At 37.4% G+C, this 71,029-nt stretch overlaps 6 protein-coding genes and 1 pseudogene across 8 annotated transcripts in view; 1 reads left to right on the forward strand and 6 right to left on the reverse strand.

Moving 5' to 3' along the window:
• Positions 1-3,558, reverse strand: part of LOC149051431 (adhesion G protein-coupled receptor L4-like) — a 10,622-nt gene extending 7,064 nt beyond the window's left edge. The window contains exons 1-5 of the mRNA XM_089186791.1: positions 3,059-3,558; positions 1,162-1,197; positions 696-992; positions 126-175; positions 1-27 (exon numbers count right to left, since the gene is read on the reverse strand). The exon at positions 1-27 is cut by the window's left edge and continues 72 nt beyond it. Coding sequence (XP_089042917.1) covers positions 1-27; positions 126-175; positions 696-992; positions 1,162-1,197; positions 3,059-3,179 — 531 coding nt within the window. The 5' untranslated portion in view covers positions 3,180-3,558. The remainder of the gene's footprint in view (positions 28-125; positions 176-695; positions 993-1,161; positions 1,198-3,058) is intronic.
• An 899-nt stretch (positions 3,559-4,457) lies between these two features.
• On the forward strand, positions 4,458-5,807 carry LOC149051432 (uncharacterized; annotated as a pseudogene). Its single transcript, XR_016180502.1, has one exon. The product of XR_016180502.1 is annotated as an uncharacterized LOC149051432 (transcript).
• A 7,895-nt stretch (positions 5,808-13,702) lies between these two features.
• LOC149051433 (adhesion G protein-coupled receptor D1-like) lies at positions 13,703-22,886 on the reverse strand. The gene is made up of 19 exons (XM_089184092.1): positions 22,321-22,886; positions 21,951-21,976; positions 21,519-21,533; positions 21,330-21,386; positions 20,519-20,711; positions 20,245-20,352; positions 19,997-20,084; positions 19,815-19,905; positions 19,307-19,356; positions 18,977-19,106; positions 18,708-18,835; positions 18,212-18,314; positions 17,767-17,917; positions 17,185-17,266; positions 16,663-16,729; positions 16,342-16,424; positions 15,870-15,990; positions 15,325-15,366; positions 13,703-15,231 (listed from the first exon to the last, which is right to left on the reverse strand). The coding sequence occupies exons 1-19, from the start codon at positions 22,673-22,675 to the stop codon at positions 15,094-15,096; spliced, it is 2,028 nt and encodes a 675-aa protein (XP_089040218.1). The 5' UTR covers positions 22,676-22,886; the 3' UTR covers positions 13,703-15,093.
• Positions 22,887-34,366: 11,480 nt separating this feature from the next.
• LOC113683182 (adhesion G protein-coupled receptor L4-like) lies at positions 34,367-43,283 on the reverse strand. The gene is made up of 13 exons (XM_089186746.1): positions 42,147-43,283; positions 40,761-40,790; positions 39,683-40,056; positions 38,978-39,167; positions 38,259-38,363; positions 37,854-37,941; positions 37,527-37,605; positions 36,848-36,894; positions 36,493-36,622; positions 36,237-36,331; positions 35,935-36,037; positions 34,631-35,837; positions 34,367-34,487 (listed from the first exon to the last, which is right to left on the reverse strand). Exons 1-12 carry the CDS (start codon positions 42,226-42,228, stop codon positions 35,628-35,630), a joined length of 1,533 nt encoding a protein of 510 aa, XP_089042872.1. The 5' UTR covers positions 42,229-43,283; the 3' UTR covers positions 34,367-34,487; positions 34,631-35,627.
• A 4,690-nt stretch (positions 43,284-47,973) lies between these two features.
• Positions 47,974-71,029, reverse strand: part of LOC149051434 (uncharacterized) — a 103,306-nt gene continuing 80,250 nt past the window's right edge. Inside the window, exon 3 of the mRNA XM_089185533.1 lies at positions 47,974-48,319. Coding sequence (XP_089041659.1) covers positions 47,987-48,319 — 333 coding nt within the window. The 3' untranslated portion in view covers positions 47,974-47,986. The remainder of the gene's footprint in view (positions 48,320-71,029) is intronic.
• On the reverse strand, positions 55,089-58,683 carry LOC149051435 (adhesion G protein-coupled receptor D1-like). Of its 2 annotated transcripts, none has more exons than XM_089186308.1 (5): positions 58,447-58,683; positions 57,093-58,349; positions 56,832-56,952; positions 55,738-55,779; positions 55,089-55,560 (listed from the first exon to the last, which is right to left on the reverse strand). In XM_089186308.1, exons 2-5 carry the CDS (start codon positions 57,137-57,139, stop codon positions 55,489-55,491), a joined length of 282 nt encoding a protein of 93 aa, XP_089042434.1. In that variant the 5' UTR covers positions 57,140-58,349; positions 58,447-58,683; the 3' UTR covers positions 55,089-55,488. Both variants share the same exon structure in this region; 1 of them encodes a protein (XP_089042434.1).
• On the reverse strand, positions 58,677-62,849 carry LOC149051436 (adhesion G protein-coupled receptor E3-like). Its single transcript, XM_089186861.1, has 8 exons — positions 61,919-62,849; positions 61,290-61,479; positions 60,600-60,702; positions 60,154-60,243; positions 59,832-59,910; positions 59,364-59,410; positions 59,002-59,131; positions 58,677-58,840 (listed from the first exon to the last, which is right to left on the reverse strand). Exons 1-8 carry the CDS (start codon positions 62,327-62,329, stop codon positions 58,742-58,744), a joined length of 1,149 nt encoding a protein of 382 aa, XP_089042987.1. The 5' UTR covers positions 62,330-62,849; the 3' UTR covers positions 58,677-58,741.

Genomic DNA, 71,029 nt, shown 5'->3' on the forward strand with positions numbered 1-71,029 from the left:
AGGAACATCACTTAATGAGCTTTCTTTCTGCGAAAAAAGAAAATAATTTGAACTGTTATGGTTACATATAAAAAAAAAGATTGAAACCAATAACCTCATAGAAAACAATCGATCAAATATCCTACCGTAGTATAATGGGTTGATTGAGTTGTAACGACTGTTATTCCAGGTGCTTCTGAAAAAAGCCAAGGAGATATGAAGCGTAAAATCAAAATTATATCACACGAAAGGACTGATGTTAAGTGATATTAGTACTTTACAATGGGAATTTCAAAGGGGTTTGACCACTTCTACTAGAATGTAAATTAAACTGTTTTGCTGCAGAATTTTGCGCAGCTTATAGACATTTGGCATAAGCCAACATTGTAAGAAAAGCGTAACACCTATCATTAGATAGCTTGCAGGTTTCTTGACTTCTTTCGACTGATAAGGTGTTGCAAAAACACAGTACATAAGCAGCATCGTTAAACAACTATTGTTATGCTAAATGCGGACGAAATTGAGGTTTTTAAGGCCTTTTTTCCCCATGGCATCTCCATATGCAATAAGCATAAAAGGATTACGATCTCCAAAAAACTTAGCAGGATTCTGATAATAGTAATGATAATGATAATAATGATGATAATAATAATGATGATGATGATTATGATGATGATGATAAGATCAAACAATAATAGTATCGACGAGACACTTACCTGGGGCCATCGACTTGACGATAAACTCGAAAGATCTGCAGTGTACTACTTCAAAGATGAGTTGTCTGTCGCCATTCTTGCAATAGATTCGATCTAAGGAAAAGTTTTGAAATGCACCATACCAAGACTGAGTCGTTGTCTCTCCTTCATGGCACCATTTAGAGCATAGACTTTTGTGAACGCTGATGGAAAAGGGAAAGCATTTTATCTTGTGCCATTTACCCTTCAGGAGTCCATCGCAGTTGGAACCACTACATTCACTTCGCTTCAAGAACGGGGCAGTTCCACACTCATCATCTGCAGGAAAAAAAAAACATCGCAGCGAAAGAAGGTAAATGAACACTTTTCTATTGGATAAAGTGGAATTAATTGAACAGTTTACAGCCTATTAACCCTCTTAAGATTTATCTTGTTTATTCATGTTTTTTTTAACTTTGATCAAGCTAGCTGATAACGAGGCACTTACTTCCTTCTGCCGTTCTAGCCCAGCCGCTTCGAACAACTAAAGGATAAGAAAGGAAAAAAAAAACTGTTACCTTCAATCAAGGATACCGATAATAACTAGTAAATATCATTGAATACTAAAGAGCCATCAATCTAGCTTGGGAATTAGAATTTTGAGCCTGGGTAACAAAAATCCAGGGTAAATTCAAACCTACGAATATCTAATGGTTGCGTGGCGCACAGTTCCGATCTGTAGTAAATCATTTCGAATGATTAACTGGTTACAATTCATCTACATATCGTTCCATGGCATCCAGATGGCAGGAGCTTCATCTAGCCAGCACGCGGGATTCAAAGCTTTCGAATGAAATCGAGGTTAGTGGTCAGCTAGTCCAAGATGGCGCCCAATCCATGAAATTGCACATCGTCCAGATAGAAGCAATACGGAGAGTGTGCGTTCTCTCGAACGCAATTAATATAATAGGAATAACGAAATTATTATGTAAAAAAAAGCAAATGAAACAAAAAATAACAAATAATCGGCTGGTAAAGGAAAAAGCTGGCAAACTATGAAACAGCAAATGCTATATACTACTATTGCGGTAGAATGAGTTCTTAGTCTGAGAGATTTATTTGAAGCTACGCTGAAGTGTCATGAAGCCTGTGATCTCGGTTTGATTTACGTGTTTTCCATATTGTTGCTATTCTTGGCTAACAATCACCTATTTTATTAATGAGAATTAATGCAACACCTGAAAATTTTGTTATCGAGACTTCTTCTTTAAGTCACGCATATATCCTCGAATAGTAGTTTTGAGGACTAATTTAATATTAAAAAAATAGCATCAAAATGATAACGTGGAAAAAAGCCGTTGCATTGATCGTATAGTTTGCGCAAATTTCAAATTTTATTTACATCCAAGATGTTCGTCATCTTGGCTTTGAATTAAGCCTCACGTATTTAGGTAGCATATGTTTAAGCATAAAGCTTATTCGATGCGTCTATTGCCATGAGAAAAAAGGAGTCTTGTTTCTAAGCCTTTTTTTTTTGTAATCATCACGAGGAAATCCTTTCGACCCAAAGCACTGTTGAACTGTGCCTTTTATTAAGTTGCATATTTTTTAGCTGACATTTAGAAGCTCGACTGACAACATCTGGTTGACGCAGTTCACGACACTCTTCTACAGTTCTTTGTTATTCTGAAAAGCGAACGAAAATTATACCGACTGTTTTTAAAATAATGAAATCGTGTGTTTCAAATCGATGGTGTCACCCTAAGGAAATGTAGCCTTGCCTTTTCGAAAACCCTTCCACGTCTCGCGGAATAATAACGGCGATCAACCGAGTACACTTCTAAACGATATTTAAGTAGCGTTGTATCCTCTTTGTAGAGGTGTTTTTGACATGATGAACTACTGAAAACTCCGCTTCGGTAGCATGTCAGCTTTGCTCGTCAGCAAAACACTGAAAATTATCTTTTCTTTTTCAAATATTTTGACTCTGCCTTTCATCATTAATTGAATTTTAAGAGCAGTACCGATCTATAAAAACACAAATGTTCCAACATATTTGCATATTTCATTTTGTAGTTAAATGAGTTTTAAATTAAGAGTGTAGTTTTTGTCAGTATTGACATAATTTGGAAGAGGGAATTATAAAGTGAAGGCCCCGTTTTCTTCGTTTGACGTTCCAAGAAACCATTAACAAACTTTAAAATTGATGGCTGCCTCTACGTCGGGTGAATCGAAACAATGGTGATATTAATCAGCGTTTGATAATTCTTACCAAATAGGAACTTAGCAACATGAGAAATGCTTGCAAAACTATAAGGTATTTAACAAAATTTAAACTGATAGTTGCCTCTGCGTCGGGTCAATCAAAATAATGATAATATTAACTGGCGTATGATAATTCTTACCAAGAAGGAACGTCGCAACATGAGTTATGCTTGCGAAACCATAGTGTATTCTGTTCATTCCTCCTGATCTCACTCTAAGACTCTTAAAATCACTCGAGGACTCTTTTCTAAATCGATCCATCCACAATGAATCAATGACATAAAGTCATATATTCACTAGAGGCGTCTATGACTCATCCAGTATGTTTTTATCCACATGTAATCCCGGTCGTACCAACAGTTATCATCTGTTCCACAATTCTCCTTCGTGACTCGACAATTTATCCCGCAATGCATTACCTCATATTATTACGGTATGTGTTATCTATTAACTTATTCATGGGCTTTCACTGATAAAGAAAAAAACAAAAAGAAAAGCTTAAGATTAAACTATCGTGACAGCCAGATGGTCAAAAAAAAAATCCAACGCAAAGAAGGTCCCAACCATAATATGTCATCTGCAAGACAGCAGCATTGACTACTATTGCAAGTACCTTTCTTTTTGTTGTGCTTTGTTTTGTTTTTTTGGTTGTTTTTCAAGTTAGGACCCACTATTATTCAAACCTTTTTTGGGTAAACTAGAGTAAGTTGGGTATACATACATGGTTTACAGTAGATTCGCTCTCAGGAAAATGTTGTATTGTATAATATACATGTAACAAAATGAAATTAAACAGATTAAATAATTATAATAACAATAACAGTAATAATAATGATATTAATAGTATTAATTTTTAACAGTTTATGTTATTCGTCAAACGGAAAAACTGTGGCCAAAATCTTGAGTACCGCCAGAGGCCTCAGGTCGAGGGTGGTAATCAAGACAGACAAATGCTAGTTAAAACAGAGGTATTGCAATTTAAAGAGAGAAGTTTTGAAACATTTTTTTACAAGTATCTGTCACAATCTGACACCTGTCAAATAGAGAGCCAGGAGATGAAAGGCGCATGCACAAAATTGAAAGAAAATAACAACGGCACCGTTTTGGCAAACAAACTCAATTCCTTGTGTTTTTGTTGTGCAGTTTATGGTATAAATGACCAAATTGAAGAGACCTACAAAGACTTACCGAAAGCTATTTTTATTGGGACTGAATACTCGGCTCACCGTTTTACAAAGAAAAAATTGTTTGAGAGAATTCGATCCGATGTCCAATGAATGAAAATTCAACCGATAAATTTAATAGCCTACTTCTGAGTTCTGGCGATTCAGCGATCTGGTACCGAAATTACGGCCTGAGGACGAGGCTAAGTGCGAAGTCGCTTTCATCGGTATAAAGAATAGAGTGCAGTGGTAGAGAAACGAGCGAAGATTCTTCGAAATTTCATAGCGGAAGAGTAAAAAAAAATATAGATTTGCGAGAGAGGCATTACGTGAAGTGACGGCGGCAAAAAAATAAAATTGCCGCTCTGTTTGCATGACGAGCCAGAGCAAACCGGATGTTAAAAAATTCGTGGGGTTTGGTTGCTATGGTGTGACGTCATGATCCGGCTCAGTAGCTATCATCGCTTTCGATTTGTGGTTTCAACAGGGGAGCGTTCGGTGATTACCTTAACACCGTTGTGTACAACCTCCAATGGCGTCAATCCTGTTTATTTTGAGGGGCTGGATTTTTCTTTTGACTTTTCTTGAGGTTGAATTTCAGACATTACTCGCAAGAGCGGGAAATTTGTTCTCATTTCGATCAGGTGCTGTGCGGCATGGATGCCTTCGATATTCGAAGAGCAAAATAACTGCACTCCACGAGCGATTCGAGGGACTGGTATCTCCTGAATTCCAAAATATGCGGCATTCCTGTAGGAAAATTCATGTCGAGTAGCCCTTTGGTGTCAAGCTTTCCAAAAGAATTTAACACAGTGCAACTCTCGAATCTTAAAAATGGCGGGCACTTGGATCGACGACTAGTTCACAAAGAAGAGGTATTCATAGCCTCTTCTTTCGGCGTTGTTTCCGCGATACTTCGGCAAAAACTAAAAGCGGGCGAAGAAGAAAAAGTACAGTTGGTTGGTTGATGGCATCAACAGCCTAAATATTGGCCAAGATAATGAAGATTGCCAAACAGCGACTGACACACGTGACAACAACAAGGACAAAATTCATGACCCTGTACAAACAGTATTTGGAGTCGATTCAAGGTCAGCCATATCCATAGAGGATATCGAGAAGAGTCAAGATGAAAATCTTAAGCTTAAGGCTGAACTTGAAGTTGCGCTTTCCCAGTTAGAGGCCCTTCGAGATGAGGTGAAAAACGGCGGTCAATCGACGCTGAGCTCAGGCACACAGGACCCGGCAAAGGATAACCCGGACAGTACAGTACAAGCGATATGTGGACCTTGATCGGCGATGTTTGCGATAAGTTCCAGGTGCCTCTTGCATCTTTATTCGCCGATCAGGTGGACCAGAATGTTGAAGTGGCTAAAGTGATGAGCGATATCGCAGAACAGCTGCTGAGAAAAAAAGACCCGAAGCAAGCCCTGGAAGCAATTGACTGACTTAGTGTGATAAGGAAAGTAAACAATATTGTTGCACATGAAAAGTAACTAAGGAATGTTACCAAAGAACAATGCACGAGTAAGAAAAGTCTGGTTCACTTTTCATTTTTTCAGCAGATCTACTTGTTCATTATCTGGATTGAAATCATTGCGTTGAAGTCCTGGCATAGTTGTATGCCTGAGTGCTTCTGGGATATATAACATAATAAGTATTTTGGTTCGCACATGGTAAATCGAAGTTCTAGTGAGTGTTATATATCCTCTTTGATTCACCCAGGTTGAAGTCCTGGTATAATTGTATGCCTGAGTGCTTCTGGGATATATAACATGAGCACACTGTAAAATGAAAAGAGCCAAATTGACCCCAAAAGCCAAATTGGCCCCAATTTCTCGAGGGCCAGTTTGGCCCATCAAGGTTCGTTTTGGACTATTTGAGCCAAAACGGGCGTGACAAGTACCATTTCGACCCCTCCAAAATCTGAATTGGCCCCTATGAATTCTACTTTGGAACTTTTTCTCAATTTGGCCCTTCCAAGAGCCAAGTAGGATTGACCAATTTGGCCCCAACGAGGTGCAATTTTTAAAAGAAAAAAGAAAATATGAAAATAATTTTCTTTTTTCGACCATATTTCGTTCCCTATACTATTCCTTATAAAGTGTTCAAATTTTCAACGGTTCCTCTCGTAACTGAACACCGAGTCACACAACGAATTAATCGTTGGCTTTTTCTCGAGACGTGAGCGTGAGCTGGCTTTGATGGCATTAGTCGAACCTAGACCGCGTGCGTCGGAAACAATAATGAATTATAGCAGCGAATTCGTCACTGAAGAGGCTGTTTCTTGGCTACAGTCGCATGGAATGAGACTTAAGAAAAGAAAGGTAGGCAAAAGAAATTTCTTAACAATGTATTTTACTGCAACGTTACATTCACAAACTTGACCGCTCCATTGATCTTTGTTCGTATCTTATCTCGCAGAAAAAGACGGTTGCGATGGCCAAGATCTCCTTGCGATCGCCCAAGATGCAGACGTACCAAGGCACTACATCACTATTATAAAAGAGCGTCTAAAGCTCAAGAAATTGATTGCAATGAACGCTGAACCTAGAGATGGCACGAGTTCTTCGTCGGTACGATAATTAATTTTCCCACCAGAGAATTTGACGCATGAATGGTTCGCCTCTTCTCCCGAGTCTTGTTAAGTCTCAGCGGTTTCGCAACTAAAGTCACGTGATCAAATTTTGGCGCCGAGAGATAGAGACGGTTACAGTTCGAATACTGCATTTGCACAAGATGGATTTAACTTATTTCAAGATTCTCTGATTTTAGGATCTCTCACTCTGAATTCTTAATCTTTTTCTTGAAAAGATGAACTGATATTTTTATGTCTATGTCTTTGTTTGCATCCACTTAAGCTGATTTTTTGGCTCTCACTCTTTCAGCGTGCAGAATCAAGTCCTTCGAGTAAGACGGTTCAAACGTCGATTGATGATTCAGAAAACATCAGCGATTATGAAAATTTAGAGGTGACATTGGCACCGAAAGAAATGGGTAAATCAATATTATAAATCGCTCAAGGATCTCTGTTTTACGGACGAGGCGACAGAACTGAGCACTGTCTAAGTAAGTTCTTGTATATTAAACTTAGCAGGATGGTGAAGAGTACATTATCGATTACTTTCTTTCGATTATATCCTAAAGGAAAACACACAAGGTGCCAGTTGGTCAGTTAAAGATGACAAATCTCGGGGATTGCACCTACAAAAATGGCGAGATTTGCTTTATTTTTATTGAAATATATTAGATATGTATTTACTTGCACCATACATAAAACAAAGTAAACCCAATTTTTAAATCTGGTAAATTAAAAAATTAGTGAATTGATAGGATGTTATCAGACAGTTTAATTTTTTTGAAAACAAATATTTACCTACAGGTTCCTCCTGAATGGCTTTCGAAATTCCAACTACCATCGAGGGTAAGAAACTTTTCTTTGTTTTGTTTTTTAAGTCTACAAGCAATCCTTATTTATTCATGAATACTGAACTAAAACTGAAGTGCATAGAGGTATGATTTCTTTTCTTGATAAGTACATAATTATACAGTTTGGTGAAAATACATCATTGATGATCACCATCATTGTGTTTTTACTTCTTATGCACAGTTTGCTTACAAATATTTTTCAACTTTGTAGTTGCAAAAATTTACTGTTCTCCGACAACAAATTAATTTGCTCATTTGTTTGTTTTTTTGTACAGTTCTCTGCCTCAGTAGAGTTGGATACCCAGAAGGGATATCTCATCAGCAGCCTAAAGTACTCTGAGCAACAGTGGATTGCAAAAAAAAATTATTGTATGGTTAGCAGGATACTAGACTAAGTTGACTTGGAAACTGAATGGATTGGTATGGTCTAAAAATCTATTGCTTCACCTCTTCTGCTTGCAGTGAAGAGAGACAATTTTGTGGTGCTGAATCTCTTGCCTTAAAATAAAAAGTTGCAAAATAATCACTCTCACCTTTTAAGTTCATGACCTTTTTTCTTGTGTGTTTGTCATCACATGCATTTAATGAAGTTGTGACCATTTTGGAGGTACAAGTCCAAAAAACTGCTACTTTGGTACTAAGATGAACAGCTAAAATTTCTGAGCCCATTTGCCAATAAAGTCCAGATACAAAGGTTCAAGTACTTTGGGGTTGTATTAATTTTGCCTTTTTGTTTAGTTTTTTTGATTTTGCAATTTTTTAAAATATTCCTGTTGTCAAACCATTAGATAAATATTGGACATAGAATAGCTGATTTTTTTCAGATATTTTGGGAGTCATACATTAGTTTTTCAAGTCTTGAATGGGAGACAAATTACACACATTGAGCTAAACTTCCACTTCCATTTCTGGTGTTTTAGCTTATAGTTTTAGAAAAACAATATATATATATATATATATATATATATATATATATATATATATATATAGGGTCTTGAATAAAGCGTTGAAAATGGAAACACATTCTCCATTGTGCAAATTATATATATATATATATATATATGTATAGATATAGCTCTTTGGCATATAAAGCTTTGCTTTCATGTCCAAATTGAGCACTCTACTAGGATGAGTCATTGCTGCTAGCATTATGCATGCTCACTAGTTTTTCTAGTTTGAGCACTCTGGCATGGCTTAAGTGATCCCGCATGTGTGAGATCACTTGGGGTGGCTTTACTGCCTTACCTCCATCCTAGCATCAGCACTGCACTGATGAGGCCCAGAAGGCCGAAACAGTACTGTCTGCAGTTAGTTATATATATATATATGTAAATGTGGGGGTAGAGTCTACCTTGGCATAAAGTGCTCAATGCTGTGGTAGTAGAGCTAAGTATACATAAGTTAAAGAATTAAAGAGGACACATCAATTCTCTGTGACTCTGAATTTCGCACCTAAGCGCTTGTCAGACAGAACTTTTCTGTCTGACAAGCACTTAGGCACAAAACTCAGTCACAGAGAATTGATGCGTCCTCTTTAATTCTTTAACTTAAGTGTGTATATATATATTCTTTTTTTCTGGCTACAGGCACTTTTTGCACTTTGGCTTGATTTTAATGTGGTTGTAAAACTTGTTTTTATTGCATAGAGTAGCTGATGTTGATTCAGCAATCAGAGATTATGTCCAGCACAAATTTTAATTGTTGGAGATCTTCAATACATCAATCACCTGAATATAGTAACAGAGGGAAGTGTAATTTGTCACTTCTCATAAGAAAAGATTCTTGATGCTCTCATTGGGTTACTTGGCTTATTTATATTTTCTTACAATCGGTCAAAGGCAATTTTGACTTTTTTTAGAGCAAGCATTGCTTGAAATTGGGTACAGGCAGACTCTTGTCACCGTTTCCTCTATTTTCAATGACTTGGCAAATGCCTGCGGTAGTACTTGCTGATAGTTTATATTTTGATAATATCTAGAGTAGTAATATGAGTGCATGTATTCTCACATCCACTGGAAGAATACTCTTTGCTGCTCTAAGGCTCTTTGTTTTCCATATGCGCAAATCAAACAAGGTCTATATTCTTGTGCAGGAACTGGACCATTTGTTGCCTCTGTCTTATTTTGATAATTTTCTGTACTTTAAATCAGTCTTAATTAAAAGCTGCTTTACATTACCACATTTGCTAAGTCATTGAAAAGGGAAGCTTTACTCACAAGTGTCTCTTGGGTGTAATTTCTTGCAATGCTTACACTGTTAAGAAGTATGCTGATTTAGGGAAGAGATCTATTAGAAAATGGTTGAATTAATGTTAAATATGTATGTATGTTATATTCTTTCACATGATGTTTCAAAGTTTGTGATTTCAAAGTTTAAGATTCTTAATAACTGTAAAATCAGGTAACATATAAGGTTTTTACATAAACAATATCTAGAAGCTAATAAATGAGTGTTTGAAAGATAAAGTATGTGGTGTATTTTCATTATTTGAATGTAAGGGGGAAAATCAGCATGGAGAGGCCTGAGGAAAGAGCCCTCTACTTCTGAAGTGGCCCACATTGGAGCTGAATTGGCTCTTTTTAAAGGGGCCGTTTGTGAGAGGGCTGAAATTTCGGGGGCTGTTTTGGCCCCTATAAATTTCAAAGTGGCCCCTGTATTTTTCAAATTCACCCTTCACATGGTCCAATTTGGCCCCTACAACGGGGTCAATTCAGCCCCAAAATTGGTGCCAAAAACAGCCCCATTTCAATGGGGCTGAATTGACCCTAAGCGAGTGCCAAACTGGACTCACTCGTTTTGGCCCCATTTTTGGGGCCAAATCAGCTCTTTTAATTTTACAGTGCAGTACTTTTGGTTCGCACATGGTATCGAAGTTCTAGCAAGTGTTATATATCCTCTCTGGTTCACCCAGGTTGAAGTCCTGGCATAATTGTATGCCTGAGTGCTTCTGGGATATATAACATAACAAGTATTTTGGTTCGCACATGGTTTTGAAGTTCTAGCAAGTGTAATATATCCTCTTTGGTTCACCCAGGTTGAAGTTCTGGCATAGTTGTATGCCTGAGTGCTTCTGGGATATATAACATAATAAGTATTTTGGTTCGCACAAGATATTGAAGTTCTAGCAAGTGTTATATATCCTCTTTGGTTCACCCAGGTTGAAGTCCTGGCATAATTGTATGCCTGAGTGCTTCTGGGATATATAACATAATAAGTACTTTGGTTCGCACATGGTTTTGAAGTTCTAGCAAGTGTTATATATCCTCTTTGGTTCACCCAAGTTGAAGTCCTGGCATAGTTGTATGCCTGAGTGCTTCTGGGACATATAGCATAATAAGTATTTTGGTTCGCGTGTGTTGGGTAAGACATGGTTATAGCCAACTTCAATCCTCTGGTTGGCTATCTACCAGCTCATATCCAATGCGTACTCGTGGAATAATTGTTAAGTATTTCTGTTAGATTATGGTATGGGAGAACCTGGAAAATGATATTATTCCCTCACGATGCTACCTTTCATTACTATTATCAGAATACCCTTTCCATCATAGCGGCTTTCGGCTATTTTTTTAACGTAAGAATACCCTCTTTGAATGAACAAACAAATAATTGTTCAATAAGTTCCAAATTTATTCATCATCCAATTTTCTTTTTTTTTTTCGTGGGGGGGGGGGGGATCATTTCAAATAATATGGAATTGTAATACGGAAACGTGGTGCCGAAAACAAAAAGCAAAAGGGGGCGAGAACCAATGGTTCAAAAAAACAAAAAAAAACCGTAGCGTACTTATTCAACTTATGTAGTTCGGTCGATTAACACACTCGCAGGCATTCCTACTGATCGATAACGTTACCAAGTGTTTTCACTTCGCGTGTGAAAGCTTGCCTCAGTGGGAACTTTAGCATCATATAGTGGGTGGGAGAGAGCGGGCTTTGGATGTGTCCTATTTCAGTCTTGTACTGGTTGAAATAAAAGAAAATGCAGTATGATAGACGGCTGGCTTTTAAAATTTAAAGTGTTGCGACTTCAGCCTGGGAAACTGTTGAATACACTGCGATAATTTCGTACCGTGTAAAACGACCCGAAGTGTATACTGTAAAATTCTGGTTAGATTATCTACCTGCAGACAAAACAATCCGGTTATAGGCCCCCCGATAACCCCGCTTCCCCCCTCTGCTGGATGACAGTGCTAACTGAAAATTTTGCTTTAATATGACTTTAAATTAAAAACGAATTTAGATCAACATTACCATGGCTTGTTTCTGAACGCTTTTCAATCCGCTAAACCTACCCAAAACCCTTTACAAAGTTTTATTATATGGCTGCGATAGCACGCGCGCTCAGATTGGTTAATTAGCGGTCCGTAATCCCCCGGTAAACGCCCACGGGCATAGCAGATTTTTTCCGCCACGGTTTTGGTTTACAAAACCTAGCGAACTTAGTGACTTTCGCTGAAAGGAACTTCGTTAAAAAAGCAAGGAATTGAACAAAAAACGTATCTCTTCTTTAACTATGCGTTCTGAAAAACATTTCTTTTCTGAATTTTATTATCCTGACGAAATTGTGACGGAAAATGAAGGCAATGTATAAGTTCACTCTATTTCACGCGCTTTACCTATTTGAAGCCCTATTATAAAAAAAACTTAATAACCTTGTTTGCTCGGGCTTTACTGTAAAATTCCATAATTTCGGGCTGAAATTTTGATTTATGGACCTCGCCCAGAGGCTCGGTTCATAAAGCAAAAATTTCATCCCTCAGTCTGGAATTTTACAGTTAAGCCCTCGCGCCCGGTTATTAAGTAGTTAGTATTAGCCAAGGGCTTATAACCGAAATTTTACAGTATCAAAAATTTAACATGCTGAATTCGCACTATTTCACGGTTTAAACGGCTAAATTTCGCCGTCAAACTCCGCAACGTTCTCATTTTGATCGACATACGCGTTTCGTTTGTAGTCGTAGCGTGAGCGTGTTGCGTGCATTAATCGAAGGCAAAAGTCGTGGCGTCCGGTTCGTCCCTTGTTCATTTCAGGCAGACTTAAAAAAGGGGGAATTTCGCGTGAGTGTTAAAAATGACCCAAAAATGACGAAATCCGAGATTCGTTCAACAAAAAGGGTCTATTATACTCTTTCTTAGTATCGATTTGCTGGCACGTACGTATTTGTCTGGCGGTTTACGGTCCAGAAAATAGAGCGGTTTCAGAAAAGGAAAGCTGACTTGAAAAGTCAGCAAATAAAGTCGGCTCGTCCGCTTTCGCTTTTGTTCCCGGCCTATTGATAAAAATCAAAGAGCCAAAATACGTCATTCACTCCAAACGTGGCATACATTCACTGACACGTTTTTAATTACCAAAATAGAAATTTTAATTATAAACGCACACTCTCGTTTCAGGATTATAACACGCTCGCGCGAAAGTTCGCACTTTCAGCGTAACATAAATGATCAGTAGCAGGGATATTGTTACAATGGAATTTTGCAAGCTGCTGGACGTCAAGCTGAGATCGTGGAGTAAAACTCCTCGATCTAAGCAGGATCCAAAGCTCTTTTTTCGGTTGCTAAGAACGTCTGGCTCGTCATGTTTGTGCAAGAAACTACCGCAATGAAGCAGATCACTATTGCCTCCTGTACCAAAGACCGCAAAAAACTGTAAGAGGAGAAATTACAAACAAGTGAAGGCAAATTTCCAGTACCAAAACTTTCATGCTTGGTCCTACCACTTCTCTAACATTGCAGACTTCGCGTACCACTCTTGTTTTGGTGTCATTATTTAACCGTACCGAGGATTTACTGTAGTTTGCGAAACACATTTGACACCTGTAGATTGTTGAATTAGCTCAAACTCTTTATATGAAGCTATTTTCACACCTTGACGATGTATCATTATTTAACCGTACCGAGGATTTACTCAAACTTTCGAAATGAAAATCTGTAATTTGTGAAACGGAAAATGTTTAGATCTGTAATTTACACCTTGACGATGTGTCATTATTTAACCGTACCGAGGATTTACTGTAGTTTGCGAAACACATTTGACACCTGTAGATTGTTGAATTAGCTCAAACTCTATAACTTTCGAAATGAAAATCTGTAATTTGTGAAACGGAAAATGTTTAGATCTGTAATTTACAACAATAGAATTGCAGACAACTTAAGGCCACCAACCGCTAGGATGAATCGGTCAGTTCACTACCAGCGTGGATTACATTCGTAACCCTGAAGGTAATAACAACTTGGGTAAGAACGAAAAGAAAATCTTCGTGGTGTACTGTGAACGCTGAACGAGAACTCTGGAAAGTTACAGAGGTTTGTATCCAAGCATCGAAAATTTTAGGAACCAGAAATTTGCCCTGACCTGTTTGTAATTTCCCCTCAAACAGCTTTTGCTGTCTTCAGCAGAGGCAGCTAGTTGCTAGTATCCAAAGTGATTTGAGAGGGAGAAAGGAGACGGTTAATAAGTTATTTATTGGCTTGAATGCTTGAAAATATTTCCAGCCGGCAAAACAAGTTATATTTATGAAAATAGCAACGAAACTAGGGATGTACTCGGCGACCCACGACTCACGTGGGCAGAGATAAAAAAATCCGGACCGCACTAAGAAGCAATCAAAATGCAGGATTCGTTAATTTACGTAGAAATATCAGATTATGAACTACACAAAGTGTGGAGAATGTTAAAATTAAAGAATTAAATTTGGCACTCCGGTTATTACAGACATTGTTGCGTTGCTTTAAAGGACAAACAACCAATTAAAAAAACGTTACAGTGTTTATATTTACAAAACAACACGCATACTCACTAAAAGAATTGTGCAGTTTCTCCCGAGATTTAGCACACGGAACCCGATGAACTAGCCCTACTTTTTGCAAATTTGTTTCAATCACTAATGAAGTTACGCTGTTGTGGACCAAAACGGTTTTGAGCGATAAATTCGACATTTTCCTGCCACCATCAAAATCAACTGGACAAACCCAGTTTGATGTATGTTCTCTTCATCGGCTCCAATAGGTTGTAGTTTGGACAATTTTCTACTATAAAGTTAATTGTTATATACTACCAACTTTATTTCTGTGGTTAAAAATAAATAAATAAATAAAAGCACTAAAATTGATTTCTACGCTTCAGACCTGATTACCGGTTAAATGATTAATCAGTATATCATAAACTGGTATTCTATGGTAATTTGATTCTAAAACAAATAATTATTCCTTATAATGCCAACGATGCCACGTAAGTGTGGTTAAATATCATCAACCTAGATTATATATAATATCATCAAGCCTAGATTACCGGTTAAATGATTAATTAGTTTATCATAAACTGTTGTTCTCTGGCAATGTGATTCTTAGACAAATAATTATTCTATAAAATGCCAACGATGCCAGGTAAGTGTGGTTACACATCATTAACCAAGCTAAGTCTGTGCTTAAGAACATTTCCCAGCAGCTGGACAAAAAAATATATATTTATAAATACAACTTGAATTAACTTGAATCAACTACAGCCTCAGCAACATAAGTGAAGCTGGTTATAAATGCATTTAGTATTCTCCTATTCCATTGACAAGACAAAAGTTCAAAGTCCCTTGATTACTCTCGATCCTGGACAGGAATCCCAGTATCATTGTGACTTTGACGAGCTTGAGAGTTTCCTCTATTGTCACCTTGCCTTTGATTAGATGCATCTGGGAGGACTTTTAAGATTCTTCTTTTGAAACGCCCCCTTATCTGGATAGGAATTAAAGGTCAAATTAGAGGTACTTATTATGTTTAACAAGTTTTTCTTGATATGAATTAAAGAGACTCAAAATTCATATATACCTCACTATTTCCCAAACAGTGACAGAAGAAAATGAAGAATCCCTTCGACAAAATATAGATAAAACTCCATTAGTTGATAATAAGACAAATAAGCAAAAAGATACAGAAATAAAAGCAGCTTTACTCTTCTGTTCTTTCTTTCTTTTTTTTTTTTGTCGTCAATGTAGGGTTGTGTCCTTTAGAACAACTCTGCTAGAGATCTCTTTTCCTTATCATCTACGATTGTTGACTTATCTGAGGCTTATTTTCCCGAATATAACTCTATCCGTCAGATGTAGTTCATATTGACTCTAATATCATCTTTAAGCAGAGCTAAGGCTTTGAAGATAAAAAATACAAGTGCAAAAGGAAGGTTTAAATGGTCGCGAGTCGGCTTATTTACGGAGAGTCACGAGTCTGGTGTCTAAAAGTTATTCTGAATTATCCTGAGATATGGAGGCGCTTTTCAGTATTTCCGACGCTTACCACGTTGTAAGTACGCTCTTATCTCTACCCATGAGTAAGCAAATGCTTGAACAAACCTTTAAGATTTTAGACGACGTTACCTGATTGGAATTAAGGATTACAAAAATGTAGGAAAAGGCGATGTGTAACGGCACAAGGAAGCCAATCAGCCACGTGACACCCAGCAATGGAGCCAACACCACGTATGCACGGACACCAAGCCTGATAGAGACCAAATGAATAGTCACTTTGAAAACACAAGCGTTAAAACTGAATTCTAAATCTTTTTCCCACAAGCTGAAATAAAGAAAGATTGAAAACTCTTAAATTGAAGGTAATGAATAGTCGCGATATAATGTTGGGAGTGACAAAAGAAGCACTTTGAAGGTCTTCCATCGAAAACGCACCATATTTTATGTGCTAGGGCGTCATTCAAAGCCTGTCAAGCCTGTCCAGGCCAGTTTTTCTTTTTAGCAAGCAATAATACGAGATTATTTAAAGTCTAAGCACTTTAAAGAAAAAAAAATCGACATTATGGAGGCATTTATGGAGAAGAAACACTAATAATCCCACCTGATCTGCTCAGTTTGGCTGCCCTTCACATGTTGGATTGTTGTTAATTCCTTGATAACTCGCACGAGGATCATCATGTTAATCTTCAGTTATTAAAAAGGAAAACAAAAGAAGAGGGAGAAGATGAAAAGGGAAAAAAGGAACTGTCGGATATTTTTTATTGCCCTTGCTTCTGTTGTAAGTTTTTAAATAGGAATTTTAAAGACTCATCAAGAGAATAGAAATGATCAAAAAAATGTTGATCTAATCAACGGTGAAACAAACATTTTCAGACCACTAAAACTGGTATCCATCGAAGAAATTCAATCTGTTGCCACTTACAATTGCGATCAGTCCAACAAAGGAAACAAATATCCAGATGATATTATTAGAGGAGGACATCCAGCAGCTTAGAATTTGAAAAAAAGGCACAGGGGAACAAAGTTTAAATTTGTTTTCTACGTCGATAGCAGCATTTAAAGGTGTTTCATGGCAGAATGTCAAATCCAAACTCATTTTTGATACAGCATGTTGCCTTTACGTTACATTAAAAAAACTCTTCCACTACTTGTACTGTAATACATTGAGAGATCCACAGCTTGCAGCTTGAAAGAAGGGGGTGCCTGGTGGGTAAGGGGGGGGGAGGCCAGTTAAAAGGGCTGCAGGTTTCTGTTATTAAGCGCTTGCATTCCTTAGTCCTGGTTCACAAAATATAGGAGTCAGGGAAAAGGGAAGGTCACACTATGGCATCAGGATTTTTTCTCCTTTACCTTCCCCCATTCCCCCCTTTTTTTTCAGTTTCATAAATTCAGGCTTCCACCATTTTTTATGCAGTCGATAAAATTAACAAACTTTAAAACTTACTTTTCATCATTGACAAAAGTTTCGATTCCATCATTTCTTGCAGTGATTGGCAGAGATACAGCAACTACGATTGCAGGCAGTCCTGAGGAAAGTAAAGATAAAAGATTGCCAGTTTAAGTTAGACATTATAGCAAAAATAATCAAGTTCTAGTGTTATTACATTTTCCAAAGCCGATGACGGTAGAAGTTGATGATTTTAATAAACCACCGACGGTGAGTTGTTACGCGATTATATGAATTTTCAATGTGATTTTTTTATGTTGTTAACTCTCGAAACCTTTTGGCTGTGGGTATGAAATTACTAAATCACCGCAAATTCGACAAAGCTGCCTTACTTCAGCCAACTAAATTTGCATTTATAACTAACTCTAATGAGCACCGGGAATATTTAACTATTAACTTAGGTACAACTCGAGACGATGCAATGGTTTCCAAAAAATGCGTGTGTTCATTTGAAGAATTAAAAAACAAAGCCATTTTAAGATCTTTTTGTTCAGTTTGGTTTTTGCAAATCAGAATCGAGATATTTCCTCAAGTATTTCTTCAAGTCCTATCCCATTTTTCTCATTTCTTGCTCCTCACCCCAGCAAAAGCCATGATAGCGATACATTTTATCGCTAATGTTGTAAACCTTTACAACAAATAAATAGATATAAATCCCCTCGACAAGCATCCAGCAAAAACTGGCCATCAGGAAATACTGCATAAGAGCTGCCACAGCTACACAAGCAGCCTGCAAGAAATAGATAATCCGTAAAAGTGTTATAATTTTCCCGTCAAATGGTATTTGCCGAAATAATAATCCGAAAAACAGAAAGAAACAGAAACCAAAATAAACAGAATGAACAAGGCAAAACTACGACATAGAAAACATGCAAAACCGAGGGAAAAAAAAAAAGAAAGAACAAGAACAAGAAAAAGAATCACTCGATGGATCAGTCAGTCTTCAAATCATTAAGAAGCTGGACCAAATTAAATACAAGCAAACAAACAAACAATTACAAGAACAGGAGGTTCAAAGAGTCACCTGGTTTTCAGTGAAGTCGATTCCAGCGAAAAAGATGATATGTCCTGCTCCAATGCAGGATGTCAGACTAACCCGTATGTGACACAAAGGTAAGTTTCTGTCTCTGCAAACGAGCCAATAAATAGTAACTAATTGAAATTGATTTAGCAGTCAGACTAAAAGGATCAATTAATTGTAAAGGAAACCACCAAAAAGACAATTGCAAATGATCCACCAAACGAACGAATAATATAATTATGCTGACATAATACACTTTTTATAGGAATTAATTTGTGAATAACGAATGAATAAAAGAATACTGACCAGAAAGTTTCCATTGAAATATCATATTTTAAGAAAGATCATCTCAAAACGTTTGATTTCTTTTCCAGATACGGTCGATCTGTGCTGACATCGATCCAGAACTGATTCGATGACTTATTTTCCATCCTTTTAGACATAGTTAATTTCTCACAATACAGTTCAAGGGATATCAGTGTTAATTAAATGTACTTACGTGAGCTGAAGATAGCTGATAATTGTGAGTACGACTCCGGTGAGAGATAAAGCCATCCCTACTCGAGTAAGGAGTGTCAATATTTTGTCATGTTCATCTGACGAACGAGTTTTATCCTGATTGAAAAACTGTAAAGATCATAATTATTTATCTGTATCAAAGGAAATGTTTATATTAATTAATAAAAATAAATGCGATACTTTTATGCTTCTATGTAGCTTTCTAGGTCCATATAATTTTATTTTGTAGAAAAAAAAACAAATAGTCACCTTCCCGTCATCAGCATTGTTGGTGAAATCCATGAGTACAGCGAAGTGGGTGAGATGATTGCAAACACATTCCGTGTAATGATCTGATATCATCTTTGTTTGACATCCTTCACTTGACCAACCCCCAAAGCTTTAAAAACGAATAAGACAAGGAGAAAGGAGTCAAAATAACTTTTTTAATTAGAAACCTCCTTCTCCCTCCACCTGAAAATAATTCAGTCCACTCTACTAATATCTCCAAAGTGATTTCTAATACTTTGAGCTTCCTTTACGATGAAAAATTGGAAGAATTAACGCCGCTAATAAAATTTATGCCACTGTAGTGCTTACTTTTCTTCAGAGAAGCTCCAGAATACACATGTTCTTTTTTTACGATTCACCTAAAGGAAAAATAGAGTCAAGTGTTGTGATTCAAAGGGTAATATAGCGAGGCTTCAGTGCTCGCCCCAGTGATGCCTTACTAGTAGCTGACTATTAAGGCGTCATCAATTATAGAATATTAGTGTTACCCTCCAAGTTAAATGGTAATTCTGAACATGAAGGTCGGTAGGGCAACCCCACAAATGAGGTCTAAATTTGTTTTCAACAAAGGTGAATTTGAATATTAAAGAATATGGTTACGAAATGACGGTTTTTCCTCTTCTTTTTTGTATTTCAATTAAGGAGTCGAAATGCGATGAAATGTGATTGGTTTGGGGCTCATACAATGTAACGCGAACTTAATCCTAACTTACATCGACTGTAATGGGAACCCGTAGCAACGGAAAGGAACAAATAAAGAAAAACAAAAACAAACAAGCAAACAATCAAAGGAAAATGGTAAAAAAAGAAAAAATACCTTCGTGTTTTGAAAAACCAAGGTGACGTTCTCTGCTAGCACTTCTAGCAAAGGATCTACTACAGCGGATATAATTTTACTGTCCAGTATCCTGAAATAAACCAAACTCAGCAATCACAAATTAGCCTCTTTTTTTTTCCTATTTTTTTCTGTCTGTGGCTTATATTTTAAAATTTACAAACCAGGTTTTGTTGGTTCCTCCAGAACCTGCTGAGTAGTTTGAAAAAAGCTCCTGAAGGCTGTTGTATTCAATCCCGAGTACTACGGATCCTATTTTTAAGAGGAAAGAGAACTGAATTTAAAAAAAATGAAATCGACCACTTACGAGCTGTTGGTCCTACTATGCGAAAAAGAGTAGATAAAAATGAAGTCCAATGAATTTTCAGGTTCGCCGAGAAGTGAAGAACTAAACCAAAATGAATACACCTACCATTCGGATGTAGATTAGCTGAGGGAATCTTGATAAAGTTCTCCTCATTGCTTCCATTGAAGAGAAAATCCCTTCCTTTTCGGTGAACATTACGTCTGACTTGAAACGCTATAGTAAAAGTGTTAATAATAATGATTATGAAAATAGTCACATCATCAACGATGACGATAACAATAACGATAACAGATACGATAACAGTAACAACAACGGCAAAGACAATGGTAACGATAACAATGTTTTTTAGCAAAATATAACGAGTTTTTCTTCAACTTACCCAGTTCTTTGCTGGTAACATTAGCTTCGGGATTTGTGATTTTTAATCTACGTTTGGCAAATCTGATTATAAACTCCTCAAGGGCAAAGGAGGAAAACATAGCTTCTTCCCCTTCTTCATCTGCGAGAATATCCCTTTGTTTATGGCGGAACCAAATTTTTTTAATTGCAGTTGCAAATACTGGTAAAGCAACCTGGGTTAAAATAAAAAACGGCCCTTTGAAATGAACATTTAGAGTCTCTGTGATAGGTGGCTAAATGTGTCCCATTTAGTCAATCTCTAAGTGCTTAATGAACAATCTATTAAACAGAGAAAGAAAAGCAAATACAAAGATCACAATATCAACAACAGCAACACATAAAAGCGAACTTTTTTAATTGCAGTTGCAAACACTGGTAAAGCAACCTGGGTTAAAATAGGCAAAATCGAACATGTCAGGAATTAACTCCTGCAAACGAAGAAAACAAACTAGCACAACAAAACAAGCAAACGAACAACAACAACAAAAATTGAAACAGAAACACAGCAATTATGGGAAATTATTACGCGGTGGCTATATTCAGTAATTTTTGCATAACTGCCTTCAACGGCCCTTTGAAATGAACATTTAGAGTCTCTGTGATAGGTGGCTAAATGTATCCCATTTAGTCAATCTCTAAGTGCTTAATGAACAATCTATTAAACAGAAAAAGAACAGAAAATACAAAGATCACAATATCAACAACAGCAACACATAAAACAAATTAATTACTAAAGTAAAGGGTAAGACAAACATAATAATTGAAGTTTAAATCTTGGTATGAAGCATTACCTGCAAAGCATTTTCTTTATTGACTTCAATGTTAGAAAGTTTCATCAAATCATTCATCTAAAAGATAAGATAAGGTGTAATGTCAAGTGTTATAAACAGCTATGAAGCCCGAGCCCTGCGTTCTACCATCCTGACATGCACAGCCATGCAAAATATTTAAAGTTGGAAAACATTAAGTTGATATCTTACCCAACTTGGAATTGGCTGTACCACATGAAAGCGAAATAGAAAGGAAAGAAAAGAAAAAGGAAACAAACAGACAATTTAGCAAATATTCAGATAAGCAAAATATACAAAAAAACAAAACAAAACAAAACAAAAAAACGAACAAAACAGAAAAACATTAATAAACATAAACCCTCCAACATAACAAAGAACACTCTGTTACGTTACAAAAAAAAGTTATTATATTAATAATTGCAGCTTCACCTTGAAATTAATGCTTTTAAGGCTCAGGCTCAGGATCGTTTAGAATATAAAGTAATAATAAGAGAATAATTTAACTGTTTTAAACATGTTTTCAACTGGCTACTGCATATACATTCCATCTGCGCAGAAGACAATTATAATTTGTTTAGAAATTAAAAAAAAACAAAAAAAAGTCAGGAAAAAAAATCTCACCTTAACTTCATCATTCCTTGTGACCACTAATGTCGATAAGGTAAAACAAAGCAAAGAACAAAACAAAGCAGAACATTTCAAATCATCCGGCAGGAATGTTGGACGTTACACCTAATGCTACGCTTAATGTGCTATGCCAATAAACATTTCTGTGGAAAAGGGGAACTTCAAATGGGTTTTAGCAACATGTACTCCTCTTAGCTGGCGAGCTATTATTATTTGCTATTAAAACTCTACCGTCTGGTGTTGCACTTATACGTCTCTTTTGAATTTTCCAATAACGTGAATTGGAATTGTGGATTCAGCCTAAAATATAAGAAGTGCCGCTTCTCGATGAATCATGACTTTCTGTTTCCTAAAATCTACTTACTTAAGGTGATAATAAATACAAATGCTCCGCAGGGTACTACACGAAATGGAATTTTCCCGGTGTCAATTCCTTGATTTAAGAAAACACTTCGACACTCTGGTTGACATGGTGGCTTCTCTTTGCCAGCGAGGTAGTAAAGTTTTTCACACCACGTATAGCAGGAACCTTGGCGAGCGCCAAAGACAAATGGACTACATTTTATCTTGCGCCATCCACTCTCAAGAAAGTTTCTGCAGTCCGAATGTTCACATTTACTTCGGTTCAAGAACGGGGCAGTTGTACACGTATCATCTGCAATAAATTGAAATGATGGCAAAATAATTATAGAGTAAAACTTGCCTCTCAAAAAAATCATGTTTTGCAGTTCAACTTACGCAGTGCAGTTTTTAGCTATGCATGCATCGTCTGAGCTGATTGAGGAGGAAATTATGAAACATGATTTTCTCTTGAATTGGATGAAACGTCTGGCCGCGATCTGCCTCATATACCAACTGGATTAACTTCACTCGGTCATCTTCTAACTTTACTCAAACTTGCCCGTAGTGTCATAAGCACTTACTTTGCTTACCTATTGCCCAACACCCTTGAACAACTACGGGATAATAAAGGAAAAGACAAGACTCACATCAAAAGAATATCATTATAACTATGATGATACTAATAATGATGATAATGATAAAAAATAATAATAATAGTAATAACAATTATGTTAATATTGACAATAAAATAGTGATATTAACATTAATAATCAGCTGATAAAGCTTGCAACTAGCAAACCACTCAGAAACAGTAAATGTTGCAGTCGTGCAGTGGTGGAACGTATTTTTCATTACAGATATTTTATTTTGAACTTTGTTGAAGGGCACTAACGTTTATGGTTCCGCTTTTAATCGGCTTGTTTTGACACTGTAGTGATACTTGAATAACGATTTTGTCTATCAGAGAATTTGCTTTCGAGCATACATCATAGCTATAGAATTACAATACCTAATGTTTACCTTTTTTTAGGCTAAATTCTTACGTAGCATTTCTTTTTAATGTGGCAAGTAGCTGATGCGCTGATAGTACAGTTTTTCCATATTTTAATTATTAATTTACATTCAAGATGCACGCCATCTTGGCTTCGAGTCGAATCTAGAATTTCTTAGCTTCGCATATTTAAATCACAAGTGAAATTATTATTACAATTTCTCACCATTCTTATATCCATGGGGAAAAACTAATAGAAAATATATATCTCTTTATGCCTCTTTTTTTCTTCAGCCGTCCGTAAGCTCAACCCGAGCATTTATCCTAAATATCTGTGTTCAGTTGTATAAAGGGTGGATAACATTATCCAACGGATAGATTGCTATCCATCGATCTTTCTATAACGCATGTAATTCTGTGTTTCAAAGCGATTGTCTCGCCGTAAGAATCGGTATCTTAGAAAATTCTCTCACGTCGCCCAAAACGATGAAGGTAATCAACCAAGAAGAATTGCAAATAAATGAATAGATAAATAAAGATGGCAGTGTTCCATCAAGTATAACGACAAGACTCATTTTTCGTAATTTTGATGAGATAACCCGCAATAATGGTGGCGTATTCTAAGTTTAGTGCTGATCAAAAAAAGAAAAAAAATTCGAATTTTCCCTATATATGTGGATATCTCTTGTTTTTATTAAAGGACTTTCACAGTCAAGAGTGTAGTTTTTTCCCCAATTAAACATACAGAATTGGAAGAAAACGATTAATATATACAACTGTATTTTGGGACGCTGCGAGAAATTTATAAACCCTTAAAAAATGGTTGTTGGCTCCATGTCTAGTAACATGATAATGATAAAGATATACGCACCGAGAAAGAACGCTGCAAGACGAAATAGGCTTGCCAAACCATCTAACATTTTGTTCATCATTGCAGTTCTCACTCGAACTGTGGTCTCTGTGGTTAGATGAGACTTGACTCAATCGATCCATTCACATTGCATCATTAGAATGAAACTATATTCATTCAAGAAGCGCGTGACTGATACCATATGTTTTAAGACACGCGCTAGTGTACTTCCGGTTATAACCTGCTCTTATTTTCATTCGTAGTGACCTGCGCATGTACTACACTGAAATATTGATACAGCTAACGATCCATTGCGTTTCATTTATGTTAAGTAAAAAGGCAAATTATAAAAATTCGTTTTAGTAACCTGGCTCAAAATATTTCCGCGACGTTCATCCGTCCCAGCCTGGCATCCTCAAGATAACGACACGTGATAGCAGCTGCTAAAATCATTCATCTTTTGCCGCCTTTTTTTTTCTTATTTTCATACTTAGGCCTTACTGTTATTCAACCTCAATTTCAATTCATACGAAAGATTATGTTAGTTTTGGTAGCATTGGTATACAATTGTTATCAGAAAAATGCTAATAAAAGGGATGTAAACAAACGAAACAAAACAAAACTACGGTTTTGATCTCCCCCTAAGGTAACAATCCAGATGTTTCCCACATAGCGGCAGACTTCAGTATTTCAGTTGAATGACAAACTCCTATATAAATACGTGGCTCGTTCTGGGCAGTTCAACATCGAAAATGAACAAGAAAATAATAATAATAATAATAATAATTACCAGTTTTTAACTCGTGAATTGCGCACATGCGCAAGAGCGAGTTGTAGATATGATGTGGAGAATGGCACTCGCTCGCTCGATTGGTCCATTCCCGTAAACTTTTTTTCGATTTTAGGCTTTTGAGTGCATTTGATAGTTTTTGGCGAGCAATAAACAAACGAAATGGCGACCTTTGTTGCTAAGAGTAGCGGTGGGGTGAAAAAGAAGCCAATGATAATCTTAAAATAATTTTTTTTTTCATTTTAGTTTCAACAAGCGGCGCCAGCGACTGGCAGGCATGCAAGGATTCACACTGAAATAAACAAAACAACCTTTGTTTTTCATAAAATTGTAATTTACAAGTCTTGGACTTGAAAACAATCCGACGATTCATTGAAAATATAAATTAATGCGAAGCGCTCGGAGATTGCAGATGTTCAAAAGCTTTTTCTTTAATGGCGTGAGATTGAGGAAAAAATCGATGATTACGTTTCGTATCGTGTGTTTTTCCTGTGTGAAGCAATAAAATATGCCGGCGACTGACGAAATTACAAGTTATCACGAAAATAAAATAATACCTAAACAAACAATTTTAGCTACCAATTTTGAGTGATTTTTAAAGAACAATTCTCTTTTAAGTTTCAAGACAATTTGAAGATTCAAAATAAATATTACGTACTAACATGCGAAAGTTATACACCGCAAACTTGATAAATAGGCCTGAAATTAAATTCTATCTTGTTCCTTATTATACGTTGCCGAGCACGTGACTAAAATCCACCAGGCGGCGATCCAAAATAATGGTGACAGTCTCGGCTTAGTTATATTACTCAAAACTCGTTCCCGTTTGTCTCATTTGATAAAGAGGGAATCGTTAATGCTTTCATTAAGACAGTATTGTCTTGGTTTTCTAATATTTACAATGATAGGCAGTAAATTTCACTTTTCACCCACATTTACTTCCAACCTTTTCTTTTGAACCAGAAACAAAAATTATATACGTTTAAAACACATAACATCATTGTGACAGTGTGTTAGGACATTAATATACCAAAGGTTCCAAACCTCGATATTTTATTACAATAAATAACGGATGAAGGTTATGACAAAATCCATAGATATGGATCGGAGATTCGAAATCTGTAAAGCAATGCGTTAACAAATTAGTTTCAGTTCATATCGATAATATCAAAAGAAATCAAGGTAAATATTTACCCATTGGTTCTAGGTGTCCATAACACTGTCTAGCGATAGACAATCTTAACAATTATATCTGTTATGTCATCAAATTATAATGCGCAAAGAAATTAGAATTTTGCGCAATACAATCATCCACCCTTGTCAAATGTAATAGCATGATCATTTCAATTGTAATGCCTTCTTATCCCAACGTTACTTTGTTTCTTTGCTGCGAACACTGAACTACTGCGCGTACTCTAGATATGACAATCAACCAGAAAATTCCCTAAACCAGATTACATTAAACGTAATCCAAAAGTCATGTATCAATTCACGAGTTTGCTCACAGAACACTTTGATTAAATCTTGTAGCAAACAATGGAGTTAAAAAAAATTAAATTTTTTTTAAAAAGAAGCTTAACGATATTGATACAATTTTTCGTTTACATCACAATCAGTCTCGCTCTCCATGATTTCTTAGCGATCAGTGTTGAGTCGCCTCTTATGACCATTCACTTTACTACCAAATAGAGATATCAGACATAAGTTTAAAATGACTGATAAACTATCAAGTCTAGCCTTGAAAGGCTCACCTTTCTAGTATTAGCTGCTCGTCTGACGAAGACATTTTGAGCTATCTCGTTAGAAGAGAGGCCACGTGACTTGATATCTCAATTTAATCTTTACGGCGAACAGTGTGTTCATTAGGAAATAAAGCGTTATTCATTTTCGCTTTCTTGTTTACCTATAATTTTATTTCATTTCAATGTGCTGTTCGGCACCTCTCCCAAAAAGCTGCTCTTAATCTCTTTGTTCAGTTATGTCAAGATAACACTCTTAAACTGATAATTTTGTCTATTGTCAACTCCTAAAATAAATTCGCGTTGATATGCGGAGCTACTCACGCTTCGGTGCCACCATGTAGTTTCTCTTAAGTTCTTTAGTTACCACTTGTATTCAATAAAATACTTACTGCACCTAAAAAGCTAAACTCAGGGATTTTTCCCTCGTTTTCATCTCACTACTCCCAACTTCCCACTTGTGTGAACTTCCATGAACCACTTATGTTATTTCTGCTATTACTTCACCAATATCGATGCTCCTACAAAAGAAGACAACATCTCACATAGGGTTTAATTCTTTGCCACAGTTTTTGGTCACCATTTATGTCACTTCTTTATCCGTTTCTATTTATTTTCTTTAAGGTCAGAGATGAGGATTATCTATACGGCCATTATCGATCTTTGCTGTTTCATTCAGTGATTTACTCCCCGGTGGTCTGCTGTCGTACGGCTCTCCATTTGTTATGTTTTTTAATCGTGGGCATCCACGCTTTTGGAATTTCTATTCCTCTATCCCCGTTGATGTTGTCAGGGTAAAGTCTTATATGAATTGCCCCTTTGACCCTGCACGTGTAGTAATAAGCGTCACGATCATTAAACTTTACTTCGTTCACAGGGAATCCTGTAAACTACGCCATCTTGTTTAGCCGGGTCGACGGCGTCTTTTGGTCGTACTAACTGAGATCTTAGCGTAGTCTCCTACTTGAAAACAGCGCGAACGCCTTGTTTCTATAAGCAACGGCGAAGCTGTTTAGACAGACCTTTGACATAAAATAAAACAGCGGTAGTTTTAAAGGATTTCATAGGGGTTAAGGTCTTATCGGCTGTATAAACAAGAATAGCGAGTTATGCTATGAACAGTATTAATCCTAATTTTTTTTCCTTTTCTTCCGTTTTAGACACATGCAAATCCAACAAATATTGGAACACTTCCAGTAAGTAAGAGCTCTCCCTTTGCTCTTTAACAGAATGTTATCACTATTAGGCTAAGAAAAAGGACTGAGATATATAAGTTAAAGCACCATTAATCCCCCTAGTCTATCAAAATTGAATGGGTAAGGCTGTGTATTTCTTCATGGCTCCCACCACCACCACCACCCCCCCCCTCTCCGATAGCTATATTTGGTAACTCGACTTCCCCTTACGAAAAGAAGAAGTCTCTGCTGTTAATGCTGGCTTCTTTGGCTTTTACGGGCTATTCTTTAACTATAGGCTGGGGGTAGACGATTGGGTTTTTTTTTTTTTTTTTTTTTGGGGGGGGGTCACATGGTTTTCAGGAAGATCGGTCGTCTCCAACAGCATAAAACGAGGGGGAAAGCTTCCATAAGACTGCCAGCGAAGAGAGTGGAGTAGAAACATATGAAACCTTATAAAAGACCATGTAAATGATGTCGTGACAAACCCTATTGCCCCCCCCCCCTCCCTGCGTAGTAATGAATAATGGGTGTGTTCTTCTGCTGGAGTTTTTCCCGTTCAGATGAGTACCTTATGGCTGGTTTCCTATCCTATCCTTACAAAGTCCAATGCTCAAATCTCAACCTATGGTACATGTTGTAGAAGAAACAGGCTTATCAGAATGAAGACTCCTAGAGTTAGAGAAAAGATAGTTTTCAATCGCCTCTTACTCCGGAAAACGGAGTTTCACTTTTTCATATAATTGCAGAAAGGGTCGGTTTTTTTATGGGAAAATATTAGAATCGTGAGTGTTTTTTTCTTTTTCAACCCTTTAATTCTGATGAGTGACCAAGATAGAAATTCTCTTCACAATATCAATACAAAATCAAGAAGTCAAGTGATGAGAACCAAGAAAAGTATCAATTGGGGGATTATTAGCTGATCCAATACCAAATTCTTGGTAGTAAAATCAGAAGAATTGTATAGCAGACTGTAAGGAGAATTACAAATGATATCTTGGGAGTTAAAGAGTTAGACGCTGTTCACTAAAGAACGCCGTAATGGTTATAAGGTCATTAGCCGTGTAGGGTGTGTTTTCCAAGTATGAATTAATGCGATAGAGCGAACTGCTGAACAGTTATTGTTTCTCAATCAGGTGTAGTTGCATCTCACGCAAAATAAGTCTTTGCAACATCTGAAAGGTCAAACAGTTGCGAAAAAAGCCAATTTGAATTCAATGACATACAAGACAAAAGGGATTAGACAAGAATATTAAATTGCAAAATTAATTGGTGGTAAATACCTGGTGGTATATCATTACACATAGGCATATATTACATTGATCGGTCTTAGAAATTTTTTATCTCAGAGGAAGCAATAATCCATGAAAATCTGCCGGTTTTTTTTTTTTTTAGTTTAATTTTCACCGAAAAAGTTTATTTGAAAGTACTGGTTTGTTTTGTTCTTTTCATGTTGTCCATATTAGTGATATGCCGCAATTTCGGATGGACAAGCAATCACAAATGTTTATCATTTAAGGAATATGAAAGAAAATATGAACTTGTACTCCAAAAAACTGAGGGGTACACGCATATCTCTCTAAATGCGATCCATTCATAAATTATGGCTATGATTATTAAGGGTTTTGACCCACTTGAGATTTATCTTATTCATTCATCTTTTTTAAACTTTAAGCTCGCGATAGTTTGTTCGACCGGCCATTTTTTATTTGCAGTTAGAGTGCACGGTGGCGGTGGGGGGCGGGGGAGGTGAGAAAAGACGTCTGCCCGAAGAGGCCGTTAAAATGCCCTACGCCTCCTGATTACTTGCGTTTCACTGCATTTTCGGAAATAAGAAGGTAACCAATAAAAATGAGTTTATTTAAAATTCTTTGACAATGACTTCCGGCAAAAACAGACACACTTGGAGCCGAGCCGTCATATCCAGCTACATATAATGCGTAATGTCCGATAAGAGTGCGGGTGACAACTGTAGGCTTTGTGGAGTTTCCATCAAAATTCAGTTCGGAAATCTCCCCAAGCAAAGCCACTCTTCGTCAGAAAATATTTTCAAATCTTCGAAACGGAAGGAGTGCTTTGGTGTTGTTTTGAGCGAAATTGTTCATCAAGTTGGATTTTCCTTGGTGCAAGATAGTTCGAGATTTTCAGATCGTGTTTGCAACCCATGTGGCCGTAAGATTCGAATTTTACCACTTTGTCAAGAATGCAACTACAACGACATCTACTCCAGTGGAAACTAGCGAAAGAAACCTTGACTCGCCAGATAAAGCTAATCCACCGTGGAAGAAATCAAAAGCTGTACGTGTTCGTTCCCCGATTGGCAGGACTCCGTTGAAGGAAGTTCCTCCTCTCATGCGATCGAAAAAGTCTGTCGCCTTTGAAAACGCAGTGAATACCTCGTCTGCCATGTTGCTACAGGAAAGCGAGATGCTTTGTCATATGAATGTGGAAGATCTTCCAAATGATGGTGTGAAAATCGTGTTCATGAATCCGTCTGGAAACGAGACTGTGAGAATTCCCAGAGATTCCCAAAAAAAAAAACATTGGTGAAGAACGTTGCTACCAAACAATGGAGAGAAGCGATGAATGCGCTTTAATGCACGAAGAAACTAAGCCTGAACTATATAAGGGAACCTCCAAGCTAGTGTCGCTCGAGTTTGACGAATACTTGAAATCTAATAGTGTAGTTTGATCGTCCGGGTGAGTGTAGTCCTGAGAAGGACTGTTGTCGGTAGTGGTGACTGACGTTTCGACAACCTGAGCGGAAGTCATCATCAAAGTCAAGTGAAAGGTTGTTGTCAGTCAAACTACACTATTACATGTTACTCAAGGGTTCAAACCATTTACTGTATTACTTGAAATATAGATGCATATTGGAGGCGCGTAATCCGGACGAGCTCGCTAGTTTCTCAAACAAAATTTTCATGAAAGAGGTGAGAATTTTCTGTCCCTCTGGTTTGACTACGTTTGAGGTGCAAGTGGTTTATCGCAGAATACTTCCAAAGAGTGCAACCCAGAGATAAAATCTCTTGCTTTAGCTAGCACGCTTAAGAAACGCCAGAGCCTCTGCAGTGCACTACCGAATTTCAACTTTTATGTTTCACAGTGGTGTTAAATATGGCGACTTGACAAGTTTAAATCATTCGGAGGTATGTATGTCTCCAGATTGACAGCTGCGGCTTAATTGAACTAATCAGGAACTCCATTCTTGGGCGAACGGAGTCTGGCAAAATAACAATGGCTTCGGGCAGGCGTAATCTTCACTCCCTAACCCCCACCCATCTCCATATTTTTGACCGTCGACCGCCCGCTTGGTATAAATTTTTCCTCTCCCCAGCCTTCCGCTGCCATTAAAATCAAAGATGGCGACCATAATATTCGTTATGAAATTATTTAGCACTCTCCAGCCTAAATTACGCCTGCTTTGCAGGCTAAGTGGGAGAATAAGAGCCCGTTCACATGGAGGTGGGGGACCCCAGGTTACAAACCGTAACGGACAGACAAGGAGTGTAAAATGTTCACATTTTGTAATATTTAGCGCTGTAAATCTACTATATTTCAAACTATTTCTTTTGACGTATTAAGTCAACGGTTCCTCGCGTAGCCTAACACCGCGTCACACAACGTGTGACGCTTTCATGACTAAATACATACGTGCCCAAGAATGAATCTTTCGTCTTTCTCGAGGCTTGAGCTTAGGACGCCTATATTCAAACTCCCTAATTGCAAGCGCAACAACAACCTTAAGAAACCTCACCCCAGCAACCCGGGGTTGTAAGACTGTAGGTAAACGCGTTTTATTTTTCGACCGCGGCTAAGCGGGTTACCTCACCCACCTGGGGTCTAGTCCCTCACCTTCATGTAAACAGGCCCTAAAAATTATTTGCGAGAGAGGCATCATCACGTGAAGAGATGGCGGCAAAGGAACAAAACAATGCAGAACTGTTTGATTTATGAAAGAAAGCTGCAGTAATGAAGCAGATCAAAATTGCCTCTTGTGCCATAGCTTGGATGGGCTGGGGATTTCATAAATTCATCAATTAATATGTGTTTTTTTATCAAGCATTCACATAAACGGTTTTATATGGTCGTCCACATTCTTTTTCTTTTCCCCAGTTAACACCTTTACGTTTTAAATATTCGATTTCACATGTGAAAGATATTTGCAAACCTTATCAGCTCAGTAAGTATCAAGCATTCACATAAACGGTTTTATATGGTCGTCCACATTCTTTTTCTTTTCCCCAGTTAACACCTTTACGTTTTAAATATTCGATTTCACATGTGAAAGATATTTGCAAACCTTATCAGCTCAGTAAGTACGCGGGCAAACACAGTGTAAGCTTGTTCTAGGTTAGTATTAATTTCATTTTGAGAAAGAGCCGGTGTCTTTAGGCTTTTTTCAACATCAACCGTGTGGATATACAAATTGCTTTCCTCGAAATATAACACAAAAGGAACGGAATGATAATTTCTACTTGCCTAATTTAGTTTCTAACCGTCAGTAATTTATTTACGGTGTATTGCACAGCATAATTTCATGTGGGTACCAGTTTGTAAGAGTAAAGTTGAAACACGGATTAAGCAACCACATACCAAAATCTTCAAATGCTTGTAACACCCGCAAGGACAAGCTGGAGGAGAATGGCATCCCAAACATCCCCGGCTGAAAAGCGTCGCCGTGAAGAAGCAAAAAATGAAGTCATATTATGCAAACACTCGATTAACCTTAGTGTCAGTTATCAGGGTAATCAAGTTCGCCAATAAAATATATACAATTCTCCATAACTTTTCACTGTGTTGCATTACCACTGGTATAATGCTTTTTTTCTTTTAATAAGGGCCGTACAATTTATTGTGGCTTATGATAATTTCATTATTCTGTAAATTGATGTCTTGGATTAGACCTTTCTAACACAACTGTATCCAATGCTCTTTTTTCCACAAAGAAGGAGACCTTAAATCCCGATTACTAGAGTCGTTCTTTTATTACTTTTCGGACCGATACAAAGCTGTCAGAGCCTTCTGAAGCTGGTTATCTTCACCTGCTCTCACATTTTCTGAACGAACTTAACTTAAGATATACACAGATCTAAGCTAAAAAACAACACTGCGATGACGACTCAGATTTCACAGATTTCAATGCCATTTTCATGGTTATTGCGAGGCTGGACATTCTATTTCCTTGACAATATCACGCTGATAGTTTCATTTACTTGCGCAGCTCGTTTAATGCCTATTACTTTATCTGTAGTTGGGGTGACACCATTGATCCTTCCTTTGAAGCGAGATCTAATCTGCATGAATGAGATGATATCATAACGATCTCAAGAATTGTACCACTCTATGAGCTTCGCATATATACAACCATCGAATTTAATTTCTCATTTCAAAGTGGAAGCCTTGCCAGGTAAAAATCTGAGAAAAAATCTAATGCTTACAAAGAGACTTCAAAATAAAATTTAATAACATACCTCTGAGTTTTTCACGCAGTGAAGGAGGAATATTAAGAAGCCCTGTGAAATCACAACGCGGGAAATAACATAAACGCCTTTTTAGATTCGAAGTACTTTCATACAAGCTCCCCTAACCCTAAACCTCACAGTATTAAATGTTGCTGGGCAGCAGAAATGTCCAAACCTTTATTGCTATTAATCACAAGTTCTCTTCTTTGCCTCCGTATTACACTAAGTTTACCACCTGGTAAACTTGTAAAGAAGGGAAAGTACAACTTCTTGCTTTTACGCGGTAATTTTCACACGATTCAGGAATATGGAGAGGAATATAACTCGATCAAGAAAACTTTTATCATCTCAGGTATTTGATTATGAGGCCGTTGGTGTTCTCTTGTCATGTCCTAAATCGACTCTGTTTCAATAAGCAAAATTGTGACCACTGATAGAAAATAATATATGTTTTGTTATATTAAGGTTTCGTTTTACACTGGAAAACTGGCGCTCTCTTCATCACATGATTTTGAAGAGGGTCGTTGTTTTTATGGACAAATCTTACCCCTTCTTACCCTTTAATTTCCATGAGTGACCAAGAGAGAATTTCTCCTTACGATAACAATACAAAATCAAGAAGACAATTGATGAGAACCACGAAAGTATCAATTAGGGGATTATTAGCTGATCCAATACCAAATTCTCGGAAGTAAAATTAGAAGAATTGTAGAGGAGACAGTAAGGAGAATTACTAATGATATCTTGGAGGCTAAAGGGTTCAACACTGTTTACTAAAGAATGCTGTTACTGTTAAAAGTTCGTCAGCCCTTTAGGGTGTGTTTTACAAGTATGTATTAATGAGATAATTCGAAAGTTGTTTGACATTTGGCATGAAAAACATGGGCCAGGTGAACTTGTACCTTGAGAGGAGGTTCACTCTGAGCACTGACTTTTATGTTTGTCAAGATTCATTTTTCACACAGAAATATAATTCAGTGGTTAATCCACCAACCACCCGTTCACGTTGATACTGTATGAGCATGGATTTCTTTCACTAAAAGCTGTATTCAGTTTACCTGAGTTGAGTTGAAAATTGTGAAAATGTAGGCAAACCCTTTGTGCAGGGGCGACAGAAGACCAAATAGCCACGTGATCCCCAGCAAAGGAATCATCAACACGCATGCCCTGACACCAAGTCTATAAAATCACGGAGAAAAAAAATTATAATCAAGATAATTTGTTTTTACCATTGATGTGAGTTGACATTATTCGTATAAGGCAGCAAAGTAAGAGACTAATGGCTTATATGAATTTACCACTGGCGCCACTGAAATACTTACCTTATTTGTTCACTGATTTTGTCTTTGACATGCTGCATGTTTGTCATCTCCTTGATAACTCGCACCAGTATCAATGTGTTTAACTGAAAACAAAACGAAACAAAAAACAATCTAACTATACAAAGGAAAGAGAAGTTTGCACTTGAGCTAAGTTCCCCCAGCGGCCTCATTGGATGTTCGTAAAAAGTTTAAACCTTCCCCCTCCTCGTCATTCGACTCACCTAACAACACAAAACAACAACCTGGGCGAGACTCGAACCAGGACTACTCAACCTGAAAATCTTTCGCGGTAACCGCTGACGGGATCTCCCTACAATAAGGTCACTTCGAGCAAAATTTATATTTCATACATATTTCAGATTTCGTTGGCAACTATTGAATAGAGTCTAGGTTAAAAAAGCAGCAAGCGAAAAAAATGCTCACGATGCAATGATAACTGAAGGAAAAGCGTGAAAGAGGGAAACGAATAAATTACAAGAATTCAACTTACCAACTCGATCAGTACAACGAATACAACAAATATCCAGATCATGCCGTTAGAGGATGACATCCAGCAGCTGAATAAAAGTCAAGAATCCGAAACTTATTAAATTATCAATTAATTAATTATTTTTTTGTGTATGCATGTACACAGTACCCTCCATGTCGGGTTTGATGACAAGTAAGAAAAAAACAACAAAGAAATAACAAAACAACAAAACAAACAAAAACAGCAACAATAAATCGATTAAACCAAAACAAACAAACAAAAAAATAATAAAATACAACAGAAAACGAGGATTAGCGACAGGGAAATCACACGAGAAAAATATAATTCTCTTCTTACAAAGTTTCGCTGACATAGCTTTTAATCCCCGGTCCGGTTCCTGCTGCAATGCCCAGCGATATGGAAACAACGACGGCGGGTAGACCTGTGGATTCGAAATTGGAAGTGACAACAAAGTCAAATGATGATGATGTCTAAGATGATGATGGTGATGTTAATGTACATGGTAATTCATGTTTCACTTTCCCATAGATTATCAAAGAGTGAGTGGATTTTTAATTCATAGTTACCCCATGAAAATCCATGTGAAATCTTCATCTTGTCGTTGATGTTGTAAACTTTGACAGCAAACAGGTAGAGATAAACTCCCTCGATAAACATCCAGCAGAAAGCGACCATTAGGAAATATTGTACAAAAGCTGCTACTATAACACAGGTAGACTGCACATGAATGAAAACGTTGAGTTAAGATTTGGATTAATGTCGTTAAGATTTACCGAAAGAGATTCTTCTCTTCTCGTTTGATACAATATCCCACCTTGTTCTCAACAGCACCAATTCCGGCCAGGAAGATAATTTGACCTGCACCAAGTGAAGCGACTAGGCTCACTCGTGTCTGAGATAAAGGTCCCTTCATGTCTCTGATCAAAAATAAACAACCGATTTTATTCCACATGAGTTCTATCCTCATTTTATAGAAAACCTGGTTATATTTTTATGATTCGACTTGGCTGCTTAAAGGAATCTAAACTTTACACATTTAAACTGATATAAATTCTTGTTGGTCTATATTCTCAGCTTCCTTTGGAATGCTTGCGTGGAACTATGTCATGTACTTACGTAAGAACAACATAACTGATGATCGTTAAAGTGATTCCAACCAGAGAAAGAGACAAGCCCACGTATGTAAGAATTTCCAGCGCTTTTTCGTCAGTCTTAAAAATGAATACAAAAACGGTGACTTAATACAGGTAACGGAAGAGGGCTGCACACCATCTACCTGGACTGTGCAGATGTACGAAAAAGTGCCACGCCAATGCTGTCTGGTCTTAGTTCCTTCTGAAATCAATGCATGTATGCTTAGCAATATTCCTACCTTAGTTAAAACATTACTACTTGTTCCCTTGACAAACTGCATAAGAACTGCAAAGTGAGTCAAATGATTGCAGCTGCACTCGGTGTAAGATTCGTTCCTCGATGTTAAGAGACACCCTTGTCCTGACCAACTAGAATGACAGCATAAAACAGTCGGAAATGAACAAAACAAACAAAACAATTGCAACTGCCGGCTTTATAGACTGCTGAGCACGTGGAAGCCAGAGAAGGAGAAAAAGAAGGAGTAAGAGGTGACCACACAGTGTGATGTACCAGTGCACAAAAGCAAACTCCTTATGCAAATTTATTTATAATTTGAAGTGAACGATGTAATCAATTCATTTGAAGCTGTTTACCTGTTTTTTGAAGTGTTCCAAAACACGCAGCTTCTGTTCCGTGCATCCTAAAACCGTAAAGTACCGTTGTTGTTACGTAGTACATCGACTCGCTGGCTTATGTGGAGGTAGGAGTGCTCTCGCCGGAATTTTTTTAAAACCCCTCCCCATCACATTAGATACATTTCTAATCTAGTTCCCCTCTCTTTAAAGAGACTCCCTAAAAAAAATAAGACTTTGACGTAATAAGATGTTGTTAACATTAATGATAATATTAGTGATGATAATAATAAACATAATAGTGATGATGATAATAATAACATTAAAAATAATAATAGAAATAGTAAGGAAAAACAAAATAAAACAAATCAAATCAAATCAAAGTAAAAGAAAAAAAGAAACGCAACAACAAAAGTCAAACAAAAACACTCACCCAAAAGGAAAAGAAAAAAAAAACGAAAGCAGTTGTATACACAACAACAACAGCAACAACAAACAAAAAAAAAACCAATAAAAAAAAATAACAAAACAAAACAAAACAAAACAAATATAGCGAGACCAAAATGGAACAGAGGGATGCAAAAGGAAGTTTTAATTCCCAAATTTTAATCTCAGTTTTCGAGAAATATCATCACTGTTCAAACTCCTTTACAGAGTTACGAATTCAGATGCCGTTCTCTCTTTGTTAGTCGTAACTTACCGCTAGGTTTCTAAATCTCAACGTAATATTCTTCCTGAAGGTGTTGTTCCTCGGCCATATCGTTGCAGACAAGATATTACTGTTGAATTCCAAAAGGAAAAAAACAAAACAAAACCAAAAAAAAAAGACAATCAAATAAACAAACAGACCGACAAAAGACAAAAGGAGAAATTCATAAAAAAATAGCAGCGCAGAATCAAGGCGAAATAAACAAACAAGAAAGTAATTCAAATTTAGGTCTAGGAAAACTCTCTTACCATACTAGCACACCGAAATAGATATATTTATATAAATGATACTGAATGCAATACTAAGTTTTTAGCAAACCTGAAATTATTGACAGGAGCAGAGTCGGTCTGGTTTTTTAAGAATACTTTATGGAGATCCTTATAAATGACACAAAGTACAACTGATCCTAAGATGTAAGAATGGAAACAATTTCAGTGCTTCAAGAATATTGAGAAAAAGGACAGGTTACCACGGCTTGAAGACCCTGCGAGTTTATTGCCACATTTACGTTTATTGCCCAACTGTTTAATAAGAATCAAATATAATAATAAAAGAAAACCAAAACAACCAGATTAAGATATCAGCCATTTGGTTTATATTTTCTCTATTGCTTGAAACCCAGCCCCCAATAACACTGATAATCGTTAGAATAGTTTGAATAATACGAAAAAAATATATCATCTTCTATGCTAAAAAAAAAATGAAAAAATATAGCTCTCTAACCGTTATCGAAGCCTGTAACAGGAAGGCTGACATAGTTTTCTCCTTTATCATCCTCAAGTTGTACTCCAGTCTCATTTTCGTGGAAAATCTTCCTAACCAAAACATCTAATTTCAAAACAGCGACTTATTTTAAGTGAGGGCAAAAATGAATATGGATGCTTTCTTAGTAGTCACAAGTTATCGTCCTCAAGAGTTTTAGGACTAAAAGGCTGAAGAATCATTACTTAGAAGTAGTAAATGCAAGTAGTTTGCAAGGATCATCAGTCAAAAGAGCGTTCTCTGATCAATTGTCAGATAAACTGCTGTTCACCATTTTTAAATTTAAAAAAAACATATCACTGCAGTGAATTCGAATGGTTTCTTATTTTTTTTTCTTAATTAATTTATTCATTTTTTGCACTCTTCTATAACTTATTCATAGCTTTGGTGATATTGAAGAACATATATAAAATTGAGAGAATTATTGGAATTGAAGACAACTGATGAGCCATAGGAATTCGCTCCTATAAATTGCCTTAAAATAGGTCTAACACGTCTCATGTGTCGCGAAAATGATTGGATGGAGGGTTGTTACAGACAAAGCTTATACCCAAAACGTCGAAAAAGTGGTAGCGTTAGCAAGTGTTTCTAAAATCTGTCACGAATTATGCATGTATTCATCCTGAACTCCGAATGAGAAAGCAAGAAAACTTCCAAATAAACTTTTAAGATCTACTCACCTGCATGTTCACTACGGATGTCAATCTTAGGTACGGTTTGATTAAGGTGACTTTGAGCATAATTCCCGATGAACTCCTCCAAATCAGTGACAGTGAGGAAAGTGCGTTCCATCTTTTCTTGATTTATGTTACTGTCAGAAGAGCCGATCACTTCTTTTAGGATAGTGTCAACAAGTTTCTTGTTTGAAAACTGATAACACGAAAAAAAGTCTTAATAAGGTATCAGTAGTTGGTTTAAACATAACCTTCAGTAGCCTAACTCTTAAAGGAATTGATAAATTCATGGGTTACACAGTCTGAGGAAAAGCTTTCTTTAATCAAGGCACTAGCAATAAACTTAAGAAGGAGTTTAATTTCTTGACGTCGAAGGCTTCTATCTACACGTCATTGCAAGTGGTTTCTAAGGAAAGTATTACGAACACAATACATTAAGAATGGAACAAGTGATTAAAAGACTGGAAATTACGTAGGAAATACGAATAAAATAGGAAATATCAATCACATAAGAAATAACTTACTCGCCATAACATTCCAATTCGAACTCACATCTCTCATTTGTATGATCCACGCGAACGTGGAATTTCTATCGATAGTTGCGCGAACTGGGGCTAGGAGGGGGATTGGTTTCTGCACTCTCTGGGGTGAAATGAAAGGACCAATGACAATAGGCACCAAAAATGTTACAAGAAAATGAAATACACGTACTTCGCTTGATGGTGTTAGCTTAATGGCAGGAAATTTCGGTTTCCTCGCCCAGCACTGTTTCACTTTTATTCTGCCCAAATACGACGAGTCTGTTTTATTTGTCAATATAATAGAAAACTGTTCGCGAGGTTTTTCATTTGTCCTGCACCTCCACATTCTAACACAGTCTTCTTTCCAAGAACGCTCCTGACTGAAACAAGAAGTCAACTGCTCACACCAAGAGCTACAACAGATTTTGTCAATAGATGTAGGTGTCTCATTGCCACATTTCATCCTATGCCAATACTGAAGCTTTTCTTGAACATGCTGCTGACAGCCTGGAGGGTTCAGCTCCAAAGGTCCGAGTGTATCATTAGGGCGGGAGCAATGCCCACCTGCGTTAGATACGTAAACATTAATTAGAGACTTTTAAGTGCTGTTGCAGTTTTTTTGTTTGTTTTTGTTTTGTTTTGTTTTTTGTTTTTTTGTTTTCCGCTTTATTTTTTACCTTTTTACTGTTCGAATATCCTTTCACTGCTCGAATTCAATCCCACTTTCTTTTCCCTAGCGGTAAATAACGCATTGCAGTTTCGGTTTCCGTTTCTGTGGCTGTGGGTGTGAGTGTGTTTTTGTTTTTGTTTTTGTTTTTATTTTTGTTTTTGTTTTTGTTTGTTTGCTTTTTTTTTGTGTCAGTTTCCTCTTCTCACTTCTCACTTCTAACTTTCCACTCGTTGAACGAAGTAGTGAGTGGTTGGTATCGAGAGTTTGTATAGAAGAATGAATTAAAAAAAAAAAAAAAGAAAAGATTATTAGGATGTTTAGAAACTTCATTTTTTTTTTCTTTTTCTCTGAAGTTTTTCTTAATTGTTTAGGATGGGTCCCGCTTTGAGTTTGATGTCTTTTCTTTGCTTTCCCCTCTCTTTTGGAGAATTACAAGCAATAACATATTAGCGATTCTTTTGAATAGGTAGCTTGGTAATATTTATTTAGCAACATATAAGTCATTGTGACGGCAGAGGTTAACTGGTTGAACAATGTTGAACATTTATAATTTTCTATTTGCCTTTTTTTTTTTTTTTTTCGCTGAGACAATACATACCTTGTGCTGAAATTCGCATGGTCATACCAGCTGTAATAGAGACAAAACCAAAAGAAATAATTCCCTAATTCACAACCATATCGAAACAAGGGGGGGGGGGGGGGCTAAGGGAATCAATAGCATAGATAATAGGATATCTAATGGAGACGTGGGACTTCCTAGTCAACCATATAGGGGCAACTGCGGTTAAAATTGTTCGTATTACACTCAAAACTCAATTTACGTGCTGACGTCTTTGAAATCGCGAGTGGTGGTCTTGCGGCAACTGACGTGAGCTGCCATCAGAAAAAAAGAGTGTATGCTGTCAAGAAATAATTTTACTTGGTGGTCGAATCCATTTGGAATCCAAGATAACTAATTCTCCTTAAATAAAATCTTTGCTTCTCAAGTAACAGTTTTTTAGTTTTTACAAAAACCGGGGCGGCGCTAATTGAGTGATGTAAATTATTATTGAAACTGCTGGGACCAGGCTTCGGAGTATTACTGAGCACGGACCATTTGGACCCGTGTGTTTTCTAGCCAACGTTTTCAAAGCAGCCCTTGTTGGCATGCACTAAATGAGAAATGAGAGACTTGAAGATTATCCGTGAAATGAGTAGGCAACGACAAAATAAACATTTTTCACAAAACTCATGCAAACGAAACGTTAAAGTTGTTTGCAAGTTTCTGTTTGATGCAAACCGAAAAAAAGAGAAACAATGGCAGTTTATTGTCGACCCTTTTATGATTAAAAGTGGTGTTGTAATCTTTTGTCCTTAGGGTGAACTTCATCGTAATATTTAATTGTAAATAGACCTTTATAGTTTGTATGCTTTCTTTTCCTAATGGAGGTCACTAGACCTAGGAAATTCACTCTTTTAGTTTTTTAAATTATGAATAAAATTGGAAGTGAACGAAGCAAAATCGATAGTAAGAGTATTTTAGAGAAATAAGCCCATAACCTACTTTGGGAAAAATTAATCGGAGGTCTGCTGCTCCAAGTTTTGTTTCAGATATGTAAACAAAGCCTCGTGTTACACGAGGAGCGTCAGGAAGTCTCCCGTTGTCAAGCATTGTTAGCTTAGGATATCGATCTTACTAAAAATGGCGCCTAAGTGTTTGGCGAAGTAGAATTTATCTGTTTTAACCGCATTTGTCTGGGTTCCATTCCGAACTGGACAAAACGGCAATTATTTTCAAATTCCTGAGGAAAAATTTTTCAACAGAAGTAAAATTTTTAGACTGTACTTTCCCTTCAAAGGGCTCTTAAGAGAGCTTTAAAGAGCTCCGAAAAAAATAAAAGCAAAACTGAAAGTACAACATACAACCAATAGCTTATTTAATACATCGAGTCTTCTTAAAAAGTTTACATACTTAAAGGTTACCAGATGAGTTTTTCATACTCACCAACCATTAGTGCAAGAAAAACCATTCTCCCGAACAATTTGGCTAGAGTTTTCTTTCGTACTTTCAGATACGTATTCGGCATTTTTGGGTTCTCCGTCTCGTGAAACAATGATGAAGGTATTGGTCTTTCTTCAATAGCTTTGGACAGACTTCAGACTCAGTGGTACGTTAGATCTTAAGCGAACAAGGAATAAAGCAGAGACCAAACTAGGCGCGAGTTTCTAACACGTTATTCCTTGGGTTTGTTGGTACTAAATCGAATAACCGGGTCTGTATTTCTTTTATAAATTTAGACATTACCAAGACATGACAAGAATAATTATTTTAATATACGAAAGTGTCACGGAAACTACTATGAAGGGGCAGGTGGCTATGGATTAAAAATTGCTCAAAGCGGATGTTTTTTTGTTTTTTGTTTTTGTTTTGTGTGTGTGTGTTCGCTATAAAGGAACGAAAATTGTTCTCACCCTAGGTACTTTTTTTCATTTAACTGCCCCTTAACACCAAAAAAATAGTTTTCAAATTTGCTATTGTCTTAATTTGAAATAGCGGACGACAAGTCAATGAGTCACACCACTGTTTTTTTTCCGGTTTGTTTTTTTTTTTTTTTAATTCTACACACTGACGTATTTGTGTTAATGACATCGGCACTGAGAGATGTGTAATGAACGATGATTAAAAAAACAAAGAGTGTTCAACACAGTAGGTGTCCTTTTCAGGTTAAACCTCCATCTAATCATAATATATTTCCTTTTTTGGCACCCCTAAATAAAAGACCAAAAAAAAAAGTTTTTACTTAGACAATTGAAACGATTGGAATTTTAACTCCTCCGCTATTTAAGTGGCGTTTTACGAATATAGACTTTCTTGAGAGACTAAAAATTAGCCAAGCTGACCGCGGATAGCGATTGAAGGATGTAGAACAAGGATGTTAAACATTACCCTATTGGTATCAAAGGGAAATAAAATATTTCATTTAATGCCGACAAAACGAGGATTATTAGGTCAAGGAGACAGACGAAAACGAGAAAACGAAAAATTAAGACAGACTCAAGGATTCGAGAATCATGGCTACTTCTTTAACTGACGTCATCCGACGGCTGCGACGCCTTCAGTCATAAACCTACTAATGGGAAATTCTCGCATATTTAGCATTGCAATAAAACGCCTTGGCCTCTTGTTTCCAAAGAAAAAAACGTTACTTTCACTTGACCAGCGGCGCTTATGAAAGTTACATACAATAATGGTTAAATAGGTAATTTTCCACAATAAAATTGAAATACTATCTACTTCAGTCGCATGAAAAGGGTACCTGTCATCCTTGCGTGTAATTATTAAAGCGGATGTATCCGAACCATGATTGTGGCGCATAAAAAAAAAGCCAAATATTTGTCTATTAGATGTATTACCATTATCATTATAATTTCAATTAATAAATACATATTTATGTTTTTTTTGTTTGTTTTTTGTTTGTTTTTTTTTTTGTTGTTGAAAAAGTCACGTGTATAATTACTAGCCAACGCAGAGTGTGAGACAACTGCCGCAAAGTTTTTCAAACTCAAACAGCAACAAATCCCTTCCTTAAATGTTTAGTCTGATCGAAAACCTAATGGAAAGGATATGTTTTTGTTTGATTTTGAAAAACTTTGCGGCAGTTGGCTTACACTCTGCAATTGGCTAATAATTATACATGCAACTTTTTCAACGAAAAAAATCCCAAACTCATCTTGGTTGCGAAGAGGTAAAGTGGATTGATCTAGAGCTATCAACGTCACCCTCTCGGTAAAACGGTAAATCGTAATCCCTTTCATGCAGCGTTTTGACATTATTTTAATCTGCCGTTACATGACTTATGTGGCTGCTGTTAATCATGATTCAATGAGAGTGTCTTGAAATTTCCCTTATCCCTAACCATTGCAAACTAACCAGTCAGTCCTCTTTTAGTGTTCGTATTCAAATTCATAAACAGAGGTTTTCTCTGAACTATCACACGCTACGCCTAGTCCTTGGATGGCCCATGAATGCGCAGACCGCGGCAAGCCTAAGCACTCCGTAATTTAATTGGCCTGTCCTTAATGTGTTTAGCAGAGCAAAGGCGGTGCAATAACTTCTAAAGCAAGACGCCGAAACTGTGTTTCGTATAAAAAAGAACAAACCAATGCTGTAAAGGAACACGCTAAGAGTAATGTGGTCTCAATCCCACGGAGAGCTTTTACTTCAAGCGTTAAATCTTGTTCCTTTCCATCCGTTTAAAAGCGGATGCAAATCTCATACCATGGATTCATCCACTGAATAAACATTCTAAGAAACTGAAATAATGTTATGTGAGGTCATTAACAGTTAGCAGAAATTTATTCAAAATACATATGCATCTACAAATGGTAAATCATATGTAAAAACTAAAACTACAATTTTGTCTTGTATAGAAAATGGTGCTCTGATCGCAAATCACGGACAATGCACTGACAAGCCAACTTAAGGTTGGGATTAGCACCGCAGTGCAAATATATGAATTTTCATATATCTAAAAACTTCATTCACTCGGATGTTTATTTGTACCCAATTCATTGACCAGCTCCCAGTTGGCTTGTTAGCTCAATTGGTAGAGCGCTGCACCGGTATCGCAGAGGTCATGGGTTCAAATCCCGTACGGGCCTGGAATTTTTTTCAGGTCCTACTTACAACTACTAGTTTCAGTAGTGTTCTTAGCTGCGAGGATCTCTAGTTGGCTTGTTAGCTCAATTGGTAGAGCGCTGCACCGGTATCGCAGAGGTCATGGGTTCAAATCCCGTACGGGCCTGAAATTTTTTTTTCAGGTCCTACTTACAACTACTAGTTTCAGTAGTGTTCTTAGCTGCGAGGATCTTCTAATTTCATCTTTCCACCGCAGTGCAAATATATGAATTTTCATATATCTAAAAACTTCGGTAGAGTTTTTGTGCTTGGCGTGGCGGAATGATGCGGTGTGATTTCTGTGTCTTGTTTTGAAGTCGGTTTCTGTGAGTCCATTGTATGTTTCAGAGGTGTTGTTGTCGTTCCGTGTGACGGTGGCTTGATAAACGACTGAGGATTGAAGGCAGTTACCATTGAGCGGGCAATTGTTCTTTTGTCGGCAGTTGCATGTTTTGTTGGTTCCCGTGCCGTCTTTGTTGTCTTTCGTGTAAGGTGAGTGGAACGAGTGTAAGATGCGCTTGTTGTGGTTGTCAATGACCTTTTTGGTGTTGTTCATACAGCTGTAACTGATTTTGATGGTGTGGCGGTTAAATATCTTGCGGAGGCTGTGATCCTTAGGGAAATGTTTGTCGATTAGGCTGAGGAATTTGTGTCCGATATTGGTGCTGACGTTCTTGCTAAATGGCGGGTTGCAACATCCTCATCCCAAAACAAGACACAGAAATCACACCGCATCATTCCGCCACCCCAAGCACAAAAACTCTACCGAACTTAGCAAACACATCTGGACACTCAAGAACGACAACATTGACTATTTTATTTCATGGCGCGTCTTATCATCTAACTCTCCCTACAACAGCTCCAGTAAAAGATGCAACCTCTGCCTAAAAAAAAAATTCTTGATAATTTACCGACCCGACCTCTCATCACTAAATAAGCGTAACGAACTCGTATCTTCATGCCGACACAGAAACAAAGCGTTGCTACGCAACAGCTGAACTTTAAAGTTTTTAAGTTTATCGCGTATTATGTAAATTTTCCTAGTATATAAACGATAGTCACATGAAAATTATTTCATTAAATCCCCGAAGAGTGAAGTGATTCACGAAACAGGCTTGTCGGGAAATGTAGTTGCGTCGTTTTTTCCTCTCATAATATTAATAATATATATATATATATATATATATATATATATATATATATATTTATATATAACTGCAGACAGTACTGTTTCGGCCTTCTGGGCCTCATCAGTGCAGTGCTGATGCTAGGATGGAGGTAAGGCTATATAGCCACCCCAAGTGATCTCACACGTGTGGTATCATCTAAGCCATGCCAGAGTTCTCAAACTAGATATACTAGTGAGCATGCATAATGCAAGCAGCAATGACTCATCCTAGTAGAGTGCTCAATCTGGACATGAAAGCGAAGCTTTGTATGCCAAAGAGCTATATCTTATTTTATATATATATATATATATATATATATATATATAACTAACTGCAGACAGTACTGTTTCGGCCTTCTGGGCCTCATCAGTGCAGTGCTGATGCTAGGATGGAGGTAAGGCTCTATAGCCACCCCAAGTGATCTCACACGTGTGGTATCATCTAAGCCATGCCAGAGAGCTCAAACTAGATAAACTAGTGAGCATGCATAATGCTAGCAGCAATAACTCATCCTAGTAGAGTGCTCAATTTGGACATGAAAGCAAAGCTTTGTATGCCAAAGAGCTATATAACTAACTGCAGACAGTACTTTTTTTTTTTTTTATAAAAGCCTGGAGACCAGGCAGTTTTATTTCGTCAATGATATCTATTTACAATTCTAATTGATTAAAGTATTCGAATTAAATTATGAGTTATTTAGGTAATTACAGGTCTCAATTAACTAATGATATTTTCTCTTACAGGCGGCACGAACAGCGCACGGGCTATAACAGCCCGGAGTAAGCGCCCATCTGTAAGAGGTAACAAAGTTCTATTTAAAAGTTTTCTATTTACTATTTACAAAGAGATATTTCAGACCATGTGGGGCGCAAACAGCGCGCGGGCCTGTAGCCCGGAGTAAGCACCCCTCATGGGCGAGATTTAACAAGTTTTATTATATGCAAAGGTTCAGGGGGGAGCAAGAGAGGGGAAGAAGGTGGGCTTACCAGCGTCGACCGAACAAAGTACGTTTTTAAAAGACCAAAAATTCCTTAAGGTATCAGTGTCGTTACTAAGAATTCTGAGTTGGACATCTTTCTTAATTAAGTCTATAATCGCGTTGGAGCTCAAAAGAGAACCTTCGAAGGTAGCTTTATTTCTGGCAAGCCAACACCAATATATGATGGTTGCCTTGAGAAAGTTAGATAAGGATATAGCGGTGGTAGATTTGTCTAGGGAAAAAGGGTAGTAGATAGATGTAGGGGAGATAGAGAAGGGGGAGTCGAGTAGAGCACGGAAAAGGGGGGAGAAGTGGTCCCAGACTTTCACAACTCTGGGACATCCCAAGAAGCAGTGTTCAATAGTTTCCGTTTTTCCGCAGATCGCGCATTTGTCATTATTGATGTATCCCCAAGACTTAAGGAGATATCTTACGCGGATCATTCTATGGATCAATAGCCAAATTAGATCGTTCTTCTTGTTTTCAATTAGCTTTAGGCGAGACTTGCGCCACACCCAGGTCCAACGATTGATGGGGCGGTCCATAGCAGACGCCCAAAAACCGGAGCACCGGGGTGCAACGCAGACGGGGTCAAGCAACAAAAGATATAAATTCTTACCGGTGAGTAAATCAGGTAAGGCACCAGTTTTCTGATGCAAGGTACGGAAATTATTTAGACAAAGGCGGTAGTAATTGGAAGGAAGGAAGGAAGAGGGAGCAGAATTGGTGGGAAAAGAAAAACGGGGATCTAGAATAGTTAGCTTATGTCCTAAAAAATATCGAGCTAGGTAATGCCATTTGGATGTGCCAAAGTCATCTCTTAAACTGGAAAAAACAGAAAGGCGCAGGCTAGCGCACTTAGCTTTAAAATTAACGACGTTGAGGCCCCCGGATGATGGGGGCGCACAACAGCGATCGCGACTAACATTTTCCATTTTTCCTCTCCAGATAAAAGGCCAAATGATCGACTTAAAGCTATCGTGCACCCAACGGGGTGGGGGGATGACTTTAGCAACGTGCTATAAACGGCTTGCGCCTAAAGTATTTACAATTAAGGTCCTACCGATAAAAGACAGGTCTCTTTGTTTCCAAAGATTTAGAACCGAACTTAGTTTGTCTAATTTGGCCCGCCAATTGTCGTCGTCAACATTGACGAGGCCGTTTGAGAAGTAAACACCAAGCACTCTCATTTTAGTGACCCATTTGAGGCCATAGGGAGATTCAATTCTAGTTCGCCATTTTCCTAACCACATTGCTTCAGATTTGGACGTGTTCAGTTTAGCGCCAGATCCTTGTTCAAATTTTGATACGACTCGGAGAAGTGAAGAAAGAGATCCTTCGGATTTTAAGATGCAAGTAGCATCGTCAGCGTACTGGGATATTTTATATTGAAGGCCCCCTGCTCCGGGGAGCAGGAAACCTTCAATATCTTTACAATTACGGATTTGCGTTGATAATACTTCTGAAACTAGCACATAAAGGAGAGGAGATAATGGGCATCCTTGTCTCACCCCTCTTCTTAAGTGGACAGGGGGGGACAGGGAGCCATTAACAATGATTCTAGAGAAGGCTTTAGAATAAAATAGTTCGACCCACCTACAAAAGGAGGGGCCGAAACCAAATTTACGCAATACTCTCATCATGAATTCGTGGTCAACTCGGTCAAAAGCTTTTTCTTGATCTAAGGAAATGAGAATACCCGGTTCATTAGTTTTGTCAATCATGTCGAGGGCATCACGAAGTAAGGCCAAATTTGAGAAGATAGTGCGGCCGACCACGCCGCACGTTTGGTCTGAATGCACGATGGAGTTCATGACTTTTTTCAATCGTTCAGTGATGATTTTAGATGCTAACTTGTAGTCAGTGTTTAACAAGGAAATTGGGCGCCAATTTTTTGCGAGGCGTCGATCATCTTTTTTGTGGATGAGTCGTAGGAGGCCCTCGTACTGGCTATCCGCGAGGGAGCCAGCAAGAAAGGCCTCGTTCAAAACAGAAAGGAGAGATTCGCTCAAATCGTTCCAAAAACACGAGTAAAATTCGGTTGGGAGACCATCAGAACCGGGTGACTTGCCGGTCTGAAGGCCTTCCAATGCAGTAAGTAATTCTTTATTAGAAAAAGGGCCTTCACATAGATTGCGCTCATAATCAGTCAGTGAAAATTCGCATATCAAGAGGATCTTGGGTGAATAAATTCTTGTAGAAATTGGTTAAAATTCTTTCAAGATCATTTTGAGAATTTCTGAGAACACCGTTCTCGTCAAAAAAAGATTCAAAACTATTCATGTCAGCTCGTTTTTTCTCCAGACGGAAGAAATAGCGTGTTGGTTTCTCACCTTCTTCGAACCATTGTGCTCGGGAGCGGACTTTAGCTCCTTCGGCTTCTTTCGAGATCAGAGAGGACAATTGGCTTTCCAAATCGCTAATTACACCTGGGTTATTTAAGCGATTAGAATGTAAAGCGTTTTTAGCATGGGTTAATTGCTTAGTAATTAGGAGTCTTTTGGCATTTGCTGTTCTCTGTTTACGGATACAGTATGAAATACTTGTTTTGCGGATTTCAATCTTTAGAGCATCCCACCATTCGCGAAGGGAGGCGAATTCGGGGATTTTAAGCTTAAAGTTGTTAATCAATTTTGACATAATGTTTTTAAATTCTACATCTGAGAGTAAAGAGCTGTTGAACTTCCAAATTCCAGGACCGTGATTAGAAGGGTTAGTCGTTAGTTCAATTTTTACAAAGTCATGATCGAATAGGTCGTATACGCATGGAAGAATATTACATTTCGTTACTAGGGTTAAGCCTTTAGCGACGAGAAAGCGGTCAATTCTAGATGCCTGGGTATGGTCTTTATTAGACCAGGTGAAAGTTACTTTGCGCGGGTTGTTCTTGCGCCAAATGTCTGTAAGTGAGAAGTCAGCACAAAGGGATCGGAGAAGTTTTTGATCAGACAATAGGATGGCGGAACAATTTAATTTATCTAGGACATTGTCCACACAATTAAAGTCTCCCCCGATCACTAGGTCCCCTTGGGGGAGAAAGTCATTGTGCAGACAAGAGAAAAAACTTTTACGATCCGAAATAGTATTGGGAGAGTAAATGTTTACTAAATTTAGTTTAGAATTATAGTAGTCAATGAGTAAGCTCAATATTCTTCCTTCGGAATCGGTCAAAAAACGGATAATTTTGCCTGGAAAGTTTAGAGAAAAGAGGATGGCAACACCGGCAGACCTGCCAGTCCCGAAGGACCACAGACATTTGCCGCGCCAGAGTATTTCGAATTCCTCCGCTTGTTTTTTGCATGAGACATGTGTTTCTTGTAAAAGGATTATGTCACAGTTTGAATAATTTAATTCTTGAATAATTTTTCGACTTTTACTGGAGGACCCGAGTCCTCGCACATTTAGAGAAATTATTTTAAGCTTACTCATTGAATATAAATAAAAAATTAATATCTGTACCGCCTTCTCCTAGGTTTAGCTCTCTCCCATCCATCATCATCAGTTTCGGAGCCAGAGTAGTCACGGCGGGAAGATCTATCGCGGTCATCGCGGCCGCGATAATAATCTCGATCGCTTCTATCTCTCTCTCTTCTGTCGTCTCTCCGGTCATCTCTTCGTTCTTCTCGCTCGTCTCTTCGTTCTCTTGGTCGTTCTCTTGTACCTTCGTCGCGTTGTTGTTCTCGTTGTTTCTCTTGATCTTGTTGTTTCTGTTGTTCTTGCTGTTCCTGCTTTTCTAGTAATTTCTGTTGTTCTTCTTGTTGTCGCTGTTGTTCTCTCTGTTGTTGTAGTTTTTTCTGCCTTTCTTCTCTTTCCTTGGCGCGCTGGGCTCGCTCTTGTTTCTTTTCCTTTTCAGTTTTAGGTGGCGTTGGCTCACTATCGACGTTCGCGCTGAAGAGCAGGAAGGGACATTGAGGCATGGAATGGTTGTCCGCTAAACAAACGGAACATCTTGGCGAGTCTTTACATTCTTGAGCTCGATGCCCAGGGCATTCACAATTAAAACAACGGACTGCAGAGCAGTCTTTGGCCATGTGGTCAGTAGCTCCACAATTCCGGCAAGCTTTTGGCTGATTTGGGTACCATATTTTGATAGGTTCACCAGCTATGTTGATGTTGGCAGGGATAGTTCGATGTAGCGCCATTCGAGCCGTTCTTACTCCATTCTCGATATGTTGTGCAATTTTGTCGCGCCGAAATGAAAGGACACGACCGTAGTGGCTGAGTCGGCCAATCACGGCAGTGTCGGGTAGTTCAGCGGGGGCTTCATGGATCTTGACGAGGACCAAACGATTTTCGCAGTCGCCCAGGAAAACTTTGAGACCGGCAATCACGACAAAAGGTGTTTCAAGAGCGGCTTCTTTAGCTGCACGGCTCTTAAAAGTCACGATCCAAGATCTATTGGACGCCTTTCTCTGGATTCCGGTGATAGCGTCAATATCGATTTCTGCCGCGTCAAAAGCTTCGAGAATTATTTGCGATGTGACGGTTGTATCAACGCTAAAATAAATAGAGCGATCCTTCGTGATTCTACTTTGACTAGGAGCATTCAAAAAAGGCACGGCCTGAAATTTCACACCCTTATTTTCCAGATTTTTTAGTACCTCAGGGATTTCGATTTCCACGTCTGCGCCCCAGGACTGTGAACCTTCTACCACGCTTGCGTCTACGACGTCTCCTGGATTCGCTGTCGAGTTATCTGTAGTAAACTGGCTGATATTTTCACTTTCCTGGCTGTCCATGTTGACCAATTGCTGCAAAAGCAAGGAAAATAAACTTTTCATAAGCCTTTTAACCTTACCCAAGAGGCCGAGAAGCTTTCAGTACTGTTTCGGCCTTCTGGGCCTCATCAGTGCAGTGCTGATGCTAGGATGGAGGTAAGGCTCTATAGCCACCCCAAGTGATCTCACACGTGTGGTATCATCTAAGCCATGCCAGAGAGCTCAAACTAGATAAACTAGTGAGCATGCATAATGCTAGCAGCAATGACTCATCCTAGTAGAGTGCTCAATTTGGACATGAAAGCAAAGCTTTGTATGCCAAAGAGCTATATCTATATATATATATATATATATATATATATATAAGTTATCAAAGTTATTAAAAGAAGGAAAATAATAATTGACAGTTTTTAGAGTTTGTAGCAAACAATGGCGTTAAAAAAAAAAAATATATATATATATATATATATATACACATACATATATTTGTTTTAAAGAACCTTAACGATATTGTTATAAATTTCAGTTTACATAACAATCGGTCTTACTCTCCATGATTTCTTAGCAATCAGTGTTGAGCCACTTCCTATGACCATTCACTTTATTATCAAATAGGGATATCAACCATAAGTTTAAAAGGACTGATACGCTATTACGTCGATTCTTGAAAGACGAAAACGTTTTGATTTATCTCGTCACACAAGCGGTCACGTGACTTTACATCTCAATCTTTACGGCGAAGAGTGTGTCCATCGGGAACTAAAGAGTTGCTTGATTACTTGCTCTTTGATTTCAATGTCCTGTTTGGCACTTCTCCCAATCGGCTGCTGCTCTTAATCTCTTTATTCAGTTGTCAAGCTAACACTCTTAGACTGAAACTTTTGTCCATTGTCAAAACCTACAACAAATTCACGTTGATACGCGGAGCGACTAACTCTGCGTTGCTAACGTGCAGTTTTGCTTAAGTTCTCTAGCTATTCGTATTCCATAAAATACTTCACTACACCTTAAAGGCAAAATTCTGAGATTTTTGCCTCGTTTCCATCTCACTGCCCTAAACATCAGTGGATTTTCCCAAGGTAATAAAATAAACCCAACAGCCCACTTGTCTCAACATCCACAAACCATTTATGTTTTTCTTCTGCTGTTATTTTACCGATATTAATATTCCTACAAAACGTTATTGAAGTAAACACGAGAGGAAAATTCCATATTTATCGTTTTGTCAGCCCTGGGAAATTTCTAAATGAGTTTTATTGAGGATTTTCATACTTTTCTATTAGATATAGACGAGTGTTCTTCCAATTATTACAACTGTGACGTCAACGCCGTTTGTAATAATATCATTGGGTCCCATACACGTAAATGCAAGGCTGGGTATTCAGGAAATGGGAAAACTTGCACTGGTGAGTAATCAGTATAAGCGGTTAGGAGAATGCAATCAAAAGTGATGCATTTAAAATTTCCAACCAGCATGAAGGAAACCAGTTGGCTATTTTTAAGCATGGTCGAAGAGTTCAATCGGACTTTGAACTTCTCCAAATCCGCATAAGAAGCCGAATAGACAGAATGGCGCGTCAAAGGTATAGTTTCCGACCATTTTTCATTATATTGAAAGAAGTAAACTTTTTTGAGGCAGCTGTGTAGTATAAACTAGAACAATTACTCACCTCGCCGGTGAAGGTGGTGGTGAATCATCTCTATTCACCTTTACCTTGGTAAATAATTGTTAATTATTCTTCTGAAATTGTTGCGTTTTTTGCTTCTTTGCCTTCTGTTTCCTTGAGAATATTAATTTGATTACTTGTTTGTTTATGTCTCTCAGATGTCGACGAGTGTACCACTGGTGCTTTTAACTGACATAGTTTTGCTTTATATACTAACATCATTGGATCCTACACGTGTTGGTGTAACCAAACGTCTACTGGAGACGGAAAGACTTGTAATCCAGTATCAGGTAAGAGGAAGGGGCGGATTTCCTAGCCTTATATTCCGCTTCCTATATCTTACAGTGGAATTCTGCCCTTTTGTGCTCCAACTCGTTCTCATGCAGAGATTCTGCATCAGAACAACAAAAAGGAAAATTTTACATGACACACCATCAAAAAAATTTGCAATTCCATTTGGTCACAGTTTTATAAGGCAGAAAGCCTCATTCGGCATGATCCACACGAGGAAATATTTTATGTTATGGTAACAGATCGCGTGCGAAAGTACTTCCTATTCCCCGAGGAGCTACTATGGTGAAAAATCCTTATGTACCGCACGGTCGTGCACCATAACACGACGTCGGGAGTTTCACTTACATTCGAAAAAATACGAAAACGGAATAATAAAGCATGTTTGTTACAGAAAATTTTTGGTCTCAGCCAATGCTTGAAAGTCATAAATTGATCGGTAAATATGTTTGTGCTTTTTATCTATTGCTTGCATAAACGGTTTTATATGGTCGTCCACGTTCTATTACTTTATTTATTCAAACTTCAAAATCTTCATCGAAAAACCACAAGGGCCTCCTTGGCTCTTACGAGCTAGTTTTTATCCAAAGCTTAGGGTAGAAGGCTGGGATTTTGGGTGGTCACATGGTTTTCAGGTGGATCAATCGTCGCCAACACTAATGGAAAGCCGATGAAGGGAATAAGGGAGGAGGAGAGGGGGTGGGGGGCCCATAAGAATATGCAACCCCCCACCCCCTCCTCTATTTTGCAGCTATGAATAGTGGTAACAAAACATTAAGAAATGAGAAGTTTGTCATAAATGTGGCTCACATGAATAGCTGGGTTAGATGCTGCTTTGTAGAACGTCGAACTCAGCCAGGTCTGATTACGCAGGTCGGTGCTGTTGAGGAGTTTTCATTACGTTTATGACCAAAACAATATCCCCGCACACTGTTAAAATTCCCGTATCATAAGAGGAGATACTGTAACAGTTGGAAAGATACATTTTTTTTGTGAGTAGACATCTCATGTAATTCACACATTTCGTATGCGCAAATGGAAAACGACGATGAATACATTAATATTTAGCCTATTCCCCTTAAATAATGAGTTGTGAGCCCTTGGGGACTGTTCCGACATTTCATTCAAAAACCTCGCTGCTTACGTCGCGAATTTTCCTTTGGATTCAATGCATGGAATTCGCACCTATCTGGCAAAAGGTCGACGAGTGCACCCTGGTTAAGGGGGTGGAGCACTTGTTCCAGAGATTTTTCTGTTCAGATAAGCCCTTTATGATTGGTTTCTTGTCCTACCTTTACTAAAAACAAGGTAGATAAAGGAATTGTAATTTGATTATCATCAGTGGTGCAAACTTTTCTTTCTCTGAGAATTGCTACAAGTTAGCACTGTTGCTGCTTTTGTTGGTATTTTAACATGTCAAATTAAAACCACGAGAATATAAAACGTATTGATTGCTCATTTATTAACAATGAAAGGCTTTTATCAATATTATTTCAAATTTCTTCCTGTCTTGGATGCTAGCTAAACCTTCTTAACACAACTGTATCCAGTGCTCTTTTATTCGACAAGGAGGAGACCTTAAATCATGAATACGTGAGATTTTCTCTTATTACTTTTCGGATCAATACAAAGCTGTCAGAGCCTTCTGAAGCTGATTATTTATATCTACTCTAAGATTTTCTTAACGAATTTAATTTAAGATATGCATAAATCTAAGCTAAGGAAAAACACTACGGTGACGACTCAGATCTCGGAGATTTCAAGGCCACTTTCATGGTTATTGCGAGGCTGGACATTGATTTTCCTTGGCAATATCACGTTGATGATTTCATTTACTTGCGAAGCTCATTTACTGCCTCTTATTTCATCTGCTGCTAGGGTGGCACCAGTGATCCTTCTTTTGAAGCGAGATCTAATCTCCATTAATAAGTTGATATCAAAACGATCTCAAGAATTGTACAACTCCATGTGCTGCGCACATATAAAACCATTGAATTTAATTCCTTATTTCAAAGCGGAAGGCCTGCCAGGTAAAAATCTGAGAAAAAATCTAAAGCTTACAAAGAGACTTCAAAATAATCTTGAACAACATACCTCTGAGTTTTTCACGCAGTGAAGGAGGAATATTAAGAAGCCCTGTGAAATCACAATGTGGGAAATCACATTAACGCCTTTAGTAGATTCAAAGCGCTTTCATTCAAGCCCCCAACCCTAAACCTCTTAGTATTGAATGTTGCTGGGCGGCAAAAATGTCCGAACCTTTACTGTTATTAATCACAAGTTCTCTACTCTGTCTCTGTATTACACAAAGTTTACCACTTAGTAAACTTTAAAAGAAGGGGTAGTACAACTCCTTGCCTTCACGCGGTACTTTTCACACATTTCAGGAGTATCGAGAGGAATATAATTAGATCAAGAAAACTTTTATCATCTCAGGTATTCGATTGTGAAGCCGTTAGTGTTTTCTTGTCATGTCCTAAATCGACTCCGTTTCAATAAGCAAAACTTTGACCACTGGTAAAAAATAACTAAATGTTTTGTTATATTGAGGTTTCCTTTTACCCAGGAAAACTGAATTTCTCTTTTTCACATAATTGTAAAGAGGGTCGTTGTTGTTATGGACAAATCTTACAATCATGATCTGTTTTTCCCTTTTTTCCTTTTTCAAACCTTTAATTCCCATGAGTGACTAAGACAGAATTTCTCCTTACAATATCAATACAAATCAAGAAGACAAGTGATGAGAACCAAGAAAAGTATCAATTAGGGGATTATAAGCTGATCCAATACCAAATTCTCACAAGTAAAATCAGAAGAATTGTATAGCAGACAGTGAGGAGAATTACTAATAATATCTTGGAAGTTAAAGGGTTCAACACCGTTTACTAAATAATGTTGTAACTGTTATAAGTTCATCAGCCACGTAGGGTGAGTTTTTTTCAAGTATGTATTAATGGGATAATTTGAAAGTTATTTTTGTGTCAGGAGAGACGAATTCATAATAGATATTTGGGCCGGGTGAACTTGTACCCTGAGATGAGATGCGCTCTGAGCACTGACTTTTACCTTTGTCAAGATTCATACTTAAAACAGAAATATCTCAATAAGAGTTAAATCCACCAATCGCTCTTTTACGTTGGTTCCGTATGAGCACGGACTTCATTCACTAAAAGCTGTGTTCAGTTTACCTGAGTGGAGTTGAAAATTGTGAAAATGTAGGCAAACGCTTTGTGCATGGGCGACAGAAGACCAAATAGCCAGGTGATCCCTAGCAAAGGAATCATCAACACGCATGCCCTGACACCAAGTCTATAGAATCACGGAAAAATAATAAAATCAATATAATTTCCTTTTATTATTGTTGTGAGTTGGCATTATTTGTATAAGACAGCAAAGTAAGTGGATAATGATTTATATGGATCTACCACTTGCGCCACTAAAATACTTACCTCATTTGTTCACTGATTTTGTCTTTTGCATGCTGCATGTTTTTCATCTCATTGATAACTCGTACCAGTATCAGCGTGTTTAACTGGAAGCAAAACAAAACAGAATGAAACAAAAACAATTTAACTATACAAAGGAAAGAGAAGTTTGCACTTGAGCTAAGTTCTCCTATCGGCCTTATTGGATGTTCTTTAAAAGTTTAACCCTTCCCCCCTCATCATTCCATTCGCCAAACAACACAAAACAACAACCCGGGAGAGACTCGAATCAGGACCCAACCTGAAAATCTTGCGCGGTAACCGCTGACGGCATCTCCCGAAATAAAGGCCACCTCAAGAAAAATGTGTATTTCGTACATATTTTATATTTCGTTGAAAACTATTGAACAGAGTCAACGAGGTTAAAAAAAAGCGGCAAGCGAAAGAAATGCTCACGATGCAATGATAACTAAAGGCAAAGCGTGAAAGAGGGAAACGAAAAAAATATAAGAATTCAACTTACCAACTCGATCAGTACAACGAATACAACAAATATCCAGATCATGCCATTAGAGGATGACATCCAGCAGCTGAATAAAAATCAAGTATCTGACACTTTTAATACATTATCAGTTAATTAATTTTTTTTTGCGAATGCATGTACGCAGTACCCTCCATGTTAGGTTTGATGACAAGTAATACAAAAGAACATAGAAATAACAAAACAACAAAAACAACAACAACAGCAGCATCAAACCAATCAATTAAACCAAAAACAATAACAATAACAATAGCAAAAACAATAGACAAAAACGAAAAAACAAAGCCAAGAAAAATACAACATTAAATGAGGATTCGCGACAGGGAAATCACACGAGAAAAAAATCATTCACTTCTTACAAATTTGCACTGATATAGCTTTTAATCCCCGGTCCGGTTCCTGCTACAATGCCCAACGATATGGAAACAACGACGGCGGGTAGACCTGTGGATTCGAAATTCGAAGTGACAACAGAGTCAAATGATGATGATGTCTAAGACGATGATCGTGTTCGCAATGTTCATGGTAAGTCATGTTTTACTTTTCCAAAGATTATCAAAGAGAGAATGGGTTTCTAATTCATAGTTACCCCATGAAAATCCATGTGAAACCTTCATCTTATCGTCGATGTTGTAAACTTTTACAACAAACAGGTAGAGATAAACTCCCTCGATCAACATCCAGCAGAAAGCGGCCATTAGGAAATATTGCACAAAAGCTGCTACTGTAACACAGGCGGACTGCACAAGAATGAAAACGTTGAGTTAAGATTTGCATCAGTGTCATTAAGATTTAACAAAGAAGATTCTTCTCTTCTCGTCTGATACAATATCTCACCTTGTTCTCGACAGCACCACTTCCAGTTAGGAAGATAATTTGACCTGCACCAAGTGAAGCGACTAGACTCACTCGAATCTGAGATAAAGGTCCACTCATGTCTCTGATCAAAAATAAACAACTGATTTTATTCTAAATCAGTTCCATTCTCATTTATACAAAGCCTGGTTATATTTTTGATTCGACTTGGCTGCTTAAAGGAATCTAAACTTCACACATTTAAACTGATATAATTTCTTGTTGGTCTATATTCTGAGCTTGCTTTGGAATTCTTGGGTGGAACTATATTATGTACTTACGTAAGAACAGCATAACTGATGATTGTTAAAGATATTCCAACCAGAGAGAAAGACAAGCCCACATATGTAAGAATTTCCAGCGCTTTTTCGTCAGTCTTAAGAATGAATAGAAAAACGGCGATTCAATATTAGTAACGGAAGAGGGCTACACACCATCTACCTGGATTGTGGACATGTAGGAAAAAGTGCCACGTCAATGTTGTCTAGTCTTAGTTCCTTCTGAAATCAATGCATGTGTGTTTAGCGATATTCCTACCTTAGTTAAAACGTTACCGCTGGTTCCTCTGTCAAACTGCATAAGAACTGCAAAGTGAGTCAAATGATTGCAGCTGCACTCGGTGTGAGATTCGTTCCTCGATGTTAGGAGGCACCCTTGTCCTGACCAACTAGAATGACAGCAGAAACCAGTCAGAAGAGCAGTATTTAGATTCGAAATGAACAAAACAACTGCCAGCTGCCAGCTTTATAGACCGCTGAGCATGCGGAAGCTGAGAAGGAGGAAAAGAAGGAGTAAAAGGTGACCACACAATGTGATGTACCAGTGCACAAAAGCAAAGTTCTTTAGCAAATTGATAATTTGACGTGAACGATGTCATCAATTCATCCAGAGCTGTTTACCTGTTTTTTGAAGTATTCCAAAACACGCAGCTTCTCTTCGGTGCATCCTAAAACCGTAAAGTACCGTTATTATTACGTAGTACAGCGACTAGCTGGCTGATGAGGAGGTGGGAGTGCTCTTGCCGGAATTTTTCAGACCCCTCCTTATCCCTTTGGATACATGTAAAGAATTGTTTACAAGATTTCTAGTCTAGTTCCTCTCGCTTTAAAGAAACTCCTTGAAAAAGAAATAGGATCTTGACGTGATACGATGATGATATTAATAACAATAGAAATTATAATAATAAAGATAATAGTGATGATGATGATAATAATATTCATGGAAATAATGATAATAATAATACTATTAATAATAATAACATTAATAACAATAATAATAATATTATTAAGAAGAAGAAGAAACAAATTAAATCAAATCAAAACAAAATATAAGTTACGAATTTTCTTTCTTAATAAATTGTAACTTACCAGTAGGTTTTTAAATTTTAATGTTACATTTTTCCTGAAAGTGTTGTTCCTCGACCATATCGTTGCAGACAAGATATTACTGTTGAATTCCCAAAAGACAAATAAAAAAGAAAACAAACAGACCGACAAAAGACAAAAAGATAAATTAATAAAAAGATAGCAAAACAGGATCAACACGAAAGAAACTAAAAAAAAAAAGAGGAATTCAAATTTAGGTCGAGTAAATTCTTCGTATTAAAATGCCCTATGTAAGTTATTAGCGCACCAAAACAGATTTATTTGAGATGAAATATACTCTATGCAATACTAAGTTTTAGCAAACCTGATTTTAGTGACAGGAGCAGAGTCGGTCTGGCCTGTTAGGAATACTTCATGGAGATCTTTGTAAATGACACAAAGTACAACTGATCCCAGGTGAAATGATGGAAACGATTTCCTAATTTGATAATGCTACGAGAATATCGAGAAAAAAACATAAGTTGTCACAGTTTAAAAACCCTGCGAGTTTATTAGTGTGTTTCATTGGCATGCCCAACTTGTAATAAGAATAAAATATTTCGACCAAAGGAGACATAAACAGGCAAAAGAAAACCAAAACAACTGGATTAAGATATTAGCGATTCAGTTTGAATGTTCGTTATAAATTGAAACCCAGCCCCCTTTTGACCAATAACACTGATAATCGCTAAAATGATTTGAATAATACGGCAAAAATATATTATTTTCTGTGCTTTAAAAAAAAAAGAGTAAAGATTAGCCTTCTAACCGTTATCCAAGCCTGTAACAGGGACACTGACGTAGTTTTCTCCTTTATCATCCACAAGTTCTACTCTCGTCTCATTTTCGTGGAAAATCTTCCTGACCAAAATATCTAATTGCAAAACAGCGACTTATATTAAGTGAGGGCCAAAATAAATGCAGATGCTTTCATAGTAGTCACAAGTTATCGTCCTCAAAAGTTTTAGTAAATGCGAGTAGTTTGCATGGATCATCAGTCAAAGGAGCGTTCTCCATTCAATTGTCAGATAAAGTGCTGGTGATCATTTTTAAATCAAAAAACAAATCACTGCGATGAATTAAAATGATTTCTTATTTTTATTTTCTCAATTTATTTATTCATTCCATTCATTTTTTTTTCACTCTTTTATGACCGATTCATAACTATGACGATATTGAAGAACATATGTAAAATAAAAAGAATTCTTGGAATTGGAGATAACTGACAAGCGATAGGACTTTGCTGTTATAAAACTGCAAAAAAGAGGTAGAAGACATTTCATATGTCGCGAAAATGAGTCGATAAAGGGTTGCTACAGACAAAGTTTACCCCCAGAACGTCGAAAAAGTAGTAGCGTTTGGCAAATTTTTTCTAAAATCTGCCACGAATGATGCATGTATTTATGGACTCTGAAATAGGAATCATAAAAACTTCCAAATCAGCTTTTAAGATCTACTTACCTGCATGTTCACCACGGATGTCAATCTTAGGTACGGTTTGATTAAGGTGATTTTGAGCATAATTCCCAAAGAACTCCTCCAAATCAGTAACAGTGAAGAAGGCGCGTTCCATATTTTCCTTAGTTACTTTATTTACAGAAGAGTTGGTCACTTCTTTTAGGATGTTGTTAACAACTTTCTTGACTGGGAACTGAGAAAGAATTAATAAATTCATGGGTTTCACAGTCTGTGGAAAATTGAGCTTTCTTTAACCAAGGCGCCAGCAATAACTTAAGTGGAGTTTAATTTCCCGACCTCTTGATCGAACTCCTCTATTTACACCTCATTACCAGGGGTTTCTAGGTAAAGTATTACGAACATAATACATCAAGAATGGAACAACTGATTAAAACATTGGAAACAACATAGGGAATGCAAATAGCATAAGAAATACTGATAGCATAAGAAAGAACGTACTCGCGATTACATTTCGAGCTTTGCATGATTCGCGCGAAAGTCGAACTTATATCGATAACTATGCGGACTCGGGTTGGGGGGGGGGATCTGTTTGTTCACTCTTTAAAGGGTGGAATTAAAGTACCAATAACTATAGAGACTAAAAATGTTGCAAGAAAATCAAATACACCTACCTCGCTTGATGGTGTTAGCTTAATGGCAGGAAAATTCAGTGTCAGACACTGTTTCACTTTGATTCTGCCCAAATACGACGAGTCGGTTGTATTTGTCAGTATAATCGAAAACTGCATGCGAGTTTTTTCATTTTCTCTGCATCCCCACATTTTAAAACAGTGATCTCTCCAAGAAGACGTTTGACTGAAAAGAGAAGCCAACTGCTTACACCAAGAGCTACAGCAGTTTTTGTTAATACATGTAGGTGTCTCATTGCCACATTCCATCCTATGCCAGATTCGACGCATTTCTTGAACACTTTGCTGTAGTGTCCGATAGTCCGAACGGTTCAACTTTGAGGGTGCGAGTGTATCATTAGGGTAGGAGCAAACTCCATCTGCGTTAGATACGTGAACATAAATCAGAGACATTTATAATGGTAAATGCAGTTCCTCGTTCATACATATACAGTTTATATTTTTTTTTAATTTATTTTTTCCATTAGTATATTATTTGCTTATATTATTTTTCGCTTGATTCTTTATCCTTTATCTGCTCGAATACAATCCCAGTTGCGTTTCCAACCCGGTGAGGATCGCATTGCAGTTTCTGTTTAAGTTTGCGTGTGTCTGGGATTTTTTGTTTGTTTGTTTTTGTTTTTGCTTTTTTTAAATCAGTTTCCACTTTTCACTTTCTACTCGTTGAACAGAGTAGTTAGTGGTTGGTATCGAGAGTTTGTATAGAAAAGCCAAACAAAGAAAAAGATTGTAAGGATGTTTAGAACCTTTAGTTCTTTCTCTGAATTTTTTTTAGTTGTTTAGGATGGGCCCCGCTTTGATTTTGATGTTACCTTCTAAATTTTCTAGGCCAAAACCCCCGCTTTGTTTGCTTTCCCTCCTCTTTTGGACAATTACAGGCAATAACAGATCAGTAATCTTTTAGAACGGTTCGCCTTCTGATATTTATTGAGCAACAGATAATACATTGTTTAATCTTTGACGGCAGAGTTTAGCCAGTTGAACAACGTAGAACATTTACAGTTTTTGTTAATTCCTTTTTTTCCCCGCAAATACAATACATATCTTGTGCTGAAGTTGGCATGGTCATACCAGCTGTAACAAAACCAAAAAGAAATTATTCCTCAATTCACAGCCATTCCGAAACAAGGGGTGAGGGGTAGGGAAGGCGAGTGGGGGGGGGGGGGAGGTTAGGGGAATCAATAGCAAGACAAGCACTTAAATGAAAAGATACCTCATGGAAACGTGGAACTTCCTAGTCAACCATATAGGGGCAGCTGCGGGTAAAATCAATCGTATTACACTTAACGCCTTCTAAGGGTCGTGCTTTACCACTCCTTAAGGAAGGATTCGTAGATGGAGAAGCGTTATGCATCCTAAGAACAAATTCGGCACCCTCCACGCGTAGTAATTACGTACAGAGTTTGAAAATATGCTTAAAGAGGGGAATGGAAGATACTTGACGAAGATGTAGAGAAATATATGTCAGGCCTAGTAGAGAAGGGCCATCAAAAAGAAAGAAAATAACATTCGGAAAAATTATTGCTATTTATGGCGCAATATCTTCCGGTAAGAACATACTGATGGGAAAATGGCACCTTATTCAAAATCAACGCACTGAATCACATCGTAAAGGAAAGTCATTAAAATATATGATGGAGGCAGAAGTTAAAAATCGCTTGCGAATGCCCGGAGTCCTGGAGGCCCGCCGGGCGTCAATACTTTTTAACTCGTCATTTGCTTCTTGTGATCTACACCCCGCGCGAGGTGTAGGTCGAAATAACTCCTCGAGGAAATTGCGAGAAACCACTAAACTAACTGCCTAGAGTAAACAACTCATAATTTTAGAAGACTGCCACAACCATTTAAGACCTTAATATATCCAAATCGCTCTGATGCAGTTAGATGAGAGACCACAACGAAAATTTCACGAATTTAGATAGCATAAAAAATAGCGGAATAAGCGCGAAATGTTTGTGGTCGACAAGGATCTTTTAAAACGATCATGAAATGAGGGTTAAACTAGTCAAAGAAATTGCGCCGAGTTTGAATCCTCATGCCAAAAAAAAAAATATTCTGTAATAAACAAAGGGACACAAGGTGTAATCTTCAGAGATTGCCTCTCGCTCAATAATTAAAAGAGAATGGAACAGTGTTTTCCTAAGCTTTACCCAGTGAAGTATGAGAAGCTAAAGAGGCCTCGATAACCTATAAGGACTTGTGATACATATTTTTCTGCGATAATTCAGTGTTCCTGTTATGTCATCTATACCGGAACATCTGTAGAGTTTTTCTTGAGAGCCTTATTGCTCAGAAAAAAAAACAAAAAACAAAAAACAAAAACAAAAAACCTAGCCCATGAAAGAGCACAGTTCTCGCAACTTTTAACTACAGTGACTGATATATTTGAAACAGTTGAGATCAATTTCTGTTTTCTGGCCTAATTATTGCTTGAAAGGCTTCTGTTGTGGGAGAGCGCTTGAGGCGATAGAACGGTCAGGAAAATACATCTGCTTAAATAGAGATGATGGTTGCATTAATATTGTCTCCTGGCTCTAAAAAGCGACTACGTTTACTGTAAGGAAGGAAATTAATTTAAGACTGTGGTGTTGAAAGTCCGCATGGAAAAGAAAAATAAGACAGAGTAAATCAAAAACGTTTGGCCAAGAATCTTAAGAACGGGGGTAAATTTACCCATTGTGTTCCGGTTTCGATAGTTGCTAAATTGCATCTTGTTTAAATTTCGTTTTAACCAAAGCTATGAGATGACAAAGGAAACCACCTGAACAAATTTAAAGGCTCTCTTCTTCAGATTTGTTTTCACCTCCTCCTTTTTATTTTTTTCTTACCAGACTTCACGTCAATCAATCGCGTTAGTATGAACACCAAGAAATTTGGAAAACATTCTGCGGTATAATCAGGGAGAAAACATTACAGGAAGCTGGTTAAACTGCTTGACTACAACGGATTGGTTTCATATAAGTACTTACCAAAAATGATTAGTAGTCTATGCAAAAGCATTTCGTTGAAAGGCTCCGTCCAGATGAAAGGACTCCTCTTTGACATTCAAGTATCCAAAATAACCGATGGCAAATTTGCCTCGCGAAGAGCTCTTATTCAGACTGCTTCTCTTATGGCCCTACACTGCGAAGTAAAATTATTTGATGCAAATCTCACTTAGCGCGGATTGAGAATATAAACTGTTTGAGTGCGAATCTTTTCCCCTTATGGCCTTAAAGGAACTTAACTTTTAGCTCGTAGATTCATTATAACATCTCCGATGGTTTATTGTCATAATTACGCACATAAACAAGTGGATGATGGTTAGATCAATATGCCCGTACACAGGTGGCGAAGGCTTTATAAAAAGATAGGGTTTTCCATAATATAGCATTTCATTAAGATGCAATATTATTTTCAGTTTTCTCATGCAAATCAAACTGGACTTTGTGCTTGTGATTGTCGGGTATCAGGCTATTAATCAAACAGAAAACAATACATACGCGGTACAGAAAAGATACCTAACATTCTAATTCTACCATTCTGTGTTTTGTTTCAGTTGAAAGCTGACAGGGTCTTTATATCAATGCCTTGAGGTAGTATGATTGAAATTGCAACTGAGATGCCAAACGCTCGTCATGCAAACACACAGTGTTTCGTGGAGGATTAATTTACTTGCCGTTGTCAGCTCACGGCAGCGGAGGCAAAATATGTAGTGCAGTAGATAATAACAACTGCTCTGTCACTTTCTCGAGTGAAAAAGCATTAGGCTCTTTGTCTCTAGAGATAATAACTTATTTCCTTCCCCTATTATTGTTTTGTTTTGTTTAGCTTTTTTTTCGTGGCTTTTCTGTAAGAGTTCTGTTTTCATATCGTATTGTATAATTAGTTGCCGGATTCCCAACTTGCAATGTCTACTGCTGTACTACGAAGTTATAATTTCAGTTGTCACTTTTTGTACAACGTAACATTTTGGAAACTACATGGAGCTTTTGTTCGATACTTTTTTAATTATTTTGCTGTCACTCAGTGGCTTAACTTTTATTTTTCTCGGCGCAGCAATGGCTGTGGAATCCTCATTTACTTCCGGGGGCACTACGGTTGTTCGTTTTGTGCAAGTCCATCATCCATCGCTGGGAAAATGGCCTGAATCCTTCTTCTCAAACGAGCTCTTATCTGTAAATTGCAATTCAAATTAGCCACACTATCACATTCAAGGAGTTTGTGAGTAGTCGTATTCTTTTTGTCAACGATTTTGTATTGTTCTATGATATGAATGGAATTTCAGTAAAAGCCAGTTTTCACAAGCCATATCGAAACTTGAGCTCATTCAGTTATCTGGAGCTACTGTGGACAGGTACCGTTATAAAATGTAAAAAATGTCCTATAACTTGTTCCTTTTTCTCTCTGTAGTAAATTTTATCAACAAAAACCTTACATTCTGACTCTTCATCTGGAATACGTCCTTTCTTCTTTCTTCCTTTACCCCCATCCTCAGACACGGGAATTTGTTTGAAAGCTGTGCTCCTGCGCACTTATGGATTTACATACCCCACAGAATATGTGAATACACTGAAAATTTTGGTCCTATAGTGCTTCCGTTTGTCATGCTGCTTTTGCTTTCCAGCTAGTCCAGATCTAAGCACAAGCCTCGTTAACTAGGACTTTATTTCTTTGATATAATATCGAAATTAAATTGAACTTCCTGGTCTCCACTGTAACTGCAAAAATCGATATAATACCGGATCTTGAGATGTAATTTTAAGCGATTAATCACTGACCTCGCTGTTCCTCACGCAATGAAGAAGAAAGATCAAGAAACCCTGTTGAATTATAGAGAAGTGAGAAGTTTTGTCAAATTATGACGATGAGGATTTGATTATGATTTTCACAAGACTTACACAGTTTTTAAACCACTGAGCTGGCAGAGTAATGAGGTCAACATAACACCATCACAAGATTACCGGGACTGTACATGTGTCAGAAATATTAAGTCTTTTGATCTCCACAGACATTTATCTACTCCTCACCTGTGTAGAGTTGAAGATTGTGAAGATGTAAGCGAAAGGTTTGTGTTATGGTGCCAATAACCCAAATAACCACGAGATCCCTTACAGAGGAATTATAGCCACGCATGCCTCCACACCAAGTCTGAAAAAAAAAACAACAACAACAACAAAGGAACAAAAACAAAACAAGAGATTAGTATTGTTGTTTAGTAATTGTTGATGATGACACACTATAAGGTAGCAATTCTATCAAGATGATGACTTGCTGTTATTGTTTTGGACTTCAGATTTAACCTTAGAAGATTTATGATTAAAAAATGTTGGATCCTAGATTGTTGTTTCTAGAAAGGAGCAGATTCCAAGACCCAGTATTTCGGAAACCAAATTTTATTTTATGGAACACAATATACCTTATTTGAGCGCTATGTTTGTCCTTCTCTTGTTGCATAGTCACCATTCCCTTGATAACTCGCTCGAGGATCAGAATGTTGAACTTAAAGAAGGAAATAGACCTATATGAGCCTCATGAAAGTTTTTTTTTTTAGTTTCGATAATGATAATCATGCATGGTTATGTTCACTTACAAATTCAATGAGCACAAGAAATACTATAAATATCCAGATCAGGAAATTGGCAAATGCTTTGTTTGTCAATGATTACTTGACATACCAATATGGATTCGCCACAGATTTAACGCGTTGATCGTGCCTTTTCTACAGAATATTGATTGGTGGCATCAATGATTACAGCCTGATCAATCCGATTCAAAACCGATCTTAAGACTCATAATTTTTCTCTTCCATCTCGAAACACGATAACAAGAAGCTAATAAATGAAAACGAAAAAGGATCATTTTTGAATTTATACGTTACGTTCAGCTGTAACAAGATCTTTGTTCATTTTCCAAATTACTTGTGTTACATCAGTTCTTGGAAAGCTGAGTGGGATGACATTAGATCAGTACAATGAAATTCTCCTCACGATTTATCAGCCACAAAACTTTCGATTCCATCTTTTCCAGCTGCAATACTCAGCTGTGTCCAGAAGAACAGCAAAATGAGAACAGCAAAATGAGTCAATGGTGACAGGTGCACTCTGTTTGGTGTGCATCAGTACACAAGCCAATGGAACTGAAGCGTAAGGCGGATAACTTATCGATCAAGTCAGATTCTGGTGCACAAGTCATGCAAACGGAGCCCCGTATCTAATAACATATTTAACTTATCAAAGTTATAGTAAAAATAAAAAGGAAGGAAAAAAATAAAGAAGTGATTACCACTTTTTAAAGCTTGCAGCAAACAATGGAGTAAAAAAATTAAACATCTTTTTTTTAAAGATATCCCAACGACGTTGTTGTAATTTTCAATTTACAAAACAATCAGTCCCGTTCTCCAGAGTTTTTTAGCAATCAGTATTGGGCCACTTCTTATGACAATTCAGTGTATCATCAAATAGGGATATTAACCATTAGTCGAAAAGGGCTGATAAACTAAACCATATGTTTAAAAGGATCGATAAACTAGTACATCGAGTCTTGAAAGACTAATCTTCCGAGCATAAGCTGCTTGTCTGACGAAAGGATACTGTCTGAACAGTATCTCTATTGCAAAATAATCCAATCTCTTTGTTCAGTTATCTCAAGATAACACTCTTAGATACTGATACTTTTTTCTATTGTCAACACCTAATTTTAGTTCATTTTAATGTGCGGAACTACATATTCTCCGTTCCTACCGCGTAGTTTTCTTTGGTTAGTACCCGTATTCGAGATTATCTACACGGCCATGGCAGACATATAGACTTACACTCTGCGAAAATATGCATAACAGCTAAGAGGATTTTATAGAAGAAAACAGGCTTTGATAACAAACATAACTTTAAGAATTTTAGATATATGAATTTATATATTTGCACTGCAGTGAAGAAACGAATTTAATTAAGAGATCCTACAGGATTTGAACCCATGACCTCTGCGATACCGTTGCCGCGCTTTACCAACTAAGCTAACAAGCCAACTGGGAGCTGGTTAATATGTCGAGTCCAGATAAACCATCCAAGTAATGAATAATGATTTTAGATATATGAAAGTCATATATTTGCAATGCGGTGAAGAAACGAGTTTAAGAGGTTCTCGCAGATCCTCGCAGTAGTCATGGGTTCAAATCCCGTACGGGCCTGAATTTTTGTCGGGTCCTATTTTCAAGTATTAGTTCAGCAGTGTTCTTAGCTGCGAGGAGTTCTTAAATTCATTTCTTCGCCGCAGTGCAAATATAAGAATTTCATATATCTAAAATCAAAATATATAAATAATGATATCATGACCTTATCATTCATTTGGGCCAAGCTTAAAATACTTAAAGGCGAATGAATTCTGGATCAAAACGGATTTGGAAACACGCAACACCCAAACAATCATTTAAACCCACCATACACTACAGAAAATAACCGAGGCCCTTTAAAAAATGGTGTGAAATTGAATTTATCAAAACTGGCCGGAGATTTGTGGGAACTGCTCCATGTAATGAAATAAGGAAGGAAAGGAATTTAGCACATCGTGATTGGAATGAATCGAAAGTTGTGAATGATTATGTAGCCTTAAGGTCCAATCAGCTGTGTAAACCAAAAATACAAGCTATGCCATGAGCATATTAATCCTAAATTTCTTTTTTAAATATTTTAGAAAAATACAAATCCCGAAAGATCTATAACGTAACACTTCCAATTCGCAAGACCTTGTCCCTTGCTTTTTAACAGAATCTTTAGCGAACGATCTAAAGGGTTACCCTCAATCTTTAAAGGTGGGGCGAAGAGGGGGGGAGGTGTTCTGTCTATGTCCATTTGTTCATTTCTATGCAAACTTTATCAGTATTAGTTTGAAAGAAAGGACTTACATATATAAGTTAAGGTAATCGACAATCAATCCCACGATGAAACAAAATAATGCTGTTTATATCTTTATTGCCTCCACCCCTCCCCCCTCTCCCCAGTTGCTATAAACGTGCTGGTTATCATTTTTTTTTTCTTTTAGTATTTCGAAACTCGATTTTCCCTCACGAAATGGAAAGGTCTCTGCGGGTAAAGATGTTTGACTTTGATCCTTTTGGGAAGTTTTTAATTTGCAGCAGGCAAATACACTGGTCATTCTGAGCAAGATGTCGCGCGAGTGCCAACACTCAGTCGGTTTGCAACTCTCATGGTTATTTTCATGCTAATTTCAAGTTTTCACTGTTTTGAAAAACGAGGTATTTGAACAAGTTTTAGCTACTGCACGTCAATAAAATTATAACTCTGTGGAGCGTAGCTGTAATTCTTAACTTAAGGCTAACATCTTATTCTCTGATCGTTTTTTCCTTCCGACTTGATACCTAACGGCAATGCCGTTAGGATGCTGGTTACAAAACGCAGCTAGCTACAAAGAGGGCTCAGGTAAATTCATTGACATAGTTAAAATCATGTTTAAAATACTTAAGTCAAACGCTAAATACAAAATTTGGATACCTTTTTCCAAAACACTTATACTCTTTTAGTACTTGAACAAGTGAGATGGGAGTTGCAAATATAGGTTGCCATTATTACTGTTTGTGCAAAGCTTTCGGGCCTCATGATGTTAGATGCGTCTCTGTGGAGAGTTCTCGTTCATACCAAGAACCTTTCTGCTCATCAAACGGTTCAACATGTTGGCTTCAATTAGAACACTTTAGGACAGCTTAAATACACTAAGCCGCTGGTCTCGTTGTCTGTTTTCTGCATTTTGAGATGCTGAGTTTGATAAAAGCACATGGCATTTTTTTTTTCATTTGTGTTTTCGAGCTTATTCGGTTTCTCCATGATCTAGGCACGAAAAACATGTAAGTACATCGTATATCTATCTATTTTGTTTGTTAGTTTCTTTGTTCGCCGTATTTTTTCCTAATTTCAGTGAATCGTTCGTTGGTTAATCGTTGGTTAGCTAGTTTATTTGTTCGTTCTGGTTCATTCGCTCGGCGTGATGGAAGTTTGTTTGCCAATTTACATGGAATAATAATACAGTTCAACGCATATCAAAATATTCAGTTGTCCTTGATCACGCAGTAGAGACACTGGATCTCTACACAACATATGACAG

This window comes from Pocillopora damicornis, chromosome 1, assembly GCF_964200805.1.
Source record: "Pocillopora damicornis chromosome 1, jaPocDami1.2, whole genome shotgun sequence".
Taxonomy (NCBI): domain Eukaryota; kingdom Metazoa; phylum Cnidaria; class Anthozoa; order Scleractinia; family Pocilloporidae; genus Pocillopora; species Pocillopora damicornis.

Bases quoted from the DNA above. Each gene is read 5' to 3' on its own strand.
- LOC149051436 (XM_089186861.1), bottom strand. From the start codon at position 62,329: ATGTCTCTGATTTATGTTCACGTATCTAACGCAGATGGAGTTTGCTCC. The intron at 59,132-59,363 runs GTAAACAGCTCT...CTGTCATTCTAG, and splicing joins TGGAATACTTCAAAAAACAG to TTGGTCAGGACAAGGGTGCC. The intron at 58,841-59,001 runs GTAGGAATATCG...TTCATTCTTAAG, and splicing joins GCGGTAACGTTTTAACTAAG to ACTGACGAAAAAGCGCTGGA.
- LOC149051433 (XM_089184092.1), bottom strand. From the start codon at position 22,675: ATGATTTTTTTGAGAGGCAAGTTTTACTCTATAATTATTTTGCCATCA. The intron at 21,977-22,320 runs GTAAGTAGATTT...TATCGACATTAG, and splicing joins TGTATTTATTATCACCTTAA to TGGTCACAAGGAATGATGAA. The intron at 17,267-17,766 runs GTGAGGAGCAAG...TACTTTCCTCAG, and splicing joins CTATCATGGCTTTTGCTGGG to GACTGCCTGCAATCGTAGTT.
- LOC113683182 (XM_089186746.1), bottom strand. From the start codon at position 42,228: ATGCCGAATACGTATCTGAAAGTACGAAAGAAAACTCTAGCCAAATTG. The intron at 37,606-37,853 runs GTTTGCTAAAAA...GGAATTCAACAG, and splicing joins GCTCCTGTCAATAATTTCAG to TAATATCTTGTCTGCAACGA. The intron at 36,895-37,526 runs GTAAGTTACGAC...TTACGGTTTTAG, and splicing joins TGAGATTTAGAAACCTAGCG to GATGCACGGAACAGAAGCTG.
- LOC149051435 (XM_089186308.1), bottom strand. From the start codon at position 57,139: ATGAAAAACATGCAGCATGCAAAAGACAAAATCAGTGAACAAATGAG. The intron at 56,953-57,092 runs GTAAGTATTTTA...GTGATTCTATAG, and splicing joins AAAATCAGTGAACAAATGAG to ACTTGGTGTCAGGGCATGCG. The intron at 55,561-55,737 runs GTATGTTGTTCA...TTATTAATGGAG, and splicing joins ACTGCGTGAAAAACTCAGAG to ATTAGATCTCGCTTCAAAAG.